At 49.5% G+C, this 71,630-nt stretch overlaps 1 protein-coding gene across 1 annotated transcript; it reads left to right on the forward strand.

Annotated features, from left to right (window-relative positions):
• Nucleotides 1-12,132: 12,132 nt before the first annotated feature.
• Nucleotides 12,133-41,520, forward strand: PLPPR3 (phospholipid phosphatase related 3). The gene is made up of 8 exons (XM_085638023.1): nt 12,133-12,619; nt 25,766-25,888; nt 35,770-35,955; nt 36,641-36,770; nt 37,755-37,950; nt 38,079-38,136; nt 38,220-38,393; nt 39,227-41,520. Exons 2-8 carry the CDS (start codon nt 25,808-25,810, stop codon nt 40,514-40,516), a joined length of 2,115 nt encoding a protein of 704 aa, XP_085494149.1. The 5' UTR covers nt 12,133-12,619; nt 25,766-25,807; the 3' UTR covers nt 40,517-41,520.
• Nucleotides 41,521-71,630: the final 30,110 nt, after the last annotated feature.

A 71,630-nucleotide genomic window follows, 5' to 3' on the forward strand; every position in this document is an offset into this window, starting at 1 on the left:
TGATGCTCTGTGGTGGTCTGCGGTGGTCCATGACAGCCTGCCCTGGTCTCTGGTGGTTCTCTGCACAGACGGTCTTCCTGTCTGGACCGCAGCTCTCACTTGTTAAGCCGCACTTCATCTGCGGTTTCATGTTCCCTCTAAGTGGGTTTTCGCTCCTCGCTGCAGTGAAGGCAGCTCGTTTCTGCACGTTACAGGCCCAGGATGCCCCCAGCGACAGCCACAGCCCCTGCCCATCTGTAAGCCAGGCTGTGAGGGGTGGGGGGGGGGGGCAGCAAAGGAGGCTCACAGCTGTCACCTGGCTGTGGTCAGATCATCTCTCAACCTGGGCTGGAGTCAGACCTCTCCACCTGGCTGGGGTTAGGTCTCCCCACGTCGTTGGCGGTCAGATCTCTCCACTTTGGTGAGGGTCATGTTTCTCCACCTGGGTTGGAGTCTGATCTCTCCACTTGCGCTTCGGTGGGGTCAGACCTCCACACCAGGGCTGGACCCCAATCTCATCACTTGGGCTGGAGTCACTTCCCTCACCTAGGTGGGGGTCATGTCTCGCCACCTGGGATGGTGTCAGTTTGCACGAGCCCCTCCCAGTAGCCTAAGGTTTCATGTGAGAGTGAACTGTGGTGTGCACCATTATCTGTGCAACAGGGGCCCTCGGGCCCAGGGATGGAAAGTAGAAGGATCCCGGTTCTGGCAGCTATTTCTGGCCAGATCTAGGATGGTCCAGGAAACATGCTGAATGTGTCCTGGTGTCATTGGCCGAAACCAGGACACTCTTCAGCAGCTCACGCACATTGTCTGCATTTTGTTTGGAGCCACAACGTGCAGGCAGCCAGGGTGCCTTCTTCACAGGTACAGCTGGGCCCAAAACAAAGGCTTGATTTAAAGGTCCATCAGCCCTTCTTTTGTTTGAGTATAATACTGTATGGGAGCTATCTGGAGAGCCTGACATCGAAATACCAAAGCAATGGAAGAAAGCACTTAAGAGAACTTAAGATAAACTATGATTTGGAGGCAGGTTTCTAACTTTGTTCATCGCCCTATGTTATGTTATGTTATGTTATGATATGTTATGTTATGTTGTTGGAACTTATAGAGCGCACTATACCCTAAGGTGCCACAGCACCAGAGGAGAGCCCCCAGTCCAGAACAAAAATCAAGAAACCCATGTCTAAGGAAGATGGAGAGAGAAAAGCCTTTGTTTACAGCAGTTTTTAGGTCTCACGACCTGCGTTGCACTGCGCAGGAGGGCTCGCGCAGGCGAGAGTCCTTTTGTCTGGGGTTCAGAAATGGATCCTTTTGTGCTACGCGATTGGCCTTTGCGTGCGTCTTTTTATAAAAGACTGCACGCAATTGGCCAAAGGCGGGCGCATTGCTTCACCCAGGGCCTATTGGTGTCTATTACCCGCTTGGTGCGCGTAATAGACACCAATAGGCCATGGCTCGCAGTGGCGCGCGAGCGTGCACCAGTCACGGGCTTCTTTGTGTTTTTTTCAAACGGAAGGGAATGCGAACGCGAAGGGAAAGCAAACGCTTTCCCTGCCGCTTGTTGCACCTAGTGATTGTAAACCTGGTTTGAATTGTAGAAAGCATCTTGATTTAGTTTTATTTTATGCTCATGGTCAGAGACGCTGCAGTTATTAATGCAACAAGCGCAGTTGCACCAGTCCACTGCATCCCACCCAAGAGGTGGATGCCTTTTATTTCCCAATCAGGATATATGACTCATTTCTCTTCCTTGCATAGGGCACATACCATCTATGCTAAGTTCCTGCATTTGTTTTCAATTAACGTTTTTGTTAGTGAGACAATAATTTCATCACGTGATCTGTGTTTTGTAGCTAATGTACAAACCGTAAGCATGTCTGTCTATCCATTTTGGTTATTTTCCAGGAACTCCTCTTAGAAGAGTGCGTATCCAGCTTCGACCCGTTCTGTTATTACGAGTAGACTTTGTGTACTGGTTGTTGTTTACTTTCAGCCATCTCAGTACCGTATTAAATAGGTAGGCCCCGTCAAGCAAGGTGACGCCATTTTGAAACTCTCAGTTGTCCATAGTGCGGCCATTTTCCTGTTGTGAATGGGGCTGTGACCAGCTCTGCCTATTAATAGCATGCGCCTTTAATGTGTCCTCGACACGAGAACGCCACTCAAGATATTGATTAAGTTTTGCAGAGAGCAACGAGAAAGAAAACTGATGTGTCAGGTGAGCGTCTAAATGGTGAGATTAGTTGCTCTGAACGTGTTCCTTCTGGGGCGAGAGAGATTAGTGAAAATGAAATACCGGCCTGCAGCTTCCTACAGAAATGTTGAGAAAGACCACACATATGCTTCCATCTGGTTAATTGCCGTATGACTAAAGGAAAGACACATTGTTTACGTGTTTATCAACGTTCAAAATGCACAACTGTATAACACAACAATCAGGTAAAGGTGAATTACCCACATTCAAAGGCGACTGCTTCTAAAATATTGAACAAATACTATTCATTCCTGTGTCATTGAACTGTCATTTAGCGTGTTAGTATTCTCAGGTCTCATGCCTGATTACTCTTCATGATAACATGATTGCAACACTGCCCTTGAAGGCCGTTGCACATTTTGAAATAAGGTATAGCTGTGTCATATAAGGAAGAATTGTATTTGGCCAGAAGAGTGACATTTATACCAAGCATTTGCAATGCAGTATGTCTCGCATTTACACGATTTGATCTATTGGCATTGTAAATGGCATTGCCTTTTATTTTATGTTTTGTTTTTTAAAACGTAAATAAAAGGCACTGTCAGTACCAATGCCAATAGCTTAAACTAGCATAAATGCCGGACCTATTGTATTGCAAATGCTTGTTTAAATGTGCCATAGGAATTTGCTTCTACGGTGTTGGTAGGCAGGGTATCCACTGTCTGGCAGCAGCCACTGACATGGATCGTCCTCCCCATCTGGTCGTGAGGAATCTGGCAAAGATTGTGGTTATCTTAAAGGAAATAAACGGCTCCTACAATTGGGGTCATACCTCCCTATTTCCCTGATTAATGGTGATTCTAAAATGTATTCAAAGCTACTGGCCAGCCGACTTGACCCAGTACTTCACAAAGTCACATCGGATCGCCAACATGGGTTTATCCCTGGCAGATCTACTATTGATAATATACAAAGAGTGATTACACTATATGACATCACTAATGCTGCAGGAGACCCTATGGCACGCATCTTGTAGGATGCTGAGAAAGCCTTCGATATGGTCTCCTGGCAATATCTGTGGACAGCTATGTCTAGAAATGGCACCAGGGATGGCTTTATCAAGGCAGTGCAAATATTATATAACAAACCATCAGCGGTAGTTATGGTCAACGGTGCACCCTCGAAAAATAAATTAATCTCCAGAGGGACTTGACAGGGGTGCCCGTGTTCCCCTTTCTTATTTGTGGTGTTTATTGACCCCTTTATCTGCAGGTTAGAGAATAATACACTACTACCAGCAATCTGATAGCAGAATTGTCCGACGAAGACCCTGGCCTATGCCGATGATATTGCATTGGTTACATCTGATCCAAATACTGCCATAAAGATAATCGAGGATGAGGCTGGACGTTTTGGGCAGATATCCAGTTATGCTCTGAATCAGGACAAGACACAGATTGCGCTCAAATAAAAAATCACGATGGCAGATAACCGGGTAGTTGAAAGAGCCACGTATCCGCGTGTTAGAATAACCTCTAAGCTGGATAATTTGGTTAGGAACAACATGGAACCCTTAATGGAACATCCGAAAAACGGATCTTGCAAAGTTGAACAATTTACATTTATCCATTGGGGTAGATGTAATGTAATTAAAATGCTGTTCCACCCGAAATGTTTATATTTTTTTTAGGGCAATATGTTTGGAATGTACCCAACAGTGGTTTAAAGCAATAAATAATATGTTTTCCAAGTTTATATGGGCTTATATACGACCTCGTAGAGCACTTGGGGGCATATCATCAACGGCCAGCGATAATTATCGCTGGCCGTGTTTAGCGTGCACAAAATTAACGCCGCCTATCGCCGGATTCTATCGCCCGGTGAGCGCACTATCAGCAAGGCGCATCGCTGAGGCGATAGAATTCACGGCAATAGCGGCGATAAGGAGCAATAACGCAGGATAACCTGCGATACAAAAGCAGTGATAATCAAAAAAATGGCGATAGGGAGATGTGGACTCAGCATGAAGATCCACCTCCCATGTTAAACATAGCTAACTAACAGATTTAGGAGGCGTAAGGAACCGGTGATAAAGCCGGTTAGCGCTACTTTTAATGTCGCTAGGCAGGTTAGCGTTTCCCTTGTTAATAGGGAGTTCCTTCATTAGCGAATATTTACGCTGTATTTCTCATGGGAACGCCTACCTCGCATCTCATTAGCGATGCGAGGCAGGTGATAAGGAAATGGGCGCGGAATCATGGAATTAGTGTGTCCATGCTAATCGGGCGATAAAATTATCGCCGCTTTTTGTCCAAAAACGGACGCAAAAGCGGCTATAATTTTTTTGCGCCGGCTTGTTGATATGCCCCTTCGGTTTTTCACCTTACCGAGGGACGGGGGTGGGGTTGGACCTCCCAAATTGGAAATTATATTATTGGGCCACCACACTAATCTAACAGCTTGTGCTGTTAATATGGCTGACCTGAGACTCAAAGCTCAAGGTATTGTCAAATAGATCACCAAAGCTTTTGGCTGATCTGACCTGGGTGTGAAGCGGTCCACGACCCTCCAGCCACCAGATGTTAGACCAAACAGACTCCTGAGTGCCAAAGACAACGACCTATGTCTTGTCAACATTAAGTTCAAGGGCGAGGTCTTGCGTCCACCTATGAATGCCAAATAAGCAGTGATTGAAGTTCTTGGCTACAGAAGTCAGGTCGATGGAAATAGACACAGTGATCTGGGTGTCATCTGCGTACTACAGTATTTGGAACCCTTAGGGGCGCACAAATTCAGCCCTAGGAGCAAAATTAATATTGAAAAGAGTCAGACTCCGGGATGAACCCTGAGGGACTCCACAAGGGAAACTGAAGGCTCCAGTCTTGAAGCCTCCACAGCTGACCAGTTAAACTCTGTTGGTGGGAAAAGAGTGGAGGGGTTTAAGAGCAGACCCTTGTACGCCGATTTGATGTAGCCGTTCAAACATCCATACCGGAGAAACCTTATTGAATTCAGCTGATAGATCAAGCATCACAAGGATAAGCCCCCCAACCCGATCAACCTGGCGGCGAATGCTGTCAGCAGCCGCAATAAGATCAGATTCTGTGCTGTAGCCGCTCCTGAAGCCATTCTGCGAGGGATCGAGTATGTCGCGAGCCTCAATAAATTTGACAAGTTCCTGCCTAACAAACTTTTCAAGAATCTTGGCCGGCGCTGGAAGCAAGGGAATAGGATGGGAGATTTCAAGATCCTCTGGTTCCGCATTTGTTTTTTTGAGTAGCGGAGGAACAATCGCTTCCTTGCAGGAAGAGGGAAGGACACCTGACTGCAGAATGAAGGCGAACATGTTCCACAGGAAGTCGGCAATGGGTTCCGGAGCAAGTTGAAGAATTTTAGGAGAGCAGGGATCGGAAGGAGATTCCGATTTAAAATTCAGCAGCAATTACTTTGTTTGATGTAAGGAAATTGGAGGGAATAACAGTAAGCTGCTTGAGCTGAGTGCATGGCATGGCGATTTCGGGCAAAGTTACATTATCCACGGGTTGCCCAAAATATGGATCAATATTCAGGGCCCTATTTACGAGAAATGAATGCAGCGCGGCGCCGCAAGTCATTTTGCGGGGCCGCGCTGTGTTAGTTTTGAAGCACAGGGATGCAACACAAACTACTGCCATGCGCCGGGACAGGCACCCTTGCACCACAGTGCAAGGATGCCTGCGTCTTGGGGAGATTGTTGTTGTGCAGGAAGGGGCTTGTAAATAAGCCCCTCAGGATTGTGTCCTGAAAATAAGACGCCATTCTGTTACAGAAGTCTTGCGAAGAATTCACCACGCCCTGCGACAGGGGATAGACAGGACTTCAACTATTTTAAAAATTGTCTTAGCAGAGTTGCTGGCAGCTTAATTTTTTCCGTAAAGAAAGCAGCCTTGGTGAGTTCAGTGACCTCCATCTACTCCTGGTGAAGACCCATTAGTTCCGCAAAGAACCAAGGCACAGACGGTTTACTTCTGGCGGCCAATTTAACCTTACTTGGGGCTATGCTGTCCAAGGCGGAAGTGACCCAAGCTTGGAAACCTTCTGCGGTATCCCCCAGAGTGCCAACATGACTGGCTCTGGAGCACTTGAGAGCCTGTTCCAGCATAGCAGGGGTAACTTTGCTCACCTTTCGACGGATGACAGACTTGGAAAAGACCAGGCGTGCCCGAGACAAAGACTGAGGAAGAGGAACGCTAAATACAAGCTCCCGATGACCTGTCCAACGAAGGTGGTAAACCCAATCGACAGTCAGATCCTCAAAATGAGAGAAGATGCCATCAAGAGTGAGACCCGAGATATGAGTAGGGTCGCAGACCCACCGGGAAAGGCCCATATTAGACATAAGTTGAAGGAGTGAAGCTGTATCCTTACCGAAAGAGTCATTAAGATGGGAATTAAAATCCCCCAGAATAGTAATGTGATTGGGACCCATTTATGAGTCCACACTCTGACCCCAGGTCTCTATGCAATGCAAGGTGGCTCTGTCTGTGTAATGACTCAAATATTGATGTGACTGGTACACACTTTTGTTTATCTAATTCTTTAACAGCACTACTTATCCCAGTGTAGGGTGTCCAAGGGCTTTAAATCACACAAAGAGGCACAATGAATCACACAAGTGTGTAAATCAGTGTACAGGAAATGTTACATAAGACAGTGAGGGCTATAAGGGGCAGGAGTCACACATCGTCCGTGCTTGTAGACATTATATGTTAAGAGTGAATGGTCCGGAGAAACACAAAATCAGTATATGAAATGAAATGCAGCGATTGTGGTTGTCTGTACTAACAAGACTTTATTACTTCCCAGAGGAACCCATCTTTGCAATCTTAAAATCAGAACAGCTTGAGAAAAAAAAGCAATAACCACCTAAACCAATGACTTATAGTTTTCCTACAGCTCCTTGATGCCGGTAATTAGATCACGGTGCTATGTAAGAAGGATTCTAACTTACGACCTGGAAGTAAAATGATCTCAGTGTCAAACACAAGACCCTAGTTGCATATTCAAATAAAAACAAATCTGTGATCTGCATGTTACACAATGCCCTTTGCATCAGGCACATTAACCCTCTATGCTAGTTTATGAGTCAAAACTGTGACCGGACAAAACACACAGCTGTGTAAACCCCTAGAGTTATCTTAGCATAACATAACAAGTGGTGGGCACACAAGGATCCCTGCTGCTGGTGTCTGAAACCTGAAAGATATGTTAAAATGCAGCCTCTTTGCGACTAATTAGGTATTCTAGAATAGATTTCCCGTCACATATGTCCTTGCTGCCAATTTCTTTACAGCAGCTTTTTAAAATAACAGTATAAGTTGACTGAACGACTCTGCTTTTCGAACTCCGTCCCTCGTAGCGCCACACCCTTTCCCCTGCCACACCTTGACCCCCAATTTACGGCTTCCCGGAGTAATTGTTTTCCAATTCCAGCAATGGTGCAGGCGCTATAGTCTGTATTATGCAGGTATAGTGTGCAGACGCCAGAGTCAGTATTTGTAGTACATTGGCTTTGTATATATTACACCACAGTAAGGTATAGTGTGCAAGGAGTCCAGTGGATACACAGAGGCTAAAGTAGATAGCACCTCACTCTCTTTTTGTGGTAGTGTGGTCGAGCTGTAAGGCAGTATCAGAGGATAGTGTTAAGCATTTGTTGTACACACTCAATCAGCAAATGATGTCACACACTCAAAGACCGAACTTCAGACGAATTGTTTGTAAAAATATTACTTTTAGTATGTTTATTACTTAGAACCAAAGATACTTTGTTGCAGTAAAATTTGTTTTGTAAAATCACAGTGCTTTTCTCAAACAGTTCAAAGTTAACCTATGGAGAGAAAACAATGTTGTAATTTCACAGGTAAGTAAACGACTTACAATTCCAGTCTTGGGGTTTTAGGACCAACACTGGGCAAGTGACAGGTAAGTGTAGAGACTTCACCGCCAGTGGCGCTGGGGCGGCCGGGTGCAGAGGTCAAGTTTGGTCACTGGCGCTCACCGTTAGTCAATGGAGACTGGGGGCCCTCAAAGAGGCGCCGGTTGCAGGTAAGTAAAATCAGAGTTGGGGGTCAATCTCTGGGGGTTCAGACCAGCACTGGGGGGGGGGACATGAAGCCTCACCAAACACACCCCCACAGCGGCACAAAGGCGGCCAGGTGCAGAGTACCAACACAGCTTCGGGCGTCCGATGCAAAGCAACGGAGACAAGGTTTCAAACAATGGCTGCAGGCTCAGACCAGGAGGCTGGACGAAGGGAACCGGCGGCTCTGGAGGTAAGTTGGGATGTTGAAGGGCACCTGGGCACCGTCGGTCAAGCTCCCCAAGGCCTGGGCTCTGCGGGGGCAGGGGTGTCCTTTGATGTTGAAAGATTCTTACCGGAGCCAGTCGCTGTTAGAGGGTCCTTCGTGTTGAGGCTACAGGGGCCGTCGTGGAGTCCAGGAGAGGTCACCCTGGGGTGGACTCAAGCTCAGGACCACTGGGGAACCTTCTTAGGACTGGTGGGCCAGTTTGACTCGGACCTGAGGCCTCGGGTGCAGTGGTGGGGCAGGAGGTCTTGTTCTGTGGTTCAGCAGGGAACTACAATTCTTCTTTAGGGTTTCTTTGTGGACACGGCCGCTGTCCTCGAGAGTTCTTTGTCTTTGAGGAAGGCAGGCAGTCCTGCCAGGGATGTGGAGGTCGCTGGGCCTGCAGGATGAGTTCCTTTTGGTGCAGGTTTCTTCTAGGGCTGCAGACAGGCCGGTAGGGCAGGGGCAAGTCAATTCTCGTCTGGAGTCTTCACTGCTGGTATGGCTTTTCGGTCCCTCTTCTTCTTTAGATCACCAGGAATTTAAGGGTCAAGGTTCAGGGGTGCCTCTAAATACTCAATTTGGGGGTGTTAAGAGTTCTGGCAGGAAGTAGCCAATGGGCTACTTACCTTTACGGTGACTATACCCTTTTTATATCCCCTCCCTTTGGGGAGGTGGCATACCCATAATCCTTTCGGCTAAAATCCTCACAACCAGAATGGAGGATTCTCAAAGTAGGGGGTCACTTCAGCTCGGACAGCTTAGGGGTGGTCCTGGCTGAGAGGGGATGCACCTCTCTGACTACTAATTTTCCCGCTGACCTTGCCGCCAAAAGTGGGGCTTGGTCAGGAGGGGCGGGCATGTCCACTAGCTGGAGAGGCCCTGGCTAGCATGACAGAGAGCAGGAAGCCTTTGAGGCTAGCTGCCCTTCAATGCTGTTCCTGCTTAGGAGTGGGTGTGAAGCACCTCTACCTAGACCAGGCTTTTTTCTGACCCACGAGAGCACAAGGCTCGCACCTCAAGGGTCCAGAAACATGTCTGGAAGCGGCAGGCTGGTGCTGACCAGTCAGCTACACACTAGTGGTTGAGTAGGTTTTCAGGGGGCACCTCTGAGTCGCCTTCTGAGTGCATTTATTAATGACTCCAACACTGGCATCCGTGTGGGCTCATTAATCTGAGATGTTTGGTACCAAACATTTTGGGATTAAGAGAAGCCATCATGGAGCTGTGGAACTCAAATAAGCTCCCAGCCCACGGACTCAGTATGGCTTCACTGTGCACTTATAATGCCTAAGAATGGACTTAGACACAATAGGGTCTTATCTGCTCATGCAGTTGTGCCCTCAGCAGAGGTATAGAGCACCCTGTCTCAGGGCTGTAATGCCTGCTGTAGGGGTGACTTCCCTATGCCTCTTGCAGTGCTGGCAGGCCTGGCACACAGGGAGGTGTGCCAGGTCGAGACTTCACTTTTAATTGCATCAAAACACGCAAGCTGCAGAGGCATTGTGCATATGTTTAGTGAGGGGTCTCTTAAGGTGGCATAATACATGCTGCAGTCCTTAGAGACCCTATCTGGTCACAATGCCCTTGGCACCACGGGTACCTTTTATAATGGACTTCTAGGTGGGCCAGAGGCGTGCCAATTGTGGAATCAAAGATACAGTTTTGGGAAAGAACACGGGCCCTGAGAACCTGATTGGCAGGGACCCAGGGCACATTCAGAGTGAGGCAAAAAAGTGGGGGGTAACCATGCCAAAAGGGGCCCTTTCCTACACAACCCCCCCCCCCCCCAAACGAAAGAGGATGAGACTTACCTTTCCCTAGAGAGTCTTCATTGTCTAAGTGGAAGAACTTGGAAAGCCCCTCTGCATTGGCATGGGCAGTCCCTGGTCTGTGTTCCACCTCAAAGTCCATTCCCTGTAGAGAGATGGACCACCCCAACAGTTTAGAATTTTCGCCTTTCATGCTCTTGTGATCAGTTCGAACAAGGACTTCAGTATTTAAGCAGTAACGCTTGCAGGTGCTAGTGAGCCTGTTTTATACAGTAACGCATGCAGGCGCTACAGTCTGTAGTTTTGCAATATTGCGTGCAGGCACTACAGTCTGTAGTTTTGCAATATTGCGTGCAGGCGCTACAGTCTGTAGTTTTGCAATAATGCTTGCAGGTGCTAGTGAGTCTGTTTTATACAGTAACGCATGCAGGCGCTACAGTCTGTAGTTTTGCAATATTGCGTGCAGGCGCTACAGTCTGTAGTTTTGCAATATTGCGTGAAGGCGCTACAGTCTGTAGTTTTGCAATATTGCGTGCAGGCGCTACAGTCTGTAGTTTTGCAATATTGCGTGCAGGTGCTAGTGAGTCTGTTTTATGCAGTAACGCATGCAGGCGCTACAGTCTGTAGTTTTGCAATATTGCGTGCAGGCGCTAGTGAGTCTGTTTTATGCAGTAACGCATGCAGGCGCTACAGTCTGTAGTTTTGCAATATTGCGTGCAGGCGCTAGTGAGTCTGTTTTATGCAGTAACGCATGCAGGCGCTACAGTCTGTAGTTTTGCAATATTGCGTGCAGGCGCTAGTGAGTCTGTTTTATGCAGTAACGCATGCAGGCGCTACAGTCTGTAGTTTTGCAATATTACATGCAGGCGCTACAGTCTGTAGTTTTGCAATATTGCGTGCAGGTGCTAGTGAGTCTGTTTTATGCAGTAACGCATGCAGGCGCTACAGTCTGTAGTTTTGCAATATTGCGTGCAGGCGCTAGTGAGTCTGTTTTATGCAGTAACGCATGCAGGCGCTACAGTCTGTAGTTTTGCAATATTACATGCAGGCGCTACAGTCTGTAGTTTTGCAATATTGCGTGCAGGTGCTAGTGAGTCTGTTTTATGCAGTAACGCATGCAGGCGCTACAGTCTGTAGTTTTGCAATATTGCGTGCAGGCGCTAGTGAGTCTGTTTTATGCAGTAACGCATGCAGGCGCTACAGTATGTAGTTTTGCAATAATGCGTGCAGGCGCTACAGTCTGTAGTTTTGCAATATTGCGTGCAGGCACTACAGTCTGTAGTTTTGCAATATTGCGTGCAGGCGCTAGTGAGTCTGTTGTATGCAGTAACGCATGCAGGCGCTACAGTCTGTAGTTTTGCAATATTGCGTGCAGGCGCTAGTGAGTCTGTTTTATGCAGTAACGCATGCAGGCGCTATAGTCTGTAGTTTTGCAATATTGCGTGCAGGCGCTAGTGAGTCTGTTTTATGCAGTAACACGTGCAGGCGCTACAGTCTGTAGCTATGCAGGTAATGCATGCAGAAGCTATGGCTGCATGTGTGGATGACACTGCATGCATACACCCAGCTCGGCAGGTCTGTATGACATCGCATGTACATACCCAGGTCTGTATGTTTGCATGACATTATATTCCAATAATCAGTCTTCAATCAATGTTTACCGTGGGGGCCCCGTGTTCCGTGGAGGCGGGGGGGGGGGGGGGGCTTCCGCCCCTCCCTCACTCCTGTGCATATTGGCACCGGCTGTTGCGTTGCGTCGGGAGGGGCGACGGGACCGCAGGAAAAAGAGAACAATAGGGGGGCTCGCTCCAGCGCATTGCGCCCACCCCTTCCACACCGTACACCCCCTCCTCACCCACCCTCACCCCCGCTCCTGCACTCCCCCCTCCCGCACATCCTTTGTCTGGTGTTTGCCTGCCCTGGGATTTCTCTATGGAAACAGGCGCACACCGACGCGCACACAGGCAGCCGCACACAGGCGGGCGCACACAGGCAGGGGCGTCAGTGTGTACAGTGCGCCGCACCCCCTCCCCCAAGCCGCACAGCCCCTCGGCGCTGCTTTGTGCAGGACTGCGGCGGTGCAACCCTGCACCTGCACAGACCAGGCAGCGAGCGGACGGGACCGGGTCGTCCGCAGACAGGGGCATCCGGGGACAGGGGCGTCTGGAGACAGGGACATCTGGAGACAGGAGAATCCGGGGACAGGGACACCCAGAGACCGGGGATTCCTGAGCCAGGGACGCCCGGAGACCGGCGCCGCAGAAGTAGGGATGCTGGCGCGCGGAGGTGTGACATGGGCATCCTTGCGTGGTGCTGATGCTGCGTCCGCATCCGTGGTGCTGGAGGTGAGTGTCTTCTTCTGGGATTCTGGGGGTGGAGGTTTAGGGGGGCTCCTTGTACAACAGGGAGCGAGTGTGGGGCATGATGAGACGGGGTCTTCTATGCGCTCTGGACTCTGGTTCCGTGTAGGGGCGCAGATTTGAGGTGTCGCTGTGTGGTAGCAGTGTGGTGGTTTTATCAGGGTTCAGGGTGCGCAGGGGTATAACACAGAACCTTTCAGGACTCAACCCCCAACTCTCCAGGGGGCCTATTAAGCTGAAGACCAACGGATGTCTGGGAGATATGGAGACACAGGGGCCCTCTTCACTCTCTGTAAGGACCCCATCATTTTACTGAGTGTAGGAGGGTCACGGAGCTGTGCGATGGGGTAGGGGGGCTCTCCTGAGGGGTGTCCTACTCTCTTCTCGGGGTACCTCTCTCGGATGGTATAGGGGTGTCGCTACACAGCCTCTCTTGAGGGGTGTCGCAGTCTTTTCTAGGGGTACCTCTCTTCGATAGGGTAGAGGTGTCGATGGACCTCCTCTTCTGAGGGGTGTCTCAGTCTCTTCTCGGGGTACCTCTCGGGTACGTATGGGGGTGTCGCTGGACAGCATCTTCTGAGGGGTGTCTCAGTGTGTTCTCGGGTACCTCTCTCGGAAGGTATGGGGGTGTGGCTAGACAGCCTCTTCTGAGGTGTGCCTCAGTTTCTTCTCGGGGTACCTCTCTCGGGTAGGTATGGGGTGTCACTGGACAGCCTCTTCTGAGGGGTGTCTTAGTCTTTTCTCGGGCTGCCTCTCACGAAGATGATGTTGGGAAGGGGGGGGGGGGGGGGGGTGTTTGTCTTCTGAGGGTTTCCGCAGCGTGAGATCAAGTTTGCTTGCGCTGCCGGCAACGGCCACCCTGAAAGAATTGGCGCATTGAGAGAGCCTGCTTGTGGATTCTAACCCCGACCCCCCCTCCCCCCCCCCCCCCCTCAAAAAGGTGAGGATGTGGCACAGAGCGAGGCGGTGTTAAAGTCCAGGGTGCCTTGTTGGTTCTAACACCAGAAGCCTGTGCGTGACCACCCCCCTCCCGCCTCCTACTTCACTCACACCGTGACCCCCCCCCCCCCACCCAGTAACAGGGTGGCACCCCTGCATGCCTAATGGAATGTAAGGTTCCAACGAACCAACGTGATGGGAACTGTCCCCCCCCCCCCCCCCCACTGAGGCACACTCAGGGTACCGAGGGTCCTCCTTTCGAGTGAAGGACCCCCAACACGACAATACAACGTAAAACACTCTATATAACGCCCCAAAATGGCTGGATGGACGCCCCCAACCTCCTGTCACTGGAATTGCATTTCCACGCTTGCCCTTAAAACATACCTGGTTACCAGCCTTAGACATGAGGTGTCGAGCATTTAATGAAATCATCAACACATCTTATTGTCGGACATGTCCCTATTTTATCGACGTCGTAAGGATAAGTAGCAGAATTGGCCCAGCCATAACTCACACCTCTGAGAGACCGCTGTAGCAGGTGCATTGACACACTAAAAGCAAAACCAAAACCAAAGGGGATGATGGACAGAGTGTTGAACATTGCAAGCACTCACCTCCCAGTCAACTGATCTGGGTTTAATCCATCACCGTTCTTTAGCCCACTCCGTCACCCCAGTTCAGACATGGCCATATGCAAATCAGTCTGATCCTGTGCCTCATGGGAACAGTCCAGCCCGAACTGCCAAGCCATGCCTTCCCTGGACCGGAAACAAGCTTCCTGGGACCGGTTTTTGGCTAATACGCTGTGTCCGTCACGAGGTTCCTGGGGTTATTCTGACCCCGCCCTACGAGACAGAGTTGGTGGTTCCTCGAGGGGGGAGGGAGGGGGGTCTGCATCCTGGCATCCACAATGGTAGTAATGGAGGGGTCAGAGTGCAACATACGGGTCGTTCCTGGACTTACCATGCCCTCCTTGTGAGGGAGGGTGGGGGGCACGAGGATTGTTGGACCTCTGTCGGAATGGGAGAGCTATGAGGGATGGGGAAGATTTTTTTGGGGGTGTGGGGTCAGTGTGGCGATCGCAAACATGGGTGAGGGTCAGGGGTGCCAGGGAAGGGGAATGTGTCTCATTATAAAATGGCTGAATGTTGTACGATGACAATATCGTATCTGGAATATCGGAGACTACAGTATTGTGAAGGTTTGTTTATATAAGTCTGGATTGGAAAACATCGTGATGGTAATACACACACACACACACACACGCACGCACGGGCATGCGCGTATAGATGTAACATACCTAACTCCTCGCCTGTGCACCTTGAAGGCATACAGACACCTTCACCGTACAGAAGTGCTTAGGAGGATAAGTGCCGGGCCCCACAGTTCCACTCAGAAGTTCTGCGGCCGGCGCTCTCAATGGTCGACGTGCCGAACACCAGCACGGCTGAACGGAACTCCACCCCAGCCCTCTCTCGTCCCCCACCAGACCCCGCCGCCCCTCATCGCCCCCTGCAGGTTCTTTTTCACCCCCCTGTACTCTTTCATCCACCTTCTCTTCCTCTTTCTTTCCCCTGCGTGTTTTCCACTCTCTTGCTCTGCATCAAAGTTTGAAGACGAGGAATAAGTGCTGGCTCCCAAAAATGAGTGAGAAGGGGCAAAAACTGAGTGTCAGTGGGCCAAAAATGAGTGTCAGTGGGCCATAACTGAGTATGAGTGGGCCCCACCTGTAACCACCGCTCAGACTGAGCACTGAGACCCCGGGAACGTGGAGTTTGGATAGTAAATCTATACTTGCATACATATACCATACACTGGAAGTCGATAATCTGGACACAGGGCTGTGGCTGGAAGGCCTTTGAGACTTAGGGGCTCATTTATGAGCCCGTGCGTCACTTTGCGCCACCGGTGCGTCAATTTTTGTGACGCACCAGTGGCGTAAAACATGCGCCATGATGCGCCATATTTACAAAGTGACGCATCTACCTAGATGCGTCAGTTTGTAAACCTCTGCGCTACATTATACCTGCGTCAGGTATAATGTATGCAGGGTGGGCGTTCCCACGTAAGTAAGCATCGTAGAAGTGACGCAGTCAAATCTACGAGATTTCACTGCGCCACTTCTAGGGTGAAAATGCGTCAATATCTTGCGCCTGCCTCACAGCAGGCGTAAGACTGACGCAGGCCCTTTCACATGGGGCTTGCCCCATGTGAAAGGACACATTGCTGGAGTTGCGTCACTTTTGTGACACACTCCAGCAATGCGTCACTTTTGCACCTACAGATACGTCAGAAATACTGACGTATCTGTGACTCCTTGCGACATGATGCGTCATACTGTAAATATGACGCATCACTGGAGTCGCAGGGAGGGCGCAGTGAAAAGTGACGCATCACTGTTTTCACGCAGTGATGCGTCACTTTTCATAAATGAGGCCCTTAGTTTCTATATTCTGGACACAGTATTGTGGCCGAGGGATGTTGATGGCTGGATGCACTGCAGAGATGGGATTCTGAGTCAGTTGAAGCGGCCCTGCAATCCTCTACCAGAGAAAGACTGGACAATCCCACTGGCCACAGTTTAAAGGATAAACTGCAAAGGTCTCCGGGAGGAATCTATTGTAACTCCAACAATGTCAGCGGCAAAGCATTCCAGAGATGCAATAGGTCATAAAAAGTAGTGTACAGCCCTTCTCTTTAAACATTACAATTTGACATATTCAAATCTAGCAATGTATATCGCTTGGAGAGTACGAATACATACAAAGAAAATCAATACCATGACTTGGTTGATTGGATCCGGGAGAAGAGACACTGAAGCAGTCGCTGTCAAAGGTAGCAGCCAACACGTTTCACGGGTGACCCTGCTTCTTCAGGGCTGCAGTATGATTAATAATATCTATTTGTGTAGACACAACGAACTGTAGAATAACATTGGTGTAGGTTAAAAGGTCAGGTGACAGTTGTATTGTCAAGCCAGATCTAAAAATCCATGTAGGTTTAATGGCATTGCAGTGTCATGTGTGTACCCCTGAAAGTTCAAGCTCAGCCAGCTGGATAAATAAACAACCTTATCACAGCTGTGTGGAGGGCAAACACTTTTTAGTGGAAGCACACAACTTCTGTCCAATCAAAACATGTACTCCTGGCTCCCAAAATGTGGGTGGAGCCAAAGCCCCTCTCTAGTGATGCTCACATAATTGAATGGCGACAGCTGCACTGTTGAGCCAGACCATGAAAAGGCGCAGTACCAGTATTAAAAGCATACTCTCACATCTTTGGGATTTCTACATCGACACCTTACCCGTCAGTCACGTTGAAAGCTCCTCGGTTATTAGTTATTTAAGGGCACCTGACAACAACTGGTCTCTCTTCATCAAAGTAATGTCTCATTGACGCATCTTGACATTCCTCGCAGCTACGGAAGGAAAAGTGAAACAAGGGAAAAGAAATGGGACGTGTTTATGGAGGTCCGTACTAGGCGTCTCTGTGAAGATAAAGGGAAGCGTCCATTTTATAGCTCTTACCATATTTATAGGCGATTCCATTTCATTAGTCTTTATTATCGATGTATTACATCATTAAAGACAATTACAATACATAAAAATAAATACATAGTTTTAAAAGTACATAGTTTAAAAAGAGAAACATGAGCAGAATACATAAAAATATTTCAGTACCCTAATACCTCTTGGTTCTAATAGACCAAACCCAAGCCAAGAATTTGGCAACAGCAATAGCAACATATTCGCTAGGCTCAAATCTCAGCATTTCAAGTGCCTCAGACCCTCGTCTGGTGCCCAAAATTTGACATAATGGTTTGAGCCATTTAGCTCGGGGTGCAGCGTAGGCAGGACAAACAAAAAAGATATGTCCGACAGAATCTATACAATCAAAACAACTTTTGCAAGAGTCGCTGGTCATGCCCTTCCATTTTTTGGTGAAAGAGTTGGTCGGAAGTGTGCCTACCCTAAATTGGTGGTATAGTTTCCTGTCATAAGGTCTGGTGATGGTGTCCCAGTAAGCTTCGAGGAGTGGGATTCTTTTTTGGGCTAGGAACCTTCCTGACAAGGACTCTGCAGAAGCTGAGTTAAAATGTTTCTGCTGTACCATTGACCAATAAAGGCTCTTAAAATCTTTCTTAGAGGGAAAGGGGTTATTGGCTGGATCGGACCATAAGTTGCCCAACCCCATAGATTCCAGGAGTTGTTTAGTCTGTTTTAGCCAGGGAATGTTGCCCGCCCCCAAGATGGATCGCACATCGAGAAAGGCCTTAGCATAAAGGTCCAACTCGGGGACTGTCCATAAACGCCTCCAGAAAGCCAACGGTTTGAACCTTGCAATATCTTCAAACGAGTGACAACCAAGATCCAACAGGAGGGGTTTGACAGGGGTAGAGCAAGGAAGCCCCGTGAGCAATCTGAGAAATTTATATTGCGCTTTAACCAGAAGAGAAAGATCTGCAAAACCCCAAAGTTCAGCGCCGTAAAGGATCGCCGAGTTAATCCTTACATTGAAAATTTTAATGGGGGGACCTATCATTCTCGACTGGGATTGCTTATGTTCTTTAACTAGGCAACCAGAAAGCTGAGCAAATTTTAGAGATAAAACATCAATTTGCGGCCTCCAATCCAACTTGTTTTCAAAAACTACCCCTAAATAGGTCATAACATTAGTGCGTTCCAACATGGCATTGTCCATACAGACATGGCCCTTTATACCTCTCCCTTTATTAAAAACCATGTATTTGGTTTTGGACACATTGACAGACAGATCAAAATCAAAGCAGAATTTCGTAAAGACGTTGAGTGCCACCTGTAGTCCAGACAGGGTCTGGGAGAGAAGAAGGGTGTCATCGGCAAACATAAGGAGTGGTATTTTAGTACCTCCCAACGTTGGGGCGTCCGTCGATGTGTTAGAGTAATACTTAACAACACTATTGATAAACAATAGAAACAAGGTAGGAGCAAGAACGCACCCCTGCCTGACACCCCGATTAACCCTGAACCGGTCAGTAACCTGGCCCTGTTTCCCCCAGCGAACTTGTGCAAAGTTGTTGTCATGGAGCCTAATGATGATATTCAGGAGATCGGGAGGAAGCCCTAGCTCAGCCAATACGCTCCAGAGTTTCGTCCTATTGACTAGGTCAAATGCTGACCGAAGATCTACAAAGGCAGCATATAAGGTACCGCCACACAGATAGACCGTTTTCCAGACAATTAGTTGGAATTTAAATGCCTGGTCGATGGTACTGGTACACGGTCTGAAACCGGCTTGGAGGGGAGAGATGATATCCTCCTGCTCAATCCAAGCCTGAATTCGTGCCAAGATCATTCTAGCGATAATTTTCTGGACCGAGTCAATAAGGCTGATTGGGCGGTAGTTCCCCGGGCATGAGCGGTCACCTTTTTTAAAGATGGGGAGGATCTCAGCCCCCCCCCAGGAGTCAGGAATATCGGCCCCTCTGGCTACAGCGTTAGCAAGGTGTGCAATATAAGGCACCCAATTCCCTAGGTCAGATTTAAAGAGATCCGTGGGTACACAATCCATACCAGGCGCCTTACCGCTTGGAATCTTACTTAAGGCCTTTTCAACATCGACACTGTTAAAAGTCAAAGTCGAGTGGAGGGGAAGATCCCTGATTATGGCTGGAGCAGAACCCTCAACCAGTGGGGAAACCGAGAACTGGGATTCAAAATGAGTCACCCAGGCGTCCGGAGGGACATGATTGGTCGGAACCTGGCTGTTCTGGGAGTTACCCCACTTGACAATATGCCAGAAGAGGGTTAGATTCCGGTGCTTGCTGGCAGCCAAAAGATTATTCCAGTGGTCGTTGTCCCACTCTTGTTTGGCCTTGGCTTTAGCCTTATTGTAGATTTTCCTAGCCAGTCTGGTATTAACTGGATCGTTGTTAGCAATAGCAGATTTTAGATTGCTAAAAGATTCACGGCACTCTTTGTTATACCAGGATAATGGCTTTAAAGTGGCAGATTTCTTAGCCTTACAAGGCTTAGAGAAAAGAGATTTGAGGCCAGTGAAAAGATGGTCATGAACACATGTGGTTTTACCAACAACATCCTCGATACTCTGGAGAGACTGTAAATCAACCAGAGCACCGGATACCTTGGCGCTAATCACTGACAATAATTCGACATCGATTGCAACCTGGTCCCAGCGTACACGCCGTCGATCATTAGTTAAAACGGCTTCCGCGGTCGCTATTTCGGTGGGTTTGGATCTATGTGCTGGGCAAAGTAAAAGACTTAAGACCAACGGGTTGTGGTCACTCTCTGGACGGTCTAATACCGCCATATCGCTTAGTGTGGACCAGAACTCGATTTTAACAAGGGCATAATCAATTCTGCTAGTACAGCGTCGGCCATCAGAGAAAGTCATCTTTCCACCCTTATCGGAGGTGGTCCTCCCATTTGCGGCCCTAAATCCACGCTCCATACATAATCCCATCCACTGGGTGGCAGACTCAGTCCACCTCTTGATAGGAGGGAGATCAAGAGGGGGAATATTAAAAATCGCATCCACTTCCCCAGTTAGTGGGTCAAGAGTAGAAAGCAGGGGTTCGAAACAACAATTTAGATCGCCCACAATATAGGCATTGGTGTAAATATTAATGGTGTCCAGAAACCCATCTAATAATAAAAAGGTGTTAGTACCACGTCCACCAGGGAGGCCTCTGTTATAAACATTTATAATTGAAACTGCGGGATCGTTGTTATGTTGCAAGGAGATAATTAATATGTCGGGGCTGTCAATAGCTAATTCCTTGAGTGAATACCCAAGGGATTGCTTAACCCATATACAGAGCCCGCCGGACGGACGGCCCCTGGTGCCACGAATGGCCCCCTTAAAAAAGTTTACAAACCCAGAAAGATAGATCGGATCCACCGCCCAGGTTTCTTGGAAAACCAGGATGTCGTGGGTGTTTACCCAGCCTACCCATTCTTCAGAAGTTACCCTACCACTAAGGCCCGCAACATTCCACGAGACCAGGGTCAGAGGCATGGAACTAGATGGCATGGCACAAAGTGCTGCGGAAACGGGACCATTAGTGACTGGGGTTGATACAATATTCATGGGGCCCCTAGTCTCACTTTCGGGTAGGCGAGAATCAATGAGAGGGGAAGATAAACTAATTGGTTGAGGAGGCGGGGTGCTGGAAAAAAAAGTAACCAAACCAGCTTGACCACCCCGGGAGCCACCACTCCCCTTGTACACTAAGTTAACTGGACCAAGGCAGCCCTCCCACGAAGTGCTAGAATTTTCCTGGCAAGATAACTGTCAATCAACCCCATCTAATGAATTCAGGGGTGCATAAAAATTTGATAGTGGGAGATGAAAATCCGGCCTTATCGGACGGTGGGAAGTCCTGTTGACCCTTTCCCAAGCAAAAGACATGTCACGAATTCTGGCAGAGGGTTTTTGGGGATAAAAATATGACAAGTCCACTGTGGATATGCCGGACCCTCTCAAAATATTGGGAAAGGAACAAATATGCCTAACAGCCCTGGGGTCACGGAAGTTGATAATCACACAATCACCCTCCACCTGTTTAACACTACTGCCCAACCAACATACCCTACGAACAGTCATTATTTCGGCCCCTAGACCAGCTGGTAAAGGCCTGTTGGTATTAAGCCAGTGTGAGACTTTGTTCTTCAGCTCACTATGACACTCGGACTTTGTCAGAGGGAGCCGAGGAACACCCACCATTATGACAGTGTATGGCTGGGACTCGGGTGGAAGATTAATAGATGGAAAATTGTGAGGGGAATCAACTTCCCCTAAGTTGGGCTTACTGGTAGAGATAATGTTAGAATTGATGACGGTGTTGGTGTGGCGATCTGTTTCTCTCGGGACCTCAATATGGGCCTGGGGACAAGGAACGTCCACCACCTGGACATTAAGGGCCGGGGTGTTATGTAAAGCTCCATCCAAAGATGTAATGGCCGTGGAAGCAAGCCTAGATTTGTCAGCAATGCCCAAGTTAGAAGAGGTTACATGATCAGTAGGAGACACTGCAATCTTCTCCAGTAAGGACATATTGGCTGATACCATACCCTCTAACTTCCCAAGCGACGTAGCGAGACGAGTGACTCGCTCTAATAGTGGGAGGAGTAGTGATTTAAATAACTTCTCTACAGGCTTGAGAAAGTCGGAGGTAAAGGAGTCTACATTGGGTTGAACAGAGGGAGGGTGCAGGGACTTAGGGCTATCAAATGCCAACTGGGAACTAGCAGACGTGGTAGGGTTGGGAGCTTCGCTGGTATTTACAGATTTATGAGGGTTAGACACTTTAGAGGTTTTGACACGTTTCCCCTTGGGAGGGGCTCCCGTACGTTTCCTTTTACTCGAAATGTACCTGGGCTTGTGGACCTGAGTCGTCGCTCCAGTAGATGGCTGGTCGAAGGTGGACTGTTGGATACAAGTGCCATCGATGGTTAGGTTGCCGCTAGTAACTGGGGTACTAATTGTCTCTTGAAAGTCCACCAGCGGGCAAAAATCAACAGTGACTGGAGGTACATTTGGGGTATTACCTGACATATTAGAAGGAGGTTGGGGCTGGCTATTGTCAGGCGAAACCGCTGTCATGATGTTTCCAAGGGATGATCTTTTAGCAGACAGCTCTAGGGACAATCTTTTTTCTGTTAATATAATCTCGTGTTCGAGAACACGAGCAGCTCTGGTAATGAAGTGGTCTAGAGTCCCTGTTATTTGACCCCCTATACTGCCCCGGGCCACCTTCCTGCCAGACCTTAAAGAGGTCATGGTTTGGGGAAGGAGCACACAAACAAACAAACTCAGAAGGATGTAAACGGATAAACCTCCACTGGTTACAAGGAAATTAAAATGACTAGAAATGTCCAGAACTCATTTCATTGGTTAAGGGCAAAATATAGGCCACCAATCCTGTAAAACAGTTCACCAGACAGCAAATGCGATTATACTCACTGCGCCAGCAAAATATATATAGTTCATATATGGCGACTAGTTTAAGGGAGGTGGCCCGCCCCGACCACGACCGACCTCGAACGGCCTCAAACGGCCCTGTCTTTGCCCAGTCTTAGCCCGGGCTGCGTCCCGCGCTGCGGGAGTAGGATGTTGTTATTAAGCCTCAGGAGGGCGGGGGGCGGGGCAGCAGGGAGAGCGGACCGGAAGCTCGTCGTCGGTCTAGCAGGGACTTCTGGGAAATGAAGTCCCCGCACGCTCGCAGCCCCGCTGCAGCCACACGCCTGATGCCGGTTAGCTCCTCCGGACTCCTCCCAAGCGTGGATTATGGTCCGCTCCTCGAGACGGGCGAAGGGGCACCCGCGAAGCGGGTGCGCCGAGTAGTGGTTGGGCGCCAAGTAGGAAACAGGTAAGCTCCTCCGCTAGAATCCCCTGCAAAAACGAGCAAGATGTCCCGCTTGTTTCAGGGCAAACAGGTGTTTTTAAGCCTCAGGAGGGCGGGGCAGCAGGGAGAGCGGACCGGAAGCTCGTCGTCGGTCTAGCAGGGACTTCTGGGAAATGAAGTCCCCGCACGCTCGCAGCCCCGCTGCAGCCACACGCCTGATGCCGGTTAGCTCCTCCGGACTCCTCCCAAGCGTGGATTATGGTCCGCTCCTCGAGACGGGCGAAGGGGCACCCGCGAAGCGGGTGCGCCGAGTAGTGGTTGGGCGCCAAGTAGGAAACAGGTAAGCTCCTCCGCTAGAATCCCCTGCAAAAACGAGCAAGATGTCCCGCTTGTTTCAGGGCAAACAGGTGTTTTTAAGCCTCAGGAGGGCGGGGGGCGGGGCAGCAGGGAGAGCGGACCGGAAGCTCGTCGTCGGTCTAGCAGGGACTTCTGGGAAATGAAGTCCCCGCACGCTCGCAGCCCCGCTGCAGCCACACGCCTGATGCCGGTTAGCTCCTCCGGACTCCTCCCAAGCGTGGATTATGGTCCGCTCCTCGAGACGGGCGAAGGGGCACCCGCGAAGCGGGTGCGCCGAGTAGTGGTTGGGCGCCAAGTAGGAAACAGGTAAGCTCCTCCGCTAGAATCCCCTGCAAAAACGAGCAAGATGTCCCGCTTGTTTCAGGGCAAACAGGTGTTTTTAAGCCTCAGGAGGGCGGGGGGCGGGGCAGCAGGGAGAGCGGACCGGAAGCTCGTCGTCGGTCTAGCAGGGACTTCTGGGAAATGAAGTCCCCGCACGCTCGCAGCCCCGCTGCAGCCACACGCCTGATGCCGGTTAGCTCCTCCGGACTCCTCCCAAGCGTGGATTATGGTCCGCTCCTCGAGACGGGCGAAGGGGCACCCGCGAAGCGGGTGCGCCGAGTAGTGGTTGGGCGCCAAGTAGGAAACAGGTAAGCTCCTCCGCTAGAATCCCCTGCAAAAACGAGCAAGATGTCCCGCTTGTTTCAGGGCAAACAGGTGTTTTTAAGCCTCAGGAGGGCGGGGGGCGGGGCAGCAGGGAGAGCGGACCGGAAGCTCGTCGTCGGTCTAGCAGGGACTTCTGGGAAATGAAGTCCCCGCACGCTCGCAGCCCCGCTGCAGCCACACGCCTGATGCCGGTTAGCTCCTCCGGACTCCTCCCAAGCGTGGATTATGGTCCGCTCCTCGAGACGGGCAAAGGGGCACCCGCGAAGCGGGTGCGCCGAGTAGTGGTTGGGCGCCAAGTAGGAAACAGGTAAGCTCCTCCGCTAGAATCCCCTGCAAAAACGAGCAAGATGTCCCGCTTGTTTCAGGGCAAACAGGTGTTTTTAAGCCTCAGGAGGGCGGGGGGCGGGGCAGCAGGGAGAGCGGACCGGAAGCTCGTCGTCGGTCTAGCAGGGACTTCTGGGAAATGAAGTCCCCGCACGCTCGCAGCCCCGCTGCAGCCACACGCCTGATGCCGGTTAGCTCCTCCGGACTCCTCCCAAGCGTGGATTATGGTCCGCTCCTCGAGACGGGCGAAGGGGCACCCGCGAAGCGGGTGCGCCGAGTAGTGGTTGGGCGCCAAGTAGGAAACAGGTAAGCTCCTCCGCTAGAATCCCCTGCAAAAACGAGCAAGATATAGGCGATTCACCTGAAGTCATTATGTCTCTTCATGTAACTCCCGATCGCTGATAGCGCCATCGCGAATCCAATGACAGCACTCGTTACAAGCGGTCGACACACAGCGGACTGTGTAGGGAGATGCCAATATTTGATGTTTTTTAACAACCTGTTGAATGCAGATGTAATTTTTTGATGCATATTAGATACAAGAGTGCAGATTTTTTTTTATATAACTTTAGGTATCCTACTGATGACGGAATGTGGGTGGGGCAGTTATATTGGAAATGGCCATGTTTTCAGCTGTCTTCAGTAGTGGGTATGCTCCTGGGTGCTTGTAATCCTGGCTGGTAGTGAGTTCCACAGCTTGGCGGCTTGTACTGAGAAAGCAGGGCCTGTATTTAGTGCCACTCAATTCATTGTCTGATGACCTGATAAGTGGATTCTACCCCATACGTTTCTGGCGATGACACTGTGTGTGTTTTTTTACCCCATCAATTCTCTAGTGATGGCCTATTATGTTGATTTTGACTCCAAGAGCTCTCCAGGGCAGCCCAATGTGTGGATTTTTACCCCATTAATTTTCTAGCAATGACTCAATATGCTGATTTTCACCCCAAGAGTTGTCTTGCAGTGACACAATTGTAGATTTTGACCCCAAGAATTCTCTAGGGTGATCCAGTTTGTTGATTTTTACCCCATTTATTCTCTTGCAGTGACCCATATGTTGATTTTGACCCCAGAGTTCTCTTGCAATGACCCTTATGTTGATTTTGACGAAGAGTTCGCTTGCAAAGACCCATATGTTGATGTTGACCCCACAAGTTCTCTGGTGTTGACCCATATGTTGATTTTGAACAAGAGGTCTCTTGCAATGACCTCTATGTTGATTTTGACTCCAAGAGTTCTCTGGTGATGACCCATATGTTGATTTTGACCCCACGAGTTCTCTGGTGATGACCCCTATGTTGATTTTGACCCCAAGAGTTCTCTAGCAATGACCCGTATGTTGATTTTGACCAAGAGTTCTCTTGCAATGACCCACATGGTGATGTTGACCCCAAGAGTTCTCTGGTGGTGACCCCTATGTTGATTTTGACCCCCAGTGCTCTGGTGATGACTCGATGTGGTAGCGCATGGACCCTGGATGATTCACTCAAGCACCATGTTGATATCTTCCGCAGATTCAGTGAGCAGTGATCCCCGGTTCTCGCGGCTCTGGCGCCATGATCTCACCCAAGGAGAAGGCCAAGGGGAGCGCGCCGAAGGACAGCATGACGCTTCTGCCCTGCTTCTACTTCGTGGAGGTAAGAGACCCTCCTGGGGGTATCTGCTAGGCGAGAGCCTGGCAGTGGGGTCAGAGATTTGAAGGGTGAGCGGAGGGTCTGCGGGGCAGGGACTGTGGGTGACAGCAGCCCAGGGGGGGCCCTGACTAGATACTTTTGGCAAGCTAGTGGACACCTCCCAGTAAACATCTGTTTCAAGAAGAGATGTTGGCACCACTGAAGTGCTAAAGGGCCGGTGACTGAACTCCGCTGAGGGCCGTCTGCCTGGGAAGGCCTGAAGGGCAGGTGTGTGCCTCTGGAGGGTCCCAGAGCACTGGATTAAGGGATATTTAATGTGACTGGGATTTAAAGGAAAGAGTTGTAAAGGTGACGTGTTTGGCACGCTATGATTCAGGGAAGGTGGATAAATGCAGATGTTATGTTGTAGGCTTTTTAAGGGGTTCAGGAACTTAGTATGACAGTTCTGGGGGAGATGTCTGCATGCTTCAGTTGTCGGGGTAGATGTTTGCATTATTCATTAGTTGGGGCAGATGTCTGACGTGTTAACGTTCTCGGGGCAAATAGGCTACAAGACAGTCTTCTGGGGAGAAAACCTTAGGTGACTGAGATCTGATGGGGGCAGGTGGCTTACACGACAGAGCAGTAGGGCAGACATCTTCAGTCACAAGGTTCCGGGCAAATGCATTTGGCGTTCGCGTTCTGGGGCAAACGTCTTACATGTTAGAGCTCTGGGGCAAAAGCCTCATGTAGCAGGAGTATTTGTGGTAGAGGTCTTGGGAGATAGAAGTGCGTGTGGGGCAGGGGATGCATGGGTTTATGGATGATAAAACCTCAGGTTAAAGAATTCTGGGGAGCTGATGTCTTAGGTGATGGTATTTTGGGGGGAGTTCATGGGATTCTAGGGGACAGAAGCTGAAGGTAATATAGTTTTTGGGGGGCTGTTGCTTCAGATGGTAGAGGCCTGGGGGCGGGGGGATTTATTTTCCAGTTCTGAGTTTAGATGTATGGAAGAGTTCAGGTCAGCTGCTTCAGAGGGTAGAATTTGAGCGGGCAGAAGTTTCATATGAATGAGTTCTGCTGCCAGATGTTTCACAAGATAATTTTGGGTTGCAGATGTTGACCATGGCACAGTTGTGATGGGAATGTGTTTTGTATGAGAGTTCTGATGCTTTTATACTTGTTTGGGCCCTCCTTTCAAGGTAGGTGGTAACGGGGGATCTACCCCGACCGCTACCCTCTTCTGCCCCAGACTCACTTAGACTGAGCCTAAAACCTGAAAAATTATTCAGAAGGAAAGCCGAACGCAAAGGGAGGAAAACCAAAAGTATCGAAGATGGACAAGCGTGTAAACGTACCTTACGAGGTTACTTACACAATATTAAGTTAGACAAAAAAATTGTACTTTCTTAACAGAAATGACAAAGCTGCTAACGCTAATAAGGAGCTCTATAAAATACTAAAGGAATTCACTTATCCTTTCCCTGTCAGTCCAGTAACCCTTCTTCACAAGCATGGGTAGGCACGTGGCCCACTCTCCTCGAGGAAAAGATCGATACGATCCATAGCACCTTTCTCCGTCATAATATTATTATTTTTTATAGCGAATCTGATACCAATCCTGAATCTACTACTACTCTTTTAGAAGAGTTTACCAAAATCACCCAAGACAAAGTCAGAACTGCCCTTTCTAAGATCAAGTCGGGTTCTCCAGACGACCTGGTCTTACCCCACATTCTGTCTACCATTGCCCCCGTGCTTCTCAAGAACTTTACTGACCTATTTAACATGTCCTTAACCCAAGCAATAGTTCCTAGTAAATGGAAAGCAGCCAGGGTCAAACCCATGTTGAAAAACCCTTCTATAGATCCTAAGGAGCCCAGTAATTATCGACCTATTTCTCTTCTTCCCTCTTTTGGACAGGTACTCGAGTCCCTGGTTAATGAACAGCTCACAACTAATTTAGAAAACGATGAATTGTTGGACCCCTCTCAATCTGGGTTTAGGGCTGCCCATAGCACTGAAACCTCACTGGTGGAGGTTGTCGACAACATAAGACTTGCCCAGGACAACTGGTAGTCAGCCATGCTTGTCCTGTTGAACCTGTCAGCTGCCTTCGATACTATCTCTTACAGTATTTTAGAACAACGGCTGTGGGAGAAGGGAGTCAGGGGAACAGCCCTAGATCGGCTCAGAAACTATCTAATAGATCGAACCTCTACCGTACACTTGGGCACCCGGGTCTCCTGCAGTCGATTGGTAGACAGGGGAGTCGCGCAGGGATCTATTTCAAGTCTCATGCTCTTCAATCTGTATGTGGCACCCTTGGCCACAGTGATCAGGTCCTGTGGGCTCGATGTGGTGTCGTACGCTGACGATACCCAGCTACTGATCACCCTCGGTCCCAATCCAACCGACACTAGACTCAGATTTAAAAATTGCATGACCCATATTAATAACTGGATGCAAACCAACCATCTCCAACTTAATGCCAGTAAGACCGAGGTCATCCTCTTTGGCAAAGCGCATTAATTGTGGTCGAATGACTGGTGGTCCCAGAGTCTTGGCCCCTGTCCATCTCCTAAACCTATGGAGCGGAACCTTGGAGTAAAGATCGATGATCAGCTGTCCATGAAAGATCATATTAACCATATAAAGAGCACCTGCTACGGACTAATGCATAGCTTATGTAAGATCTTTCAATGGATTCCAATAGAATCAAGGAAATCGCTTGTCCAGGGTCTAATCATAATTCGTCTCGACTCCGGAAATGCCCCGTTGGCCTCCATGAATGAAGAGCTTTATTCCAGACTTCAAGTTTGGCAGAACGCTGCCACCAGGCTGGTGCGACATCTTCCATCGCGGCCCCCGTCTGCACCCAGTCTGAAAGCTCTTCACTGGCTTCCCATCAGGAAGCGAATCTGTTAGAAGGTTATCAGTCTGGTACACAAGACCATGTATGGAAACGGGCCGAGCTACCTCGCCAAAAAACGGTCACTTACCTAACAGGCCGCTTAGGTCGGGAACCAAACTTCTTATCACTCCCCTCAGGATTCGTACCGGCAGGAACGGCGGTAGATCCTTTTCTCATTTGGCTCCTGCCTTTTGAAACGAACTCCCATTACAGCTCCGCATGATTATGGGCCATAAACAATTCCGTAGGAGGCTAAAAACGTGGCTCTTTTGATCGCCTTTCTTCTTTTTATCTGCCGGTCTCATGCCTTTACTGGAGTTCGCTAGCGCTTTGAGAACCCCAGGTGATATGTGCGCTCAATAAATCCCTTTGACTTTGACTGCGATAGATAGTGGAAGTGCCTGGTTCCTTTTCTGGAGAGCCTCACGGCACTATCTTCTGATGCAGACATGGCGACGGAAGGCATGGCCCAGTTAGGGTTGACTTCCCACGCCAGGCACACCCTGCTTTTTCCTGCCCGGGAGCCCCATACACAGCGGGACGCGAAAAACCCTGGAAATACCGAGGACCAGAAAAAAACAACAGTGCCCCCAGGTGCTGGGAGAAAAGTGTATGAGGCACAATGCAGGGAGGAACTGAAGGTTCATGAAAAAGGGGACATGTGGGTTAACATCAGTGCAGAAAGAATCAACTAGCCCCCCAAAAATGACACAACAGGGGGCATTCCAGCGCCTGGATATCGTCAAGGGTGACAAGAAGCGCTCTACAAATCTACTGATTGAGTGAGTGATTAAGTCCAGGTGCTTTGGAGCTGCACTCACTGGTCAACAGAAAGTTTGAGGTGCCTGGAGAAACCTGCCCCACCTCCCTGCACCCCAGAAGAAAGAGGGGTTACAAAGCAGAGGCCAGAGATGCTGTGGAGAAAATCTAAATGTAAAAACATATCGCTTCTCTCTTTTCGAGATTTGTCTCAGTATTTCTTGACTGAAGTCTCAAAGGCGCCCATTACTTCAAACATTGGTTTTGAACGAACGTGTTCCACAGGGGCGCTTTTCAAAGAATTATTTTCCAAACATGTGCCGCTAATGCGCCGCTAATGCGCCGCTAATGCTTTTAAGATAATTTACCAGATCGCCGTTTTGTAATATAGTTTGGAAGGCAGATGTATAATGAGTTAAAATACTGAGGGTTGATGTTTATAGTTTTATCTACTAGTGAGCTGAGGGGCAGAAGTTTTATCTACTAGAGAGCTAAGCGGCAGATGTTTTATTTACTAGAGAGCAGAGCGGCAGATGTGTCTACTAGAGATTGGACGGGCAGATGTGTCTACTAGAGATCTGAGGGGCAGATGTTGTATCTACTAGCGAGCTGAGGGGCAGATGTTTTATCTACTAGAGAGTTGAGGGGCAGATGTGTCTACTAGAGATCTGAGAGGCAGATGTTTTATCTACTAGAGTGCTGAGGGGCAGATGTTTTATTTACTAGAAAGTTGAGGGGCAGATGTGTCTACTAGAGATCTGAGGGGCAGATGTTTTATCTACTAGAGAGCTGAGGGGCAGATGTTTTATCTTCTAGAGATCTGAGGGGCAGATGTTTTATCTACTAGAGAGCTGAGGGGCAGATGTGTCTACTAGAGATCTGAGCGGCAGATGTTTTATCTACTAGAGAGTTGAGGGGCAGATGTGTCTACTAGAGATCTGAGAGGCTGATGTTTTATATACTAGAGATCTGAGAGGCAAATGTTTTGTCTACTAGAGAGTTGAGGGGCAGATGTTTTATCTACTAGAGAGTTGAGGGGCAGATGTGTCTACTAGAGATCTGAGAGGCTGATGTTTTATCTACTGGAGAGCTGAGGGGCAGATGTTTTATCTGCTAGAGAGTTGAGGGGCAGATGTGTCTACTAGAGATCTGAGAGGCTGATGTTTTATCTTCTAGAGAGCTGAGCGGCAGATGTGTCTACCAGAGAGTTGAGGGGCAGAAGTTTTATCTACTAGTGAGCTGCAGGGCTGATGTTTTATCTACTAGAGAGCCGAGGGCAGATGTTGTGTCTACTAGAGATCTGAGCAGCTGATGTTTTATCTACTAGAGATCTGTGGGGCAGATGTGTCTACTAGAGATCTGAGTGGCAGATGTGTTTACCAGAGAGTTGAGGGGCAGATGTTATATCTACTAGAGAGTTGAGGGGCAGATGTTTTATCTACTAGAGAGTTGAGGGGCAGATGTGTCTACTAGAGATCTGAGAGGCTGATGTTTTATCTACTAGAGAGCTGAGCAGCAGATGTGTCTACCAGAGAGTTGAGGGGCAGAAGTTTTATCTACTAGAGAGCTGAGGGCAGATGTTGTGTCTACTAGAGATCTGAGCGGCTGATGTTTTATCTACTAGAGAGCTGAGTGGCAGATGTGTCTACTAGAGATTGGAGGGGCAGATGTTTTATCTACTAGAGAGCTGAGGGGCAGATATTTTATGTACTAGAGAGCTGAGGGGCAGATGTTTTATGTACTGGAGAGCTGAGGGGCAGATGTTTTATCTACGAGAGAGCTGAGTGGCGGATGTGTCTACTAGAGATTGGAGGGGCAGATGTTTTATCTACTAGAGAGCTGAGGGGCAGATATTTTATCTACTAGAGAGCTGAGGGCAGATGTTGTGTCTACTAGAGATCTGAGCGGCTGATGTTTTATCTACTAGAGAGCTGAGTGGCAGATGTGTCTACTAGAGATTGGAGGGGCAGATGTTTTATCTACTAGAGAGCTGAAGGGCAGATATTTTATGTACTAGAGAGCTGAGGGGCAGATGTTTTATCTACTAGAGAGCTGAGGGGCAGATGTGTCTAGGAGGAGTGTTGCCCCACTGCTTTTAAGCAGTGAGAAACATAAAATGATATAAACTTAGAGTTATTATCATTTTATGTTTCGTGTCCTGCTTTGTTGCGGCGGGCAGGCGGGCGGGCTGTTCTGCCATCGGAGCAGGGCAGGGAGGAGCGGTTTGTCCATTTCTAAGTGCGCAATGAGTGTTTGGTCAGCCCTCTCGGGCCGCCCAAACCAGTCACTTGCACTTTCCCCGTTCTCCATGCAGGCTGTATTACAGCCTACATAGAGAACATGCCCACCCCTCCAGCCCCTGGCTGAGCGCTGTGTCACAGTGCTCAGACCAATGACAACACTGCATTGCAGCATTGTGATTGGCTGGGGGGAGGGAGCCTGGCTGCCTGCTTCCTGTTCCTGTCAGAGTCGGAGGCAGGAGAGCAGGAGCAGAGAAGACGCGGGACCCGGCCTCAAAGGAAGTTTTTTTTCATTTCGATCCCCCCGCACATGTCACCCGCCCCCAACCCGAACTCCTGCACCCGCCCCACCACTCGCGAGCCATGCTGGTCGCCACTGCTGAGGGGACAGATGTTTTATGTGAGAGATCTGAGGTGTCGATGTTTTATCTACTAGAGATTTGAAGTGCAGATATTTTATCTAATCAAGGTCTGAGGGGCAGGTATTTTATCTAATTATTTGAGAGGTCAGAGGGCACTTTTCTAAGTGCAGGGATTTTATATGCTGGAGTTCTGAGATGCAAATTTCATATAATATTCTGAGATTTCATAGGATAGAGTTGTGTTGAGCCAGTGTTTTATAGGACAGCGCTCTGAGGGGTACATTGTCTGCACTTTAGGGTTCCAGGGATCACATATATGACAAGAGGGTGTCATAGTGATTAGATGTACGCATGCTATAGTGCTAGGGCCAATTTGCGCTCTCCTCTCTTCCTGGTCAACTGCGCCGTTCTTCCTTTCATGGTCCTTGCTCCCCTCCTTCCGCATCCACAATCTGCACCTTCCTAATATTTGTCTTTCCCCACTTCCTGGTCCATGTCTGCTTGCATCAGCCCGCAACTTCCTGGTCTTTGCCTCTGTGCCCTCCATCACTTTCAAATCCATGACTCCCCCTTCCTGCTCAATGTCCTGCCCTCCACACCGTCACTGCTTTTACTTTCTTTCTCATCACTCTCCTCTCTTCCCGCCCTCCAAGTCCATGACTCTCCCCATGTGCCTGCGCCTCATGATTCTCTGTCCTTTCTGTCTCATGACTCTCTGTTCTCTGTTCCATCCTGTCTCATGACTTTCTGTTCCTTCCTGCCTCTGACTCTCTGTTACTTCCTGTCCCATGACTCTCTGTTCCTTCTTGTCTCATGACTTTCTGTTCCTTCCTGCCTCATGATTCGCTGTTCCTCCCTCTCTCATGACTCTCTGTTCCTCCCTGTCTCATGGCTCTCTGTTCCTTCCTGTTTCATGACTCTGTTCCTTCCTGTCTCATGGCTCTCTGTTCCTTCTTGTCCCATGAGTCTCTGTTCCTCCCTCTCTCATGACTCTCTGTTCCTTCCTGTCTCATGAGTCTCTGTTCCTTCATGTCCCCTGAGTCCCTGTTCCTCCCTTTCTCATGACTCTCTGTTCCTCCCTGTTTGATGACTCTCCGTTCCTTCCTGGTCCATTATTCTCTGTTCCGTCCTCCCTCATGACCCTCTGTCACTTCCTGCCTCATGACTTTCTGTTCCTTCCTGTCTCATGGCTCTCTTTTCCTTCCTGCCCCGCGACTCTCTGTGCCTTCCTGTCTCATGACTTTATGTTCCTCCTTGTCTCTTGTCTCTGTTCCTTCCTGTCCTATGACTCTCTGTTCCTTCCTGTCCTATGACTCTCTGTTCCTTCCTGCCTCACGACTCTTTGTTCCTTCCTGTCTCAGGACTCTCTGTTCTTTCCTGTCTCATGTCTCTATGTTCCTCCTTGTCTAATGACTCTGTCCCTTGCTGCCTCATAACCCTTTGTCCCTTCCTGCCTCTTGACTCTCAGTTCCTTCCTTTCTCGTGACTCTGTTCCTTCCTGTCTCATGACTCTCTGTTCCTTCCTTGTCCATTATTCTCTGTTCCTTCCTGCCTCATGACTCTCTGTTACTTCCTGTCTCATGACTCTTTGTCCCTTTCTGTCTTATTACTCTCTTATGGCTTTCTGTTCCTGTCTGCCTCATAACCCTCTGTCCCTTCCTGCCTCATAACTCTCTTTTCCTTCCTTTCCTGTGACTCTCTGTTCCTTCCCGTCTCATGACTCTTTGTCCTTTTTTTGTCTCATTACTCTCTTATGGCTTTCTGTTCCTTGCTGCCTCATAACCCTCTGTCCCTTCCTGCCTCATGACTCTCTTTTCCTTCCTTTCCCGTGACTCTCTGTTCCTTCCCGTCTCATGACTCTCTGTCCCTTCCTGCCTCAAGATTTTTGTCCCTTTCTATCTCATGACTCTGTTCCTTTCTGCCTCATGACTCTCTGTTCCTTCCTGTCTCATGACTTTCTGTTCCTTCCTGTCTCATGACTTTCTGTTCCTTCCTGTCATACGAGTCTCTGTTCCTTCCTGTCCCATGATGCTCTGTTCCTCCCTGCCGCATGACTCTCTGTTCCTTCCTGTCTCATAACTCCCTCTTCAATCCTGTCTCATGACTTTCTGTTCCTTCCTGTCTCATGACTTTTTGTTCCTTTCTGTCTCATGGCTCTCTGTTCCTTCCATTCCTGTGACTCTCTGTTCCTTCATGTCTCATGACTCTCTGTCCCTTCCTGCCTCATGACTTTTTGTCCCTTTCTGTCTCATGACTCTCTGTCCCTTCCTGTCTCATGATGCTCTGTTCCTCCCTGCCTCATGACTCTCAGTTCCTTCCTGTCTCATGCCTCTCTGTTCCTTCCTGCCGCATGACTCTCTGTTCCTACCTGCCTCATGACTCTCTGTTCCATCCTGTCTCATGACTTTCTGTTCCTTCCTGTCTCATGACTCTTTGTCCCTTTGTGTCTCATGCCTCTCTGCTCCTTCCTGTCTCATGATGCTCTGTTCCTCCCTGCCTCATGACTCTCTGTTCCTTCCTGTCTCATGACTCTCTGTTCCATCCTGTCTCATGACTTTCTGTTCCTTCCTGTCTCATGACTCTTTGTCCCTTTCTGTCTCATGGCTCTCTGTTCCTCCCTGCCTCATGACTCTCTGTTCCTACCTGCCTCATGACTCTTTGTCCCTTTCTGTCTCATGACTCTCTGTTCCTCCCTGACTCATGACTCTTTGTCCCTTTCTGTCTCATGCCTCTTTGTTCCTTCCTGTTCATGATGCTCTGTTCCTCCCTGCCTCATGACTCTCTGTTCCTTCCTGTCTCATGACTCTCTGTTCCATCCTGTCTCATGACTCTCTGTTCCATCCTGTCTCATGACTTTCTGTTCCTTCCTGTCTCATGACTCTTTGTCCCTTTCTGTCTCATGGCTCTCTGTTCCTCCCTGCCTCATGACTCTCTGTTCCTACCTGCCTCATGACTCTTTGTCCCTTTCTGTCTCATGACTCTCTGTTCCTCCCTGACTCATGACTCTTTGTCCCTTTCTGTCTCATGCCTCTTTGTTCCTTCCTGTTCATGATGCTCTGTTCCTCCCTGCCTCATGACTCTCTGTTCCATCCTGTTTCATGCCTCTCTGTTCCTCCCTGCCGCATGACTCTCTGTTCCTGCCTGCCTCATGAGTATTTGTCCCTTTCTGTCTCATGCCTCTCTGTTCCTTCCTGTCTCATGATGCTCTGTTCCTCCCTGCCTCATGACTCTCTGTTCCTTCCTTTCTCATGACTCTCTGTTCCTTCCTGTCTCATGACTCTTTGTCCCTTTCTGTCTCATAGCTCTCTGTTCCTCCCTGCCTCATGACTCTCTGTTCCTACCTGTCTCATGACTCTTTGTCCCTTTCTGTCTCATGCCTCTTTGTCCCTTTCTGTCTCATGGCTCTCTGTTCCTCCCTGCCTCATGACTCTCTGTTCCTTCCTGCCTCATGACTCTTTGTCCCTTTCTATCTCATGGCTCTCTGTTCCTCCCTGTCTCATGATGCTCTGTTCCTTCCTGTCTCATGATGCTCTGTTCCTTCCTGCCTCATGACTCTCTGTTCCTTCCTGTCTCATGACTCTGTTCCTTCCTGGTCGATGACTCTCCCCACACCTCGCTTGTCTCTTGCAGCTGCCCATAGTGGCCTCCTCCATTGTGACCCTCTACTTCCTGGAGCTGACGGACCTCTTCAAGCCAGCCAAGGTCGGCTTCCAGTGCTATGACCGTGCCCTCTCCATGCCCTTCGTGGAGACCAACGAGGAGATGATCCCCCTGCTGATGCTGCTCAGCCTGGCCTTCGCAGGGCCTGCGGCCTCGGTGAGTACCAGGGTGTTTGTGAGTGCCCGCGGCCTCAGTAAGTAAGAGGCTGTCATTCAGTCGAGGACCACAATAATGTTCTCTGTAGTCCCAGTGAGAGCTTAGGATGTCTGTCAGTACATAGGTGACCCCCTCAGTGCCCTCGGCCTTGGTTAGTACCAGGCAGTCTTGGGGTGTTGGTGGTCTCAGTGAGTAACAGGGTGTATTGTGAGGCCACGGCTTGGTGATAACCAGGGTGTGATGGTTATATGTGATGGACAGGGTCGCTTCTGAGCATCCGCAGTCTCAGTGACAGTCTAAGATGTCCGTGAGTACCAAGGGTACCGGTGAGTACTGTGAGCTATGGTGTACTACAGAGACAACGCCATGACCTACTGGTGTTTTGTATCGAATATGTCCAACTGATTACATTAATATTGTAATATCAAGGAAATGCTATGGAAACATCATTAATACGTTTCATTCAGTTTTTATTCCCATTATTTTCATGAGTGACAGATCTATTTTATTTGTTAATGGGGCAGTTGGAGGCACTTGAAACCTGCTAAAAAGACATGAATGGCCCTGGAACTTTTTTTTAACAAATTAAACATTGCCCAGAGGTTACCTAAAGGGTCGGATGACCTGGAAGTACACTCAACTCCATTTTATACACCAATGTCTCTTCTCGCGCGTTTTTCCGTAGATCATGGTGGGCGAGGGCATCGTGTACTGTATCCAGTCGAAGATCAAGGGGCGCAGTGGGTCAGAGGGCAGCATCAACGCCGGCGGCTGCAACTTCAACTCCTTCCTACGACGGACCGTGCGATTCGTGGGTAGGTGGACACCCTGTAGAACGGGGTACGAGGTTCAGAGATGGGGCGCAGAAACACCAGTGAGCGTAAAATTCATGAATTCGCAGCGGTATCGCACCAGCCAACCCTGAGGGTTACAAGAAGTGGCAGGGAGGTACAGGCAGGAGGGAATGAGGTATGTTCACTGGTCCTCACAGTCAGTGCCATATTGACTCAGCACTCAAGACACCCTACAGTGTTACTCACAGCAAACGTCATGCAACCAGAAGGTTGTATGTCACCGTATGGAGTGACACAACATCTTCTAGCTAGGATATCGTAACATCGACTCCTATAATATAGTGAAGGTAAGTAGAGATGACGTAACTCTGCTTCCTCATACTGCGATGAGCATATCGTCAAGGCACATACACGTGGAGTTCAGTATAGAATCTCTAACATTACCTACATACACTCAACTTGGCAATTCTGTGGTAGTCAATATTCTAATATTATTTTGGAAGGACCATATTTAAAACTCGGGATGTGGTTGAAGGCCAACCCTCCATCCAAGGGGGCAGTGCCAGTCTAGAAACACTCTTCCCTTTCAAAATACCAGGAGGTGGTAGATTTTTACCACCCCTTTGATTCCTCTCATTATTTTCTCCTCTGATCTGAGACATTATCTAAGAAGAAGATGCAGAGAAGGGAAGGCTACACTTTCCTTGTCAGCTTTGTTTTGCATTTGTGAATTTGAGCGGCTTTTTATACAGAGTGCCGATACCCACAGGGTGTCCTGGTACAGGGCGCAGCCCTAGCATGTCAGACTCCACAGTGGTGCATCAGCAGATGACTCTCTGTTGGAACTACTATGAGATGCGAAGAGTCACACAACATTGAAGGGTGAGGTGATAGTTGGAAAGCCGCAGATGTTCAAGATCACAGAAACTAAAGAAACAATCCTTGGGCAAAGCGCCCACCTTGTGGTAGATGAATCTCTAACGGTACCTTTCTTTCTCCACTTAGGGGTCCATGTCTTTGGTCTCTGCTCTACTGCACTGGTCACGGACGTCATCCAGTTGGCTACAGGATACCATGCCCCCTTCTTTCTGACTGTCTGCAAACCCAACTACACCATGTTGGGCATTCCATGCGATGCCAATCCATATATCACCCAGGACATCTGCTCCGGCCCTGACCGGCACGCTATCCTCTCGGCCAGGTAGGTACCATCTGCTTGATGTTTGGTGCATGCCAGCGAGCACGCCACAAGTGTGTCACCTACCAGCTAGCGGTCAGTACAGCACTTCTGCACCAGTCTCAGACTGTCCCCCCTTTCCACTCTTTTAGGAAGACATTTCCCTCCCAGCATGCAACGTTGTCTGCGTTTGCAGCAGTCTATGTGTCGGTGAGTTCTTTGTCCAAGTTTTTCGATTCCACCACCATTGGGACATTGAAAAGCTCTTCTTAACTCTCATCTTCCTCTCCTAGATGTACTTTAACTCCATCATCAGCGACACCACCAAGCTGGTCAAGCCCGTCCTCGTCTTCGCCTTCGCCATTGCTGCCGGCATCTGTGGCCTGACGCAGATCACGCAGTATCGAAGCCACCCCATTGATGTCTATGTGGGCTTTCTGATTGGCTCAGGAATTGCTGCTTACCTGGTGAGTTGGCAGAGCCACGCCCAACCTCACTCCCTCATGGGAGGCAGTCCAATCCTTGTAACTCCATAGAGGGGGTCTCGGGCACTGTAGGTTGCACATGAGGTGGTACACGAGATCCAGGCTGGAATTCGTTGGTTCTCAGTCCAATCCTTGCAACTCCGTGAAAGTGGTCTTGTGTACCGAGGTGGTAGTATGGGTGGTGTAAGAGGGTGAGGCTGGCATTAAGTACCACTCAATGGAACTCCCTTCACAGAGACATTCTCTATATGGCTGCATGGAGGTCGTAGGTCGCAAAACATCGTAGTCTATGGACCTGATTCACAAAGCTAAACTACCACATTTTGTGTAAGTTTACGATTGCTATTCACAAAGGTATTTCACTAGTACTATCTTTATGACTGTGAAGTCTCCAGACACAAAAAGATAGGAAAGAAAACATAGCTTCATTAACTTCTCTGAAGTAACCTGTGACACCTTGAGTTTGCTAAAGAACAATGGGTCAAAAAGCTGCTGTATTTACCCTTTCAGATTCAAAGAGACCCTACCAGCTCTCGGGTGGGCATGGGGCTGGCAGTCAAAGATGCAGTTACACCCTGAAGTGCAAGTCGACACATTCTGGCACAAAATGTCTCATGCACAGTGTCAGTAGGTGTCCACACCTGGCCTATTGACTGCTGAGCGCTCTGCCCACCAGAGCACCCGAGCTCCTCGCTCACTCCCAGCTCGATAGTGAAGGCAGGGTTGTTGCATGAGATGATCAAGCTGTGACCATGTTGTAAATTACTTGCAGATCTGCAGAGCTTGTCTATTAAATATGTTTTTGCACCCCCTAGGCTTACCACGCGGTGGGAAACTTCCAGGCACCAACAGAAAAGGAGCAAGTGAACCCTCCTCACAAGGATGCGCTGCGAGCCCTCACGCAGCGTGGCCACGACTCCGTTTACCACCGGAACAAGTCCATGAGCACCGACGAGCTGACCCATCAGCAGCAAATGGAGGGCATGAACCGCCAGGTGCAGCGCGAGAAGAACTCCATGGGGAGCCTGAAGCGGGCAAGTGTCGACGTAGACCTCCTGGTGCCACGCAGCCCGATGGCCAAGGAGAACATGGTGACCTTCAGCAACACCCTGCCCAGGGTGAGCACCCCCTCCATGGACGACCCTGCTCGACGCCACATGACCATCCACGTGCCTGTAGACGCCTCGCGCTCAAAGCAGCTCATCACAGAGTGGAAACAGAAGTCACTGGAAGGCCGCAGCCTGACACTGGGGGAGGAGGTGGCCCTAGCCCAGACACACCGCCGGGCGGCGTCAGAGTCAGCCGGCCTCAGTCTGGATGAAGAAGAGCCCATTCCACCATCTCTGTACCCAACTGTGCAAGCCCGGAATGCTGAACGCAGTGCCATGGGGCCCCGTGTTTTGATCCAGCCCAGGCCTGGGGCCAGCCAACTTGTTCATATTCCGGAGGAAAACCAGGGGCCGGCCAATATTTCCCCCAAGAGCAGCTCTGCTGTGAGGGCCAAATGGATGATGATGGCGGAGAAAGGCTCAGCCTCGCGGCCAGCCAACACACCGCGTCTCATGCAAGTGATCGCCATGTCCAAGCAGCAGGGCCTGGTACCCGTCACCCCCAAGCACTCAGAGACCTCCTCGTCCTCCACGGCAAGCTCAGACTCCTCCTCCCAATACCGCTCGCCCTCCGACAGGGACAGCTCCAGCATCGTCACCATCGATGCCCATGCTCCTCACCACCCCGTGGTGCACCTGTCATCGGGCAACGGGCCGTGGGAGTGGAAGACAGCCCAGAAAAGCGCGGACTCACCCGATGTGTATGAGATGAACGAGATGCGCGGCTTCCGGGCTGGTAAGAGTGCTGGGGTCTCGCCAGGTTCCTCCATCAGCGATATGGACCAGGAAGAACCTCGCTTTGGAGGGGCAACGGTCAACCTTGGTTCTGGAGAACGAGGGGAGGTGGCCCCCGAGAACATGATGAGCACGTCCAGCAGAGAGTCCACCCTGAGAAGGAAGCCCCCCGTCTTGGCTGCCCTGGACAAGGAACTGCATGCGGAGATAGAAGAGAACTTCTACAAGAAGCTGCAGGCCAACCGGAGGTTCAAGGAGTAGAGCCGCCGAGGAGCGCATGCGCTGTAAATACCTTCAGGATGTGGGGTGACCTGTGACCTCAGCCGGAAGCAGGAGAGCCCAGGATCGGGCCAGAGAGCAGGGCGGAACTTCACGGTTTGCACGCGTGGGCCCATCCTGGAGGGGCTTGGGTGATCCTTGGATGTTTGTAGCAACAACGACACTGAACGCTTGTGTAAAACATTCCTGGAGACGTCCACCCACATGCCCCGGCGTCGCCAAGCTCCAGGACTTGTGGGGTCCCTGTTACTGGGGCCTTAAAGGGACAGACACAGACCTGCATGGTGCAGGGACTGGCCAGATTCTTTCTTGGAGCCCCAAAGCCTGTGGGGTGGGAAGACAGGGGCAAGGAGCTGGTGCTGAGGGGTGAGGCTTCTTATGGGGTGCAGGAAGAGGGGGCACACTCTGGTGGAAGCAGACATGGCAGCGTTGTAGGCATCAAACTGAAAATGTGTTTGTCAAAGGTAGATTCCTCTTTAAGGCCGGAAGGAACGGCGGTGAGAGTCAGACCTTACTGGCTCCCGGAAGGAGCGACGGTGAGAGTCAGACTTACTAGCTCTGCCCCAGTGCTACTGGTCTTTAAGTGGTACCCGCCTGCCAAAATGGCACCCTTTCCGGCTTGGGCCAAACCACCTCCGGAGCGAGTCCTACAAACTCAAGTTTACAAGTGTGCCTCTACGGCCTACAAGGCTGTCTCCTTATTGTAAATTAAAAGACTGCAAAATAAAAAAGATGACTTAAAGGGAAAAAAAATGAAAAATGCGGTGAGTCGATAGCTCATGAATGACCTCTGAACTCGAGTGACCTCTCTGATTCTGAGCCCCTCTCTCTTAGCACTGTACTGTCACATGAGCTTTCTTCGGGTCTTAGAACCTCCATGATACACCTGTCCATGGCCAAGCACCCTGCTGCCCAGAACCAAGCACTCTGCTGCCCAGGCCCAATAACCCTGCTGCCCAGGCCCAAACCCCCTGCTGCCCAGGCCCAAACCTCCTGCTGCCCAGACCCAAACCCCCTGCTGCCCAGACCCAAACCCCCTGCTGCCCAGGCCAAAACCCCTGCTGCCCAGGCCCAAACCCCCTGCTGCCTAGGCCCAAACCTCCTGCTGCCCAGGCCCAAACCTCCTGCTGCCCAGACCCAAACCCCCTGCTGCCCAGACCCAAACCCCCTGCTGACCAGGCCCAAATACTCTGCTGCCCAGGCCAAAACCCCTTCTGCACAGGACTAAAAACCCTGTGGTCCACACACAAAAATTGTTCTGGTGATGTGCTAACACTTTGCTGTCCTGACCCCAAGAGTGTGCTGTCCCTGTTCAAACACTGCTCTATCAATCTACACCTGAACGCTGTGCTGTCGATGCCGGCAGCTGTGCCACCAGGGCCAGCCTTTGGCAGGGGTGAGCAGGGCCCAGGCACAGGGCACCAACCTTCAGAGGACGCATGTTTAAAGGTCCTGTAACCGTCAGTGCCTTTCGCACTTGATTGTGATGTTTCACTTTAAACTTTTTTATCCTTTTAGTTGATAGAGCAGTATTTGTATGTGTCAAGTGTGTTTATCGAAGAAGCCATCATAACACATATGCTTGCCTCTACATCCATAGGCTGGGAAGGTGCAGACAGTTCTGTTGGGGTACTGTAAACGAAATACCTGTGTAACATGCCCGAGTCCTCAACACCCTCCCCCCAGCAGACATCAACTGAGTAATCATATGACCTGTAGGTTTATGCCATTAGTATCTGGACCCCTCACCCGCCACCACCACCCAAAACAACCGTACCATAAGTAAAGTGTGTAAATAATGGGGCATGTAAGTCCCCTGAACTTCAGTGAAGAAGAAGGTGAGGAACAGGCCCAAAGGGTCTCGTAGCGCTTCAGTGAGCTAGATATAGCAAACGTTATTTTCTAAGTTACGTTCTAAGCATGCCACGGGCACTGGTGCATTCAAGAATAATGGCTCTTTTGGCTGCTGGGGAAGTAGTAAAATACAGTGGTTTTCATAGTTTAATGGGCCCTGGTGCCACTGCACCTGCTGCGCCAATGGTAGTAATGCTCTGTATTTTCTTCATACTCAATACATGCCAAAGTTGGCATGTCCAGACCCGATGGTTATGGTGTCCAGACCATGCCCCATATCCATCAATCAGGATTTATAACGTGCGGCTAATTACCCGATTTGGTATCCAGGCGCTTGCAGGTCCCGGAGGCTCATGCGAACAGCCAGGTCTTGAGGACCAATCAGAATATCCGGAAGTGAGGTGATGGTCCAGAGGTGCGTGGGGAAACTGTAGTGCCGGTATGGCTCGTCTCTGTGACATCTGTTTACCTCTCTCTTTAATTGCAGTACATACGATTGTGGATTAATGACTGTTGGAAAGTGGGTTATTAGACAAGGCAAATACGCATCTGCCACGGTCCATGAGGCCACTAATGCAGTCTAGGGCTCAGAATAGGTCTCAGAACATGATTCCCATGCTCAACCCTTGGTAGCTTGGCTGCGAGCAGGCATGCTTAACTTCAGAGACAGGTATGTAAAGCATTTAAAAACACCAATTCAGTATATAATTAAGACACAACACACAATAGAAATCCAATGCCAATTTATAAAAATAGGAAATATTTTTACCTTTAAAATGACACCAAAACAAAAAAAAATCCATTGTAGAGGACCAGAGATATGAATTTTTAAAGCTTAAACGCTTTCTAGTGCTTAGAAACCAATAGTGCCACTTCTTGACATTTGGTCGCCTCTGACCGAGACAAAGTACAAGTTTGAGGCTGACCGTGATGGCACCCTGGTCGCACATGCTAAGCGGGAGGCCCCGGTCAAGATTTTACCTTCACACTTTCAAGCTTTTTTGGAGGATTTCTCACCAGATGTCGTGCAGCCTCGTCCAGCAGGACAGATACGGTGAGGGTTCAGCGGATTGCCTCTCTGCAGGGAGTCCTGTCACCAAAGTTCATCAAACTTTCCCAAATTTCTAGAATTTTTTCCTGAAGTTTCTCTTGACCGTCCAAAGTGTCCAAAACACAATCCAAAGGGTCTGGAATCTACAAGATGTTCCTTAAAAGGTTGGGACCACAACTCCCACCTGCACCTGGAAAACACCCTTAAAAGTCCACTGGATACACTCCAGGCAGGCGACTCTTGATAAGGTTGTGATGCAGGTGAGCTCTGTTAAACTGTAGCTTGCAGGGAGCCCACTCTTTATTCCTCTTGAAACAAGGTACATGCAACGGGCTGTAGTTTTAAATCATGCAGCAGGTGCAGTCTGTCAGAATGCAGAGCCTGACGGTGCAAAGCAATCTTTCAGGTTGGCAGTCGTTCTTCTTCTCTAAGTTTCAAGCAGCCGAGCTGAGAGGCTCTGCCCCTCTCAGCTACGTATTCAGTGTTCTCTGGAGTCACACAGGACGGCACTCCTGTCCAATGACGTCCAGGGGCATGACCATTTCATCCAAACTGTGGCACAATGGTCTCCCAGAAAGCATTATTTCTCCTAAATTCAATATGGCCGAAGTCTCAGCAGAGAGGCGAGAGCCGGCTAAACTAAACTCCAGGATGGTTCATCTCCATGGATTCCCTCCCCCTGACACCTGCACATTCCTTCCTTAATATGCCATCTGGCTGGGTTCAGAGGGTAGGGGGTGAATGAAACAGGTTTCTTCTGCCCGTACCCTCCCTCTTTTGAAGGTCATGGTTTACAACCCCTCCCCCTTGCTCTGGCATTCCTGTGTAGCAGAACCCTCTCCTCCCAGAATGGCTCTCTCACCCCAGGGGCCACTTATCACCTCATCAAAGCAGCCTGGCTAATCCACTGAACTCTGACCAATCAGGGCAGATCACTGGATGGCTGAATGTTGGCTCACAGACAAGAAAGTACATTTTAGGATATATTTAGCAATAGCATATTGTTGGATTTATCAATAACATTCTAGTAAGTCTTTGAATGATATGTTCTGTGTTTCCTGGTGGGAGGTATTAATTAGTAACTTCTTGTCATGTTAACCTATGGGGCTGGGGATCTGCAATGTGGAAAATGAATTTCTCCAACATCAGGGCTTATAAAACATCTTTGATAAGGACCCTTCCTATATCTAGAGGACCCCACACCCCTGGAACACCTGGAGGAGACTTTAGGGGTTCTGAATATGTAAACACATTGCAGATCCACACTCCACAGGACTCCGAGCACAAAAGTCTATTTTCTGAAGCACTTTACTACAATGTGGGAAGTGAAATGTGGCATTTCACTAGCCCCATGCATATAGAACCTATTTCATAAGGGTCCTCCTTATAAATACCTGATCCTCACGACACCTAGGGGAGACCCTAGGGGTACCTATTATGGTAAAATATTGTAGTTTATTAATTTGTAAGTGCCCCAAACACCAAAATCGAGTTAAGGCAGCACTATTTACAACTTAAAAGCAGTTCTGCAATACAGGGCTGCTTTTAAACTGACCTCTGGCCTCAGCAGTGCACACATGCAAGTGCAGGAAGGGCTGCTGGACTCTAGACTGCTGTGCACTATTGTATACTAGGGACTTAAAGGTAGTTTAACCCCCCTGCCCTATTATGTACTAGGGCCTTATATGGGGGGTCATGCCAATCATATGGGTGCCCAAACCCATAGTGTATCCTCGTGTATGTAGGTGTTTTCACTGTATTCCAAATGTCTTTTCAGCATAGCACTGGCCCAGGGACAGTCCGAGTTAGTTACCACCAGTACCAGTCAGCAAAAAAATGGGGGTGGATGATTTGCAACAACGACCCTCAAAATCACATACTCTGGAAGTCTGGAATATATCCACACTGGACATAGCCCACCGCATCGAGCCAGTGTCATTTTAAGGATTTAGGGGGCCCCAGACAAGAAATATTTTGGGGGTCCCTGTTTGGAACAATTTGGAATCTTATTACCCAATTTTTGCTAATTGGAGCCCTATGTTGCTCAAAAATGCTGAATAAAATTTTAACAGTTAAGAAACAAAAATGCACAGAAGTGAGTTAGGGAGAAACCTTACTTTCCTGGGGGGGCCCTTAGAAGGTGGGGGCCCTGGGCGATTGCCTACTTTGCCATCCAGACAGTTTGTAATTTGGGGCATTGCCCTAGATATGGCTCAGAGTGCCATGGAGAGAGAGGGGCTGGGGTGAGTAGAGGGGCAGAGTCTTCAGGCACGTGCCATCAGATGCAGTGGACGTGTGTGAAATAACTTGGGCCCTGGCACAATTTTTTTTTTTACAAGTTAAACACGGGATTATAGATGTGTGCCCTGTGAATACATGATTGTTCACTAGTCCAGCATTGCACAGTGGGCGTGTGTGCGTGCGTGCGTGTCCCGCCGGAGGGCCGTGCGTGCTCATCACAGGCCTGGTGGTAACGGGATCCTCCCTGGAGACCTCCATTTCATCAGATAGACAGGAGCGCCGAGTACATTTGACTCTCACTCTCACTGCTGCGGCTCCTGCTCGTTGAAGGGAGTAAAGGCACCCATCCGATTAAACTGAGACCCCCCACGCCCCCTCCGTGGAAGACCCGTGATATTCCTCACTCGTCGCCCCGTGCCCATGCCTTCCGGCTTCTAGGCGCCTCTCCCCCTCGCTGCACACTTGATTGCATCATCGCACTTCCGGCAACACGCATTCCACGTGTGTGTAGGGCAGCGCGTCTTAAGATGTTCACTTCAGGGAGCCGCCTCTAATCCTTCCTTGAGTCCGAGGACCCCACAGAATCACTGGGGCCACCACTGGAAGCCGAAGGGGGGGGGGGGGGAATTTGAACCACAAAAAATACAGAAACAAACATTCATGGAACAAATATACAAGGGAAGAAATATTCAGAAACAAATATAAAAAAAAAAACATATTAATTTTAAAGGGAAGGTTGGAGCTTTTCTAAACTCAGTTTAGGTCACTCGGTGTCCACGCTGTATTGTGTTTCATTCACTTGCTCTGCCCCGGTGCCCCCATGAATTAATGTGAGGTCCCTAGCACAGAGCGGGGTGCCGGGGTCCCTAGCACAGGGCGGGGTGCCGGGGTCCCTAGCACAAAGCAGGGTGCCAGGGTCCCTAGCATAGAGAGGAGTGCCAGGGTCCCTAGCACAGAGCGGGGTGCCAGGGTCCCTAGCACAGAGCGGGGTGCCAGGGTCCCTAGCACAGAGCGGGGTGCCAGGGTCCCTAGCACAGGGATGTATGACGTTACAACGCACACTTTTACAACGCATGCACTTACAACGCATTTTTTACAACGCATAATCCATTACAACGCATGACATTACAACGCATGACACTACAACGCATTTTTAAAAACTACCTTTACAACGCATTTCTATTACAACGCATAATACCTTTACAACGCATACCATTACAACGCATAATATTAAATTGCATTTAAGGTAAGTATTAGATAGTATAGGGGTAAAAGTTACTTTTCTAACTCCAGGGGGTGCAACAGTAGGGTAAGTGTTGGATAGTATAGGGGTAAAAATTACTATTCTAACTCCAGGGGGTGCAACAGTAGGGTAAGTGTTGGATAGTATAGGGGTAAAAATGACTATTCTAACTCCAGGGGGTGCAACAGTGGGGTAAGTGTTGGATAGTATAGGGGTAAAAATTACTATTCTAACTCGAGGGGGTGCATCAGTAGGGTAAGTGTTGGATAGTATAGGGGTAAAAATTACTATTCTAACTCCAGGGGGTGCAACAGTAGGGTAAGTGTTGGATAGTATAGGGGTAAAAATTACTATTCTAACTCCAGGGGGTGCAACAGTAGGGTAAGTGTTGGATAGTATAGGGGTAAAAATTACTATTCTAACTCCAGGGGGTGCAACAGTAGGGTAAGTGTTGGATAGTATAGGGGTAAAAATTACTATTCTAACTCCAGGGGGTGCAACAGTAGGGTAAGTGTTGGATAGTATAGGGGTAAAAATTACTATTCTAACTCCAGGGGGTGCAACAGTAGGGTAAGTGTTGGATAGAATAGGGGTAAAAATTACTATTCTAACTCCAGGGGGTGCAACAGTAGGGTAAGTGTTGGATAGTATAGGGGTAAAAATTACTATTCTAACTCCAGGGGGTGCAACAGTAGGGTAAGTGTTGGATAGTGTAGTGTAATATTATGCGTTGTAATGGTATGCGTTGTAATGGTAGTATGCGTTGTAATGGAATGCGTTGTAAAGGTAGTTTTAAAAAATGTGTTGTAGTGTCATGCGTTGTAATGTCATGCGTTGTAATGGATTATGCGTTGTAAAAAATGCGTTGTAAAGGTAGTGCGTTGTAAAAGCTGCGTTGTAAAGGTTGTTCCCCCTAGCACAGAGCTGAGTGCCAGGGTCCCTAGCACAGAGCGGGGTGCCAGGGTCCCTAGCACAGAGCAGGGTGCCAGGGTCCCTAGCACAGAGCGGGGTGCCAGGGTCCCTAGCACAGAGCGGGGTGCCGAGGTACCTAACACAGAGCAGGGTCCTTAGCACAGAGTGGGGTCCCTAGCACAGAGCGGGGTCCCAGGGCCCCTGGCAAAGAGCAGGGTCCCAGGGTTCCTAGCACAGTGCTGGGTCCCAGGGTCCGTAGCACAGAGCGGGGTCCAAAAGTTCCTAGCAGAGAGCTGGGTCCTAGGGTCCCTAGCACAGAGCGGGGTCCCAGGGTCCCTAGCACAGAGCGGGGTTCCAGGGTGCCTACACAGAGCGGGGTCCCAGGGTCCCTAGCTCAGTGCGGGGTCCCTAGCACAGAGCGGGGCCCGAGGGTCCCTAGCACAGAGCGGAGTCCCAGGGTCCCTAGTACAGAGCAGGGTCCCAGGGTCCCTAGCACAGGGGGGTTCCTAGCACAGAGCAGGGTCCCTAGCACAGGGAGGTTCCCAGGGTCCCTAGCACTGAGCGGGGTCCCGGGGTCCCTAACACAGAGCTGGGTCCTAGGGCCCGTAGCACAGAGCGGGTTCCCGGGGTCCCTAGCACAGAGCTGGGTCCCGGGGTCCCTAGCACAGAGCGATGTCCCTAGCACAGAGCGGGGTCCCATGGTCCCTAGCACAGAGCGGGGTCCCGGGGTCCCTAGCACAGAGCGATGTCCCTAGCACAGAGTGGGGTCCCATGGTCCCTAGCACAGAGCGGAGTCCCAGGGTCCCTAGCACAGAGCGGAGTCCCAGGGTCCCTAGCACAGAGCAGGGTCCTCAGGGTCCCTAGCACAGAGAGGGATCCCACGGTCCCTGGCACAGAGCTGGGTTCCAGGGCCCCTAGCGCAGAGCCGGGTCCTTAGCACAAAGCAGGGTCCCTAGCACAGAGCAGGGTCCCTAGCACAGGGGGGTTCCCAGGGTCCCTAGCACAGGGGGGTTCCCAGGGTCCCTAGCACAGAGCAGGGTCCCTAGCACAGGGAGGTTCCCAGGGTCCCTAGCACTGAGCGGGGTCCTAGGGTCCCTAGCACAGAGCGGGGCCCCAGGGTCCCTAGCACAGAGCGGAGTCCCAGGGTCCCTAGCACAGAGCAGGGTCCCTAGCACAGGGGGGTTCCCAGGGTCCCTAGCACAGGGCAGGGTCCCCGGGTCCCTAGCACAGGGGGGTTCCCAGGGTCCCTAGCACAGGGGGGTTCCCAGGGTCCCTAGCACCGAGCGGGGTCCCAGGGTCCCTAACACAGAGCGGGGTCCCAGGGCCCATAGCACAGAGCGGGTTCCCCGGGTCCCTAGCACAGATCTGGGTCCCCGGGTCCCTAGCACAGAGCGATGTCCCTAGCACAGAGCGGGGTCCCAGGGTCACTAGCACAGAGCAGGGTCCCAGGGTCCCTAGCACGGGGGGGATCCCAGGGTCCCTAGCACAGGGGGGGTTACCAGGGTCCCTAGCACAGGGGCGTTCCCAGGGTCCCTAGCGCAGGGAGGTTCCCAGGGTCCCTAGCACTGAGCGGGGTCCCAGGGTTACTAGCACAGTGCGGGGTCCCAGGGCCCGTAGCACAGAGCGGGTCCCTAGCACAGAGCTGGGTCCCGGGGTCCCTAGCACAGAGCGATGTCCCTAGCACAGAGCGGGATCCCAGGGCCCCTAGCACAGAGCGGGGTCCCCAGGTCCCTAGCACAGAGCGGGCCCCAGGGTACCTAGGGCAGAGTTGGGCCCTATGACCCCATCACAGAGCTGCATCTTAGCACAGAGAAGGGGCCCCTAGGCTGGCGTTGGTAGATGGCTCCATCTCTGCTCACTCTGTGTTTACTGCCTCAGAAGAGGGGGGTGCTGGGAGGTGGGGGCACAGACATCGAGTGCTGTAAATGCACCCCCACCCCCAAACCAAGCAGAAAGAGAATAAAAGTATAAATCGAGCTCTGGCAGCTCATTAAAATGATTAATAGTGCCCTCATGGGCTGCTGATGTTTCTGGCCCAGCTGTTACCATGGCAACGCAGGAGGTCCCTTACAGAGGAGCGAGGAGCAGACAGCGTCGCTGCAGCATCTCACGCACCGCACTGGGGGGAGGGGAGGGGATGGGATACTAAAGGGGGGAGGATGAATAGAAGTGACAAAAAACACTGAACTACCAGGCGGCGCTGCCCTGGGGGCGAGGGGTCACTCTAGTGAATGCTGTGCTCAAATGGTGCGTGTGCGAGTGTGTGTGAGGTATTTTGAGGAGTACTCGAGGGTTTGGGGTCCTCATGTACATGTGCCGCCCTTGGAAGGGGGCAATGAAGGAGCAGAGTGTAGGAGAGTAGGATCTGCTTCACATGGGTACCCTCACTTTTTGCTGGTGTTTCACTGTTTTTCGACCTTAGTCTGGCTGTGGCCCTGCTAATCAAGCCCACAGCCTAGCTGCTTCCTCTCTAAAATGGTATGCATATACATTAGGTACATATCTAATTGGATTCTGCCTTATAAGCCCCTAGTATATGGTACACTATGTACCTAGGGCATAGGTACCTCAGAGGCCTACCAGGGGCTGAAGCATGTATTATGCCACCCCTGGGAAGCACTCCAATATGGCACCACAGGTCTGCTACTGCAGCCTGGGTAAGGGTGTGCTTGCACCCCTTACAGTGGTATAGGCTACCTATATCCACACACATATACAGACACATATAAACTTATAAGCCACTCCTATGGCAGGCCTTGACAATCCTGAAGGCAGATTGCTTGGTTTTGTGTGAGAGGGTGCCCAAGCATGAGCTGAGCCCCTCTGCAGCTTTCGGAAATATTTATTTATAGCTGTTCTGTGATACAGCCATACCATGTACTCTTAAGTGCATTATAACCTCAGGGTAAATGCTAACTTTGGAATGGCTGCATCAAAACATGTTGTGTTTGGTGTCAAAGGCTTTGGAATACTACCCCCCCCCCGCCAGTTCTGGCGGCGGGGTTAGCATTCCACCCTTCTAGAGGGAAAGACGTGTCCACACTGGTCAAACCCGGTGGGACTTTCCTGAGCCCTGGCATCACAAAATGGATGCCTCTGCCACAGACACAGGTCTGACCTCCTGCTGCTGACCGAAACTCCGGCAGGGCAGGCCTGGACAATAGGTTTCCTGTCGAAGGGAGGTGTAACCACCTCCCCAGAAAGGCAGCTGTGTATTGGGGCTGGGCGGGAGCACTCTCTGGTGCTTTGAAGTCCTACACTGGGGGCACGTGTGCTGTCCCTGTGCATAGCCCAGTTTAAACCGGTTGCAGGGGCTACCTGCCCCTGCTCTGGCGTGAAACTGGACAAAGGCAATTGGTGTAACCACCCCTCTTTCCAAGCCCACCCATAGGTGGGGCATTAGAGTTAGCCCATCCCCTAAACTTAGTATAAGTATAGGAATCCAGTCCCTAGGACTTTAGATTACCCTAGACGAAACTCTGCAACAGATATCCTGGACCTTCGATGTTCTATCCTGACTAAAAGACTGAAGAAATCTCCCTTGGGATCAAGGAGTGACTCCCCTGCTTGGCAGGCACCAAAGAAGCAACTGACCGGTCTGTATCGCTGAAGCTCCCGCCGGACGCCGAAGTATTTGCATCACCAGAGGCGGATTTCCAGACTTCCCCGAAGCTACCCTGAGTCCACAGCAAAGCTGAGGCCCGTGGCTATCGTGGGTGACGTGGAACCGTGACCCCTGGACACCGTGCACTTTTGCAGCAAAACTATCTTCCTGGTCCTCCTCAAATTTGTGCTTTGGGCTCCGAGTAGCCCCAGCCTTGGCCACCTCCTGTACCGAAGATTGTTGGCCTTCACTCCACGAGTGACCCATGGGCCAGTTTCAAGTGTGACCGCTCGAGGCTCCTTCGCAATCACTAGCCCGTTGGCTAGCAGGTCCCCACAAAGGCAACTCCTGTTCTACTTGGACTTTCCTGGTTGCTCCAGACATGCTCTGACTTACCCTCGCTGGGTGAGTCCCTCAGACCTTGCTGGTCTGCACCGCAGTCTTTTCTCTGAATTCCAGTGACTTGCTGTTGCTAAGGCTTGTTGGGTCCATTCTGGTTGCCGACACCGCAGCACTCGACAGACTTTGTGGGACAGCTTGAATCCAGCTCATGGACTATGTCGACGCCTCCTGGACCTCGTGGCTGAACAGTCAAGACACCCATCAACTCACCTGAAGCACCCAACATCTGTGGGCATTGGTCCATCTTGCCCTTGGTCACTGGCTAGTGACCCAGACTCTGTCCCCTCTGCTTTCAGGTTCCTTCCATCCTAGATCCAGGCTTGGATCTCTACGGCCACTTCTCTTCTTCACGGCAGCAGCAGTTCTTTGCAGGCTTCCATTGAAATCGACGACGCAACCCGACACCAAAAGGCACCTATGCACCCGGCTTCCCTGGGTGAGGTAACTCGAGTACTCCGGTGCTCCTGTGGGTGCTAGCCCTAGATCTTCTTAAGTCCAAAAGGGTTTGGTTCTGACTCGATTCTAAGTGTCCCTAATCTTTAAATTTCCAACCGCGACATTGCCCATAGAAGCTAACAGGAACCCGCGGTTGTGTTTACACACTGCATACAGTCCCCGTGGGTCCTCTGTGTCACTACCTTGGGTGGTTCCTTGGGGTCCCAGCTATTCTACAGGCTCTAGGCCTAGTGTCTATCCCAGTCGTGGTTCTTATACCACTTTTTTGGTGTATGGTTTGGTACGCCCCTAGGGCCCAAACGTGTATTTGTGCTATTACTGATACTTGCTAACTTGTAAACAAAGTACTTCGAACTCCAGTCTCATAAAGAGACTAGAGGGGTGTGTTCTATCTTAAATACATATATTTTTAATATATACCTGGTGTGGTTGTCCGTTCATTTGATCATTCAAGAGATTATAGACTGGTAAAACAAGCTGCTTTACATTCCTTCAAGACCTAGCCTGGAGGCTGCTCTCCACAGCTACCACTAGGATAGCTTTCAATAAAGGATGTCTTTAACCTATCACCATAAGGGGTTGTTTGGACTGATACAAGGTGCCCACTAGAACTAGTGGACAGCATATATCAGGCCACCTTCTCACACAGAGGGCCCTGTGAGTGGCTGTCACCTGTGCCCCCCACATGTCCTGAGGAAGCCCCCCACTCTCGGCACAGGTCATGGCACACAGGTGAATGTCTGTCTGGTTCTGATTCTCACCTGCATTGGACCAGGAAAGCCCCCCCCCCCGGGGTGCTAGTGTCAAGCACCGCTCCCGCTTTTGTTACAGTGCCGCAAAAGCGGCCCCCAGTAGCAAAACCAATCCCCGCTAGTCAAAAACTGGCCCCCACCCTTCTGAGCCACGGGGAAAATGCCCGGTGCCCACTACGGCTAGTCCGGCCCTGCCCCAGGGGCTTCCACTCCCGGGGCAGTTTACCGTCGCCCCCGGGTCTCCTGGCGCCACCACTGCTTTGCAACATCTTTGGTCCTGAGCTGACGGCATCAGGCATCCGGCAAAACTCCATTTGCATCGGCCTAACCTCGTGTCATTTCTGCCATTTTACAGAACGACTATTATGCAAAGTGCCAGAGATTACACCATTTGTCACGTCGCATAATTGAGATTTCGGGAAAAAATCCTATCACGCGCAGAGGGAGGATGTAAATGAACTGAGCGGCTCTTGGGCATTGTGTGTCTTTTTCCACTATTAGTGGGAAATGCGCCCTCACGTCAAAAATAGATGGAGGAATGCATTTTGTATTAAAAGTAGTGTAAAATGTCGAAGATAGCATTTCATGTGAGGCAGAATAATTTGTGTCATGTTTTGGGGATTTTGTGCAATTTTCACAAGGAAACGATGAACAAGTTACTTACCTTCGGTAACGCTCCTTCTGGAAGACCCTCTCACTGCAGGTCCCCACCTGGTGAACACCCCCAGGCGCCAGACTGGGTCTGGAGATTCTCAGCACTGCTCCAGCGCGCCAGCAGGTGGCGTCGTGCGGCTCTGCATCGACTTCATCCTGCCCCGGTAATGACATCCGACCCACATATATGCACCACGCCAGTGCATTGATGTCCGTTTCTTTCTTGACTCTCTACGGCATCGGACGTGAAGCTTAATTGATCAGATGTGACGTGTGCAGATTCTTAGATTGGGACTTCTTTAGATGGTCAAGAAAGCACTCCACAGGACGGGGAGGTGTGAAGGCGGTGAGGAACTTGCAGGTCCTGGGGATTTGGAGTGGCTCAAATCAAATAGTCCTGCAGGACCGAACAGGCAAAGTGCCCGTCTCGACAGACCTAACTATCAAGGTGGAAGTGCTTTATCAATGCGTGAACTAACTCATACAAAGATAGTTTGGTTTCTCGGTAGAAACTGCATTAAATTTTGCTCATGGCATGACAGATGTCCGGGAACAGGTACTCCGCTTGCCAATGTTGTGGTAGCGGCCTTAACTCTGGTGAAATGAGTCCTCAGACCTTCCGGAAGCTGCTTCTTGGTAACACTCTCATGGCCCAATTTGGAGGAACTAGAAAAACCTGCACCCAGTCATTCCTGTTTTTCACAACTTGAGGCAGGAGAGAAAGAGGCGGGAAGGCATCCAGGGGTCCATGTTAGGCAGAATGCGTCTCTAAGAGAGAGACTTTCTTGGGACCTTCATCACTCAAAAGTGTTGACATTGCACGTTCTCAGCAGTGGCGAAGATATGGAGCCAGGTTCTCCCCATTGCTGGCTGGTGCCCCACGCCACCTCTGGATGTAACTGCTTATTCGTGATGCGCTTGGCGTTGGCGGATTAATTCAGGTGGTTCACGACCAGAGAAATTACCTGATGGCTCAGCCAGTTCCAGAGGCCCAGAGCGTACTGGCACGGGACCCAAGACCCCACCCAACCCTGCCTGTTGCAATAATAAATGGTGGTCGTGTTGTCCGTGAGAACCTGAACCAGCCTTCCCTTGATGTTCGGAGGGAAGGCCTTCAACAGACGTCAAACAGATTGATGTGAAGGCGGGTCTCCAATGGAGACCAGAGTGCTTTAATATCCACCTCTCCCAGATAGCCAACCAAGCAGCGACGTATCCACCGCTCCTGCCAGCTCTGGCCGGGGAAGGTTGATGGGTCTGCCAACGGTCCAATTGTAGTCGAGCAGCATATACAGCAGCTCTTTTGCAGTCTCCTTCGAAACCTGGATTTAATCTGACGGTGGTCCCATTGACACTTCAGGTCCCACTACATCTGGGGTCTGGCAAGAAACCAGAAAGTCTCTTAGCCTCTCTTCTTGAGACACAGGACCGAGGCTGAAACATGGGGATCATAGTCCGAATGTCCCAGATTGGAGGAAAGTCTCGAAACTGCACTGTATCCAGAACCCTCTCTGTTGCCTCCAGGGTTCTGGGTTCCCGTTCGCCCGAAGGGCACTCAGTAGTAGTGGGATTCTGCCTCGTATGTAGCTTTAAATACCCGCAGTCAAGAATGCGCTCAGCCTTTGTCTTACCTTTTCTGAAGACAGAGTTCTCACAAGCCCTTTCCGCGGCTGCTGTGCACATAGCATCCCTCTTGTACACTCGAAAGTGCCGCGGAGTAATGGCAAATTTATGCAAAAGTTTGTTGGTTTCTGGTGTGGAGCACTCTCAGCAGTGTATCCGCCAGGCAGCTCCTTTGAGCCTGGACAAATATTACATTATGCCAGCATAATTCTTATAGTCTTAGAAATTTCACATTATGCTGTTTACGGAAAATTCCCAACATTATGCCTTTGTGCCACATAGCTAATGGTATCACAATTCGCTGCAAAGTTGTAGCGCGAGAGCAACACACATAACCAGAACACGAGTGGCTGTTGTTCATAGCAATTGTGGTTTTCACGCTATTTTTTTAGCGCGTAACGCAGCCTTGCGTCAAAAAGTTGACACAAGGATAACGTTTGTACTAAAAATGAAGCGCTACATGCCAGATTTTAATTTTGTATTCTTCCATTTAATCTCATCTCATTTTCCCAAAATTGTGTGTACTTATGCAAAAGCAAATTACAGGAATTTCACGCACTCCTAATCTTCAGTGTTCGCTGCACCGGGCCCTGGGGAGATGAGGTCGAGGATTCAGCCGTGATGGCCTCGATGGTATGGGTCCTCCGTAGCAGGTGCAGGTCGCGAGCGGTGTGATTGTTTGTTCTGAAGGACGGAGGTCCTGACTCGACTGAAGGTAGGTGCAGTACCAGGGGGTCCTCACACAGCTGTTTGGGGCCTATGCAGTCCTTACTGGGTCTTCAGCAATGGCAGTCTCACTCCCTGGTTGGGTCTACCTTTACAGCTGATGCAGTCCAAGCTGGGCCTTCTGTAGTCACACATCTGCAGTCCAAGCTAGGCCTGCTCTAATTACACATCTGCAGTCCAAGCTGGGCCTGCTCTAGTTACACATCTGCAGTCCAAGCTGGGCCTTCTCTAGTTACACATCTGCAGTCCAAGCTGGGCCTGCTCTAGTTACACATCTGCAGTCCAAGCTGGGCCTTCTGTAGTTACACATCTGCAGTCCAAGCTGGGCCTTCTGTAGTTACACATCTGCAGTTCAAGCTGGGCCTTCTGCAGTTACACATCTGCAGTCCAAGCTGGGCCTGCTCTAGTTACACATCTGCAGTCCAAGCTGGGACTTCTGTAGTTACACATCTGCAGTCCAAGCTGGGCTTGCTCTAGTTACACATCTGCAGTCCAAGCTGGGCCTTCTGTAGTCACACATCTGCAGTCCAAGCTGGGCCTTCTGTAGTTACACATCTGCAGTCCAAGCTGGGCCTTCTGTAGTTACACATCTGCAGTCCAAGCTGGGCCTTCTGTAGTCACACATCTGCAGTGCAAGCTGGGCCTTCTGTAGTTACATATCTGCAGTCCCAACTTTGCCTTATGCAGTTACACATCTGCAGTCCAAGCTGGGCCTTCTGTATTCACACATCTGCAGTCCAAGCTGGGCCTTCTGTAGTCACACATCTGCAGTCCAAGATGGGCCTTCTGTAGTTACACATCTGCAGTCCAAGCTGGGCCTTCTGTAGTCACACATCTGCAGTCCAAGCTGGGCCTTCTGTAGTTACATATCCGCAGTCCCAACTTTGCCTTATGCAGTTACACATCTGCAGTCCAAGCTGGGCCTTCTGTAGTCACACATTTGCAGTCCAAGCTGGGCCTTCAGTAGTTACATATCTGCAGTCCCAACTTTGCCTTATGCAGTTACACATCTGCAGTCCAAGCTGGGCCTTCTGTAGTCACACATCTGCAGTCCAAGCTGGGCCTGCTCTAGTTACACATCTGCAGTCCAAGCTGGGCCTTCTGTAGTTACACATCTGCAGTCCCAGCTTTGCCTTCTGTGGTCACAAAATTACAGTGTTGTGGTCCCTGCAAGGACTGGGAGTGAGAGTCTGGAGGGGGACGCCAAATCACTCTTCTGCAGTCTGCTACTTCCTGGGACACCCCGCACCCACCATGGACCTGCTCAAGCTCTCTCTGTCCTGGACAGACCCTCCTCCTGCAGAGCCAGCCAAGCTCTCTCTGTCCCTTTCCTCTTTCAGCAGGCAGAGACTCCAGGGCAGGTTGATAGCTCGAACGACAGGAACACCAGTGTTTAGGAGATGCCCCCTCGCCTCTGGGAGACTGGCTACCAGGCAGGAGCCAGCACTGAGGAAACAGAAGACCCTTGAGAGCTCTGGTCAGTTTTCAGCTCTTCTAGCAAGGGGTGGACTCACATGATGTCCCCTCACGTCTGGGAGACCGGCTGCCAGGCAGGCGTCAGCCTTGGTTGCTTAGGAGTCAATTGCTTACTCTGAAGAGAACTTCGGGGCATATTATCAAGCCAGGCGATAAAATTATCGCCGCTTTAGTGGCAGAAAACTGCCGCTAAAACGGCGATAATGGGCTTGATAATATGCTCTATGGAATTCCAATTGAAGCCTTTACATCTAACATGGGCTTCAATTGGAATTCCATAGAGCATATTATCAAGCCCATTATCGCCGTTTTAGCGGCAGTTTTCTGCCGCTAAAGTGGCGATAATTGTATCGCCTGGCTTGATAATATGCCCCTTCTTTCCTTGGTCACAGAGGACTTGGAACTGGAGCAGAGTGGGGTGGTTTGGGTCCCACAATAATAAACAACCTCTAAACAGGGGAGATGACTCCACTGTCTCAAACTGCAGACCAGTTTCGGGGTGGTTCTTCTTTCAAATGCCCATTCCAGGCTCTCCTCCAGTCGCAGCCTTTGTGAAGAGTTAACCTTCTCACCACCGGTATCATCGTGGTTGCCTCGGTTCTAGAGCACCAACAACAAAAGCACAAAGAGGTGTGAGGTTGCTGCACCTGGCTGCCATCAGCCCAACTGAAGGAGTACTCAGAGAAAGATGAAAGGGCGGACCTCACCCAGAGACGTCGTCATCTTTCACGGCAGAGCCTGCCGGCCCTCGCCTAGCCACCTCCAGGAATACTAACCAGCAGCTCCTGTGAAATGCATCCAGGCATGCTGCTGGGAGATACCAGGTAGCCATGGAGGGGTGGGTCGGGTTCCACAGGTAAGGGTTGCTTGGAGGCGTCCAGACGGCCACTCACCAGACCAGAGACATGCTTCTCCGCGTCAGCCGGGAGGCTTTTCGCAGCCATGCTTGACAATTTCCATTATGCTTGATTCACAATCCAAGGAGGCAATTGACATTAGCAATCGGCAAGGCTAACCTAACTGAAGCAAAAAATGTATAGCCCAGATCCATGTTGTCTGGACTCGAGGTCCGGAGACGCAGGGGAAAGGCATTAGGGTTTAGCTGCGGAGATGAAGCTTCAACCTGCAAGCTCTCCCGTGAAGGATGCATCGAGAAGAACTTGGGGGCATATCAGCAAGCAGGCGATAAAAAATTATCCCCGCTTTTGCGTCAGTTTTTGAACGAAAAGCAGCGATAATTTTATCACCTGATCAGCAAGGTCACGCTATCGCGTGAAACCATGCCTGATCGCCATTTCCCTTAACGCCCATCTTTGCATCTCTAATGAGATGCAACGTGGGGGTTCCTCCCCAGGATAACGGGAGAAATGTCACTAAGCGACATTTCTCCTATTATCAAGCCTCACGCAAAGCAGCATAGCGACAAGAAAAGCAGCGATAACCTCTGTTATCGCTACTTTCCTTACACCTGCTTTGAAACTGACTTAGCCATGATATCCTATGTAAGGTGGATATCATGGCTAAGTATGTGAGGCCCTATCAGCAAGCTATCACCAAAAGTTGTGTGATTATCGCTGGATTTCCAGCGATAATCGCACATTTGGCAGCTTGCGCTCTGAATTTTATCGCTTTGGGGATAAGCGTTGCTAATAGCACGCTATCTCCGCGATAAAATTCAGAGTTGGCCGGCAATAATTATCCTCACGCTAAGAGCGCTAAGCGATAATTATAGCCGGCCCTTGCTGATATGCCCCCTTGGGAACGTAGCCTGTGGCGCCAAACAATCTGTCTCAAATTCCAGGCACGAAGCCAGGATCAGCACCAAGCTTGCCGCACTGCATTGACAAAGGGGTTCCGGGAGCGCTGAAGACAGCTGCATGCCTTGCGCCAGGATGCTGGAGTGAGGCTCCGGGATGCTGTGCACCATGAGTAAAAAACACTTGCCACGCGGATGAGCCACCAAGGCGAGACCTGTCATCCTAACAAATGCTTGTCATTAGGTCGAGCCTACAAGACACCATGGGGCATATTTACAACAAAAGTGGCGGAGCGTGGGTGAGCTTCAAAATAGCTAACGCTGCACTCCGGCACTTTAGAAATTCAGGGATGCACCGTATTCACGATAATACGGTGCTCCCCTGCATTTCTCCCTGCACTGGCGGTAAATTGAGCTGCTTAGGGCCAGTGCAGGCACACTTGCACCATTGTGCAAGGGTGCCTGCGTTGAGGGAATGATTGTTAATGTGCAGGAAGGGTCAGCTTCCTGCACACAAACAATCATTCATGGTAATGTGTTGTTTCTATGTGTGCCGCACAATGCAGCACAATGCCGCACGCATAGAAACAGCAACAACAAGGAGAAATTAAACATTTCTCCTCTTTTCACCATGTTACGACCAGGTTTTCCCTGGTCTTAATTTTGGCTCTGCCTCCTATTTCCGCCACCCTTGTAAATATGGGGCAGTGTCAAAAACAATGGGTGTTGCGGTGGAACGCCCACTGCAACACCCATTGCCCACCCCTTTCACTCTAAGCATAGCGTGAAAGGGGGCCTTATTTACAAGGCAGAGTTAAGCCACGTTAAATGCCTTAATGCTGCCTTCTAAATAAGGCAAAGCCCCTATCGCCACAGAAACGTCTTTAAAAGTGACGTTCCTGTGGCGATAGCGGCTTGTACATATGCCCCCACATGTGCTGTCAGTTGTGAGGCATATGAACAATTGTTACTTACCTGTAAACAGGTGGTTCTCCAGTATTGGTGTCTTTCATAGATTCACATGCTTGAATATTCCCCGTCGTCGGAGTGGGAGTCCCACGGTAAATAATATAGCAATATATACAGCCATAATATATATATATATATATATACATATACATAGGCTTTCCTGTTTTCAGTTTCTATTTTTGGTAAATTCTGGTGGTGTTTTTTCAGTGTTTTCCAGTGATTTCCATACCTTAAAAAAACAGTGCTTTTCAGTGGTTACTCATTTTCGCGCCAAAAAAATCAACTTAAACAGTGTTTTACCGGTGTTTATGTGACGCTTCGCTCTTATTATTGCTTTTTCCATTTTCTTCAGAAATTGTATACTGCTCTACATTTCAGAAGTTAATACAGTCATGAAATACTTTCCATTGTCCTTTGATTCTGCAGCACAGATTTAACAAGCATTTGCAATACAATAGGTCTCTCATTTATGCGAGTTTAAGCTATTTAAGCTATTGGCATTGTAAATGACAAAGCCTTTTATTTATGTTTTAAAAACGAAAACAAAAATAAAAGGCATTGTTATTTGCAATGTCAACAGCTCAAACTCGCGTAAATGCGAGACCTATTGCATTGCAAATGCTTGTTTTAAATGAAAGCGTGAATTGGTCACTCAGTGTTTGTCAATAAATATACATAGAGAATTTTTTTAATGCTAAGATGAAATTGCAGTGTGGCCGAAGGGGCATATGCAAGTCAAAAAAATGGGGTTAAGAAAAAGACTTCCTCTAGCAAAACAAAATAATAAGTATTTGGGGCTTTGTTATTGCACTTGATTTTTTTTGTGTAGGCGAGACCTAACAAGACTTCAGTGCACTGATATAATCTGATGTACTAAAGTGAAACAGTTCTGAAATACACTTTAATTTTGAAGAGACCATTTTTACACTTTTGCTGCAAGATGGCTGTAAAAATGTGGATGTTCCTAAAGTTGAGCGGTGCTAATTCCTTTCTTAAACTTCAAATAACCTCCAAAAAATGCTTACCTATCTAATCAACATCTTTTTAATGTTAGAGCTGAATCTAATAAAAAGCAGCCCAGCGCAGCTGTAGACCAGGGTCCCGCATGTAAAAGGTAGGAGGGCCACATGCAGTCCTCGGGCCCTGCTTTGAGTATCACTAGCCTAGGATCACACAATGTGGTCAACTGGGGGGAAGCAGGCATGGACCCCAGGTTTTATGGTTCCACATTGGGCAATTCAATTCAGCAATTCGATGTACATGCTTTGCTTCCCCTACACCCACCTTACAGCCCCACTGCCCCAGCCTACCCCCCCTGCAGGCATCAGTGCGGCCCTCTGGTACACCAGAGAGCAAAGCTGTGTGCCCTCCGAAAAGATATGGGTTGAGGAGCAATGTAACGTTTGCATTTTGTGACTGCCGGAAAGAGTGGAAAACTTGGCTGGAAAGAAGGATTTAGCTCATGTGTTTTTCCTGTAAGTGATTCACTATCAAAAGTTGGGCTTTGCGAAGACTTTTCCCCCGGAATAACAGTTTTACAAAATTATTCCTGAACTTTAAACTCGTAACCGTTGCAAGTTTCCCCAGTGTGCGAATAGCACAGAATTTTTCAACATGAAAGCCGAAGGTTGAAATACTGGTGTAGTGTGTGCATGGTGCACAGATCTGTAAACTGCAGACTAAACAGGATACATGTTGGCCTAGTGTGCACGGTGTGGAGAGCGATGGAACCTGCGAGCCACAGGTTGAAATACTGTCCCAGGGTGCCATGTTGCACAAATATGTGTAACCCTCACACCAAAGGGTGAAATGCTGGCCTAGTGTGTATGGTGCACAGATATGTAATCCTCACACCATTCTAGCCCAGTGTGCATGTTGGAGATCAGTTCGATCCGCAGGCCAAAGACTGGGCTGCTTGCCTGGTGAGCATGTTGAATAGACACCCCCCCCACCCACCCATGGGACAGACGTTTGAAATGGCGACCAGGCTCGATAAAATGCAACCCAAGGGAAAACCACAAAGTTGAGTTGAGGTCGGAGTAATTTAAGGCCAATAAGAGATAGTTGTGTGCTCGTAAAATGATCTCCTAGTCTTATCTAAAATCAGTGTGCGCCTCACCCAGCCACCCCCACCCCCTCTAACCAATCCTACAGGGCTCTGATGGGGACTTAAACTGAATAATAGCCTGCTTAGATGGGTGATTATGCAGTCGAGCGCCCACTGAGCTCTACAATAGACCTAACAAATGTGCCCCCCCCCTCAAAAAAACCTGCTCTGTGGAAGCACATACTCGCTTCAGTAGAAAAGGGGGCCCTCCCAGCCAGCAGGCGTCCTCATCCTATTGGCTACTGCCAAAACACAAGACAACTGAAGGTGTCATCACCTGTCAGGAGTTTCAGCCAAGACCTGCGGACTGGCCCCCCAAAACCAGGGAGATCTTGAAAGGAAGAGTGTAGTGAAGAGCGAGAGCAGCACCCAGCCCCCCTCCTCCCCACTAGCACCGAGCGCTATCCAAGGGCCACTAGCCCCAAAACTGAAGACAGTGCTTGGAATCCCACACGGTAGTTCAGGCCTGGTCAGACCGCAGGGTGTGCAAAAGAAATACAGCTGCTCGCCCATTTAGTCAGCCACCCATCCATGGCACGTGGGTCCGGTACTGCGGCTGAGTTGCCAAGGTGGTCAAAGCTAGATTGGGGGATGGGGGGAGGGTGAACAGTAAAGAGGCGTCCTCGGACAGCACCCCTTCATACCCTAAGCCACGGCTTCGAGGAGCATTAATTTAGCCACCACTTTACCCCGATTGCAAGGTACATGCACTTGAAAGCATCTCCAACGTCATCATACGTATTTATTGTGGATATATAGCTCAGTGGGTGGTTGTTTTTGTCGCAGAGAACCCTTTTGGGATAGCAGTTCATGAGGCAATCTGTGAAAGAGGTAATTGGTGGGGGCACCAAAAACATTATCGCGACAGGCATTACCAGCGCTAAAGCCGGCCTTGCTTGTAGCTGGGAGCGTTATCTGCGCTATCAGCACTTAATCTGCTGGTGAAAGTTCTAACTAAGCAGTGGCTTTTGGCTTTTGCAAGCAGGCGTGAAGATCACAAGAATTAATTTCACAGCACACACTTTCTAAGTCACCTTCAGGCGAAAAAAACATGAGAACCCTCGGTGTACTGGTGCTGCAACTACTGCAGAGGTCTGTGGGCGATTTGAAAGTCCAATGTTTCACTCAATATATCATCTTTTTAAAAGTGAATTCGTTTGTCATAACACGTTTTCTGAGCGCCGAAAAACAAGGCACTTGGTAGAGTGTGCTATATAAATGTTGTTGCTTTGACCAAGGTATAATACGCGCTTTATGCAACTTTAAAGTGAGGGACACCCCATGAAATGCGTGGCAAATGTTTGCCACCACCCACTCATTATGGGTCTCTATAGCTTAACTTGACAATAAGTTTCATTTCAAACGCCTCCAACAATATCTAGGCACTGCTCTTATTATTTCCCCACTGAATAACGCGCTTTTATATTGCACTTCATACAGTGTCTACTCAACTTAAATAATAGTTGTAAGCAATGAATAATGTTTTTACGTAGCGCTTCGTGGCATTTGTAAGAGGTAACACTAACAGATGCTATCCCGCTTAATGATTACAACGCACCAATCTGAGACGAACAAAAGCCTGCGTTGCCCTTGGCTGGAGTAGAACCTGTGACTGGCAGATGAGACCACCGTCTAACTCACTGAGCCACCCTGCCGCCACTATAACAGAGCGAGCACTGTGCAGAGACGGAATGGCAAAACACAAGCGAGAGAGAGAGCGCGCGTCAGGAGAGAGAGGTTATAAAGCTGCAGGCGAGGAAAAAGCTGAGCCAGAGGAGACGAGTGAGAGACCAGATATGACTAGCCCGCGAGTGGTGCTAGAAACGTAAGCATGCCGCCTCTTTCCCCGGTGCCCACCCCGTCGCCCACTCCTTTGTTAACAACATCAAAGCCTTGTTAAGTAAATGGTCTTTTTAAAGACCTGTGAAGTACTCGGGTGCGGCCGGCCACAGTAAGGCAGCAGAGCACAACAGCTCCTCTCCCCCCATGTGAGCCAGGCAGGGGGCCTGGTGTTGCCCTTGGGCCATTCACACCATAGCTCCCCGTGTGCCTGACCGGCCCAGATGCACTGTTTTCCCCTGACACCTCCGCGCCAGGCACCACAGTTTATAATGCTTTGGCTCCATCAAGTGGCCAAGTGGTGTAACAGCAACGAAAATCAGTGACACTCGGTTTAAACCGAGTCCGCTGATTTTCGTCCGGTAGTGTACTGTCGGTCAGATTCGGTTAAAACCGAATTCCGGACAGCCTACATATACATAAGTAATCATATAAAAACAGAGATATAAGTAAGTGATAACATCAAGAATGTCCCTATATGAAATCTCCATAGAGATACATGGAAAGAGAAAAAAGACATTCGCAGTCTATCTCTGTCATTATGTTAGTCCAAACTATGGCCAATCAGGCGCCAGCTCCTCTCTAGAACCTTCTCCTCAGAGCTCCTCACCTCAGATTTTCGTAGCACCAAAGTGACTTTAGAGTGTATGAGGAGAAGAGAGCCTCTGAAGGGAGGAGGGAGGGTCGCATGTGAATCTATGAAAGACACCAATACTGGAGAACCACCTGTTTACAGGTAAGTAACAATTGTTCTTCTCCAGTATTGGGGTGTCTTTCATAGATTCACATGCTTGAATATAGAATAGCTAGCAGTAACAATATCATTGTTTCCATGATCACACAGCTTCGAAATTGTAATGACAATCAATCTTCTTATGCATATGACAGTACTGAATAACTGTAACAGTATAAATGCATCATTATGTCAATTATAAATGGAAACAATATGGAGGAGGGAAGGAAGAGGCTCATCATATCTAAAAAGATTGCGAAGCACTGCCTGCCCAACTGCAGCATACTCCTCGTTTAAAGTTGTCAAGCAATAGTGTCTTGTAAACGTGTGTCTGCTCGACCACGTAGCTGCTCTTCAGATCTGATGCAAAGGCTCTCCAGCAAATAAAGCAGTTGAGGAAGACATTGCTCTGGTGGAGTGAGCCCTCACTGGTGACTGCAATGGCTTGTTTGCCTTTTGATGGCAGAAGACGATGGCAGCTGAAACTCAACGTGCAATAGTTGGTTTCGTCACTCGACGACCCTTGTGAAAGCGTCCAAAAGCTATGAATAGTTGATCAGTCTTTCGTAAAGCAGCCGTTCTGCTGATGTAGAATGTTAAACATCGTTTCACATCCAGGGAATGTAATCTCTGCTCTGCAGGAGTTTGCGGATTAGCAAAGAAAGTTCTTAAAATCACTGGTTCATTAATATGAAAGTCTGAAGGCACCTTCGGCAAGAAAGTTGGATTTGTACGCAATACTACAGAATCTGGTTTGAACTGTAGGAAAAAGGTGGATTTATTGTAAATGCATGAATGTCACGGACGCGACGTGACGACGTTAGCGCCCGAAGAAGAGCCACCTTCCATGTTAGATACTTCAACTCGACCTTGTGAATCGATTCGTACGGTGGTCTCATTAGTTGAGCCAATACGATGTTCAGATGCCACAATGGAGGAGGGCGTCTAACAGGAGGAAATTTGCAAAGTAACCCCTAGAAGAATTGATGGATAATCCTTGAAGAACAAAGGGAAGTTGAACCATCCTGACGGAAACGGGAAATTGCCGCCAGAAAAAACCCCTAAAGGTTGCATGAGAGAATCCGGAGTTAGCTAAATGCAAGAAAAAACGGTAACAATTGTTCTGGTGTGGAGTGAAACGGGTGCTCCCCATTAGATGCACACCAGTGGAGAACCTTTTCCACTTTAATTTGTACGTTTTCACCGTAGAAGGAGCCCTCGCCTGAGCCAAAATGTCTCTACAGTCCTGTGGAATGTCTAAATGGGCAAATTCACAGTGCTCAGGTTCCAAGCTGATAAGCTCAGTGAGGAGGGATTCGGATGACAATTTTTTTTTTTTTTTTTTTCCTCTTGTCCATCGTGAGAGATCTGCACGAGGATGTAGAAGGATTGGTTCGCATTGAGACAGTAGGAGTAGTTCTGAGAACCATGCCTGCCGAGGCCAACGAGGGGCTATAGAAGTAGATGGCAAGGTTGCCTCCGCATCTTCCACAGAAACTCGAGGTATGAGTGGGATTGGGGGAAGAACAAATGTAGTCAAACAGATTGTACCAGTTCATCAAAAAGGCATTGCCCAGAGATCCTTTGTGGGGATGCCAGCTTGCGTAATCTCGGCATTTCCGGTTCTCTAGTGTGGCAAAGAGATCCAGCTGTGGGCGACCCCATCGTTGAAATATCCTCTCTAGAGTTGGTTGATGCAACTCCCATTCGTGGGTCGATGAGGAGGACCTGCTCAGGGAATCCGCCAGGATATTGGATACCCCCGGTCGATGAACTGTTGCAACCGTGATGCGATGGTTGACAGACCAATCCCAAATCGACTGAGCTAGTCAAGACAGTTTCGGAGATTTTGTTCCGCCCTGCTTGTTTATATAGTGCATGCAGGTTGTATTGTGTGTCTGTATCAGGACTGATTCTCCTTGGATTAAAGGATGAAAAGCTTTGAGAGCCAGAAATATATAGCCATGAGTTCCAACCTGTTGACGTGCCAGGTTTTTTGACATATTGACCATTTTCCTTTTATTGATAAATCCTCCAAATGAGCACCCCATCCTTCCAGAGAGGCGTCTGTTATTGTCATGTCTGGTATCATTGTCAGAAAAGAAATGCCTTCCGTTAGATTTAACGGTTGTGTCCACCACTTTAGCGCCAACCTCATCCGATCTGTGACGTTTACAACATCGTTTAAAGAACCTGTAACCTGGCGTTATTGGACATCCAGTTCTCCTTGGATGGGGCGTGTCTGTAATCTGTAATGAGGGATCAATGCAATGCATGATGACGCCATTTTCAGAAATGACTTCAATATTCTTACAGAAACTGATCTTTTTGATCTGATAAGGGTTACCAGTCGGAGAATTTTTTGAAGACGGTCTTGGGAGAGAAGTGCCCTTGCTGACACTGTGTCTAAAGTTGCTCCCAGAAAATCCGTGCGATGAGAAGGCTGTAGATGGGACTTCGTGGTATTTATGGAGAGCCCTAAGGCGCGAAAACACCTCCTGGCAAAGATGTGTGTGTTGTAGAAGTTGAACTTTCGATTGTGATTTTAGGAGATAGTCGTCCAGATATAGAAAGATCTGAACACCCTGGAAACGTAGGACGCTACCACAGGGGCTAGCACCCTTGTAAACACTCGAGGGGCCGAGCGTAGTCCGAATGGTAATACTTTGCCACTTTTAGGACGCCACTGCGTCAAAACCTTACGCCTGCTTCAAGCAGGCGTAAGGAGTGACGCAGTGTAGTGGCAATAGGCCTCAACACACATTGCTGGAGTTGCATCGTACTTGCGACACAACTCCAGCAATGCGTGACTTTTCCGCCAACAGATGCGTCAGAATTTCTGACGCATCTGTCAATCCTTGCGCCATGGTGCGCCGTATTGTAAATACGGCGCATCCATGGTGGCGCAAGGGTTTCTAAGGGTGGCGCAGGGAAAGTGACGCATCTGTACAGATGCGTCACTTTCTTGTAAATCTGCCCCAGGGTTTCTAGCCCGGCGTTGCGCTGCCTGTGTGACTACAGAATCTGGCTTCACTTGACCAGTGAGGCACGCTGGTGCTCCTAATGGTGATTTGTACTTTTTCTCCAATCTAGGCACCCGTGCCGGAAGACTATTTTAGGCCTTCATAATCTTTTTGCCTTCCTCCCAAATAAATTCGATTATAGGGATTGTATGTGTTTGTTTAACAGGCTGATCTTTGAAATCGTACAGGAAATAATCCTTCGTTAATTTGAACCTTTGTGCTGTCCTATCCCTTAACTGGTGGAACTTGCATATCAACAGGTGGTGAGTCACCAGGTAGCACCGGAGAGGGAGATGGTGTTTGGGCATGATAGTTATCCCACTCCGCCATACCATCATCATCATCATCAGCATCGCCACCATCATCGAGAATCTCACCATCCTCCCTGTCCTGAGGAATTTCTCCTTCTTCTTCAGTATCATGAGGAGGTACTGTCCGAGTTGAAGAATGTCTCAGCGGTACTGTAGGTATTACCACAGAAAGTATTGGAGCCGGTACCGGTTCTGATATAGTTGTTGGCACCACTGGAATAAGCGGAACCACAGACAATTGTGGTGATAAAGGAAAAAAACGCCGATTATAGTCGTCCAACATGAGTTGCAGATTAGTTATCAGTGACAATGGTAGCGTCGCAGTTTGTCTTCCCTAGGAATTTCTTCCTGATAAAATTGTTCCTCATCATCACTATTATCTTCCTGGCATCTTATTACTAAATCTAAGGGACTGTGTGCCGTCCCAACCGATTCAGCTAAACCTTCTTCTGAATCTTGATCTGAGTCAGTGGTAAAACAATGGTGAAGGAAGGCGGGAATCCTCCACCGATATAACCTCACCTGACATATCTTGTCAAGTACTCGGTGGTAATGGTAATAAAGGAACAGCAGCAAAGGACGAAGTAGTCGCTCTATATGTGGAAGAGATTTGGATTTTTAATGACCTCTGTGCAGAAGTCGTCTTTTTTAAACCTTTTTTTTTTTCACCGATGAGACTGCAGTCGACGGGCTCTGAGGCATAGAAGGCTATTGAAGACATCTTCGTAGACGGAATCGTCGACGGAACCATCGTCGACGGAACGACCATCGAAAGAATCATTGCCGACGGAGTCACCGTCGACGGAGTCACCGCCGACGGAATCACCGTCGACGGAGTCACCGCCGACGGAATCACCGTCGACGGAATCACCGCCGACGGAATCACCGTCGACGGAGCCACCGCCGACGGAGCCACCGCCGACGGAGCCACCGCCGACGGAGCCATCGTCGACGGAGCCATCGTCGACGGAGCCATCGTCGACGGAACCATCGTCGACGGAGCCATCGTCGACGGAATCATCGTCGGCGGCGTCGGAAACCTCGTCGTTTTTTTTTTAAACTGGAAAGTTGAAATCCTCACTAGCCTGAGAACTAAGTCTCGTGGGCGACATAGCAGTATTCAATGAAGAAGAAGTGGCAGATGTCATAGTCAGAGACATTTTCTTCTTTTTAAGGAAAGGAGCAGGTAACTCCTGTACACTACTGCGTTTTGAGGCTGTGAGGGAACGGCCAGAAGTAAAGTTTTCTACCTCAGAAAATTACTTCATCTTTATCCTTAAGTCTCTGGAGCCACAACATGAGACGGCCTTCCCTGTCTTTCAGAGTTTTTGTAGAAAATTCTACAGAATTTACATTCACCCCCTTCATGGTTAGGGTAAAGACAGTAAATACACTTACTGTGTGGATCTTCTGAGAATAACGTAGCTTTCCACAAAAGAACAAGGTCTAAACAAAGACTTCTTACTTGAAGTCATCCTGAAGAGAAAAAACTGAGCAGAGCTCAGGGAGACTCCCTTTCACACGACGTGCGGTAGAAAATCTAAGGTGAGGAGCTCTGAGGAGAAGGTTCTAGAGAGGAGCTGGCGCCTGATTGGCCGTAGTTTGGACTAACATAATGACAGAGATAGACTGCGAATGTCTTTTTTCTCTTTCCATGTATCTCTATGGAGATTTCATATAGGGACATTCTTGATGTTATCACTTACTTATATCTCTGTTTTTATATGATTACTTATGTATATGTATATATATATATATATATATATTATGGCTGTATATATTGCTATATTATTTACCGTGGGACTCCCACTCCGACGACGGGGAATATTCAAGCATGTGAATCTATGAAAGACACCCCAATACTGGAGAAAGTGGGTTACCATAAACAGAGGGGCTCGGTTGCTCGCCATTGCTTACCACTGGTTGGAGTTCCTTGTGACTTTCATTTGCCTGCTTTTTATTCGGGTTCCAGCATGTCCATCTTGTGTTTGTCCCTCCCATGGAAGCATTGCTTCTTTACCGTGTGTGTTTGCCTGGTGTTTTTTGTTTGATGTCAGTTTAGGCACTCAGAGGGGCATACTTACAAGCCCTTATCACCACCACAATGTGACTTTTTCAGACGTTGTGGTGGCGATAGGGGCTTTGCCTTATTTACAAGGCGGCGTTAAGACACTTAACATGGCTTAACGCCACCTTGTAAATGAGGCACCCCTTCACGCTACACTTAGCCTGAAAGAGGAGGGCAATGGGTGTTGCGGTGGGCGTTCCAACGCAACACCCATTGATTGTGACGCTGCTCCCTATTTACAAGGGAGGCGTAAATAGGAGGCAGCACCAGAATTGAGACCAGGGAAAACCTGGTCTTAAATATGCGAAACAAGGAGAAATGCTTTATGAGTGATTGTTTATGTGCAGGAAGGTGTCCCTTCCTGCACATAAACAATCATTCCCCCTGCAACTTAGGCACCCTTGCACTATGGTGCAACGGTGTCTGCGTTGGCGCTAAATTAGTGCCAGCGCAGGGGGAAACGCAGGTCTGCACCGTATTCTTGTAAATACGGTGCAGCCCTGCGTTTCAGAAGTGGGGGAGCGCGGCATTAAGCCAAGGAGGCTAACACCACACCCCGCCACTACTCTTGTAAATATACCCCAGAGTGTGCATGTGTCTCCGGGCCATCTCTCCCATGTTCTTCTCGGCCCCCATGTGCTACTGCCTGTCCCTGTGTGCTTCTCCCCACCCCCTTCTGTTGGGCTTGCGGTGTCCTTTTGTTGCATCTACACCTCTGCCTCCTGTGTGTTGCGTCTTCGTCCCTCCTCTCCCCTGTGGTGCTCCTGTGTCCCTAGTTTCCTTGTCCTCCGAACTACCCCAAGGTGCTTCTGATCCATGTTGCTTGCCCCCCCACCATTGATTCCACTCCCCCGCCACCACTTTAAAATATGTAATTCCTTTGCGTATTTTGGGGCAGATTTACAAGAAAGTGACGCATCTGTATAGATGCGTCACTTTCCCTGCGCCACCCTTAGAAACCCTTGAGCCACCATAGATGCGCCGTATTTACAATACGGCGCACTATGGCGCAAGAATTGACAGATGCGTCAGAAATTCTGACGCATCTGTTGGTGGAAAAGTCACGCATTTGCTGGAGTCGTGTCGCAAGCACGACGCATCTCCAGCAATGCATGTTGAGGCCTATTCCCACTACACTGCGTCACTACTTACGCCTGCTTGAAGCAGGTGTAAGGTTTTGACGCAGTGGGGTCCTAAAAATGGCGCAGTGAAATCTTGTAGATTTCACTGAGTCACTTTTACGAGGCCTTCCTGCGTGGGAACGCCCCCCTGCATACATTGCGGCAGATTTATGAA

The sequence above is a fragment of the Triturus cristatus genome, chromosome 12, assembly GCF_964204655.1.
Source record: "Triturus cristatus chromosome 12, aTriCri1.1, whole genome shotgun sequence".
NCBI classification, from domain to species: Eukaryota; Metazoa; Chordata; class Amphibia; order Caudata; family Salamandridae; genus Triturus; species Triturus cristatus.

Excerpts from the sequence above, each read along its gene's own strand:
- PLPPR3 (XM_085638023.1), top strand. The coding sequence starts at position 25,808 with ATGATCTCACCCAAGGAGAAGGCCAAGGGGAGCGCGCCGAAGGACAGC. Across the intron at positions 36,771-37,754 it reads ACGGACCGTGCGATTCGTGG|GGGTCCATGTCTTTGGTCTC; the intron begins GTAGGTGGACAC and ends TTCTCCACTTAG. Across the intron at positions 37,951-38,078 it reads CACGCTATCCTCTCGGCCAG|GAAGACATTTCCCTCCCAGC; the intron begins GTAGGTACCATC and ends CCACTCTTTTAG.